Source organism: Sapajus apella, unplaced genomic scaffold (genome assembly GCF_009761245.1).
Source record: "Sapajus apella isolate SASKATOON/1434 unplaced genomic scaffold, GSC_monkey_1.0 scaffold61, whole genome shotgun sequence".
Classification (NCBI taxonomy): Eukaryota; Metazoa; Chordata; class Mammalia; order Primates; family Cebidae; genus Sapajus; species Sapajus apella.
Window position 1 is genome coordinate 12,447,568 of NW_022437001.1, and position 72,089 is coordinate 12,519,656.

General features: G+C 43.6%; 1 long non-coding RNA gene across 3 annotated transcripts; it reads right to left on the reverse strand.

Moving 5' to 3' along the window:
* Nucleotides 1-31,180: 31,180 nt before the first annotated feature.
* Nucleotides 31,181-49,451, reverse strand: LOC116529023. Of its 3 annotated transcripts, XR_004259341.1 has the most exons (6): nucleotides 49,279-49,451; nucleotides 45,028-45,268; nucleotides 43,972-44,122; nucleotides 35,066-35,175; nucleotides 34,669-34,677; nucleotides 33,637-33,889 (listed from the first exon to the last, which is right to left on the reverse strand). It is a non-coding gene; the product is annotated as an uncharacterized LOC116529023 (long non-coding RNA). The 3 variants fall into 3 exon arrangements; XR_004259340.1 differs by lacking the exons at nucleotides 33,637-33,889; nucleotides 34,669-34,677; nucleotides 35,066-35,175 and adding an exon at nucleotides 31,181-31,453; XR_004259339.1 differs by lacking the exons at nucleotides 33,637-33,889; nucleotides 34,669-34,677; nucleotides 35,066-35,175; ... (1 more) ...; nucleotides 45,028-45,268; nucleotides 49,279-49,451 and adding exons at nucleotides 31,181-31,453; nucleotides 32,075-33,166.
* Between the last annotated feature and the right edge of the window lie 22,638 nt (nucleotides 49,452-72,089).

Sequence of the window (72,089 nt, forward strand, 5' to 3'; positions counted from 1 at the left end):
TTTCTTCAGTTCTAATGACTCACATGTTGTCATCAGCACAGGCCAGGCACTGGGGAGTACCTGGGGGAGAAGCCCAGCTGTGACTGCCATAGCCTCAGCTTTCTAAAGAATCCTGTAAGGCTGCCCGTGAGTGTGCAGATGCAGAGTCTAGCCTTGCTGATCCATCCTCCTGAGGAGGGCAGACTGAGATCAGGAAGGGGAGCAAGGAAGTAAGGAAGGCCAGAGGGAAGCTCCATGTCTCCCTGACACTCCAGCAATCAGTATGATATGAAACAATTCTGGTTCTTTGCTAGCAAAGCTTTAATCACTGGGAGCCTTATGCAATTAGAGAATTTTGCTCACAAATATAGCAGAGATGATGCCATGTGCTCATCAAACCTGCTGCCTTTGTCTCCGGGACCCACAGCTAATGAGATTTCCCAGGTCCCTTCAAGTCAGCCATATGACTGAATTCTGGTCACTGAAAATGAAAAGGAATAATGTGTATTACCTCAAAACTGGGCCTGTAAGACAGTGATGTAAGACAGACACACGCTGTTGCCCCATTAGTGGACTCAGTGTTCATACTCAGGGTGAACCTGGCAGCCATCCATTAAAGGCAGAGGGTGGGCCACAGGTGACTATGGGGAGCAAAGGACTGTGAAGTGGGTGGGAAATAAGCATCGTTGTGCTAAGGCACTGAGGCGCTGGGCTGTGATGGTAGCAGCCAGCCCTGCCCACCCTTGCTACGACAACCATTGCCTTCCACATCAGTCCCCAAATTGTGTGACTACTGCTCTAAATTTTTAATATTAGAAATAAAGGCTCATACATGACAAAAAGGCAAATGACATTACAATTCTAAGTGGGGAGGGGTGTACAAATTCTTCAGTTGTCTCAGAATTCATTTGTATCCAGTACTGCTCAAAGTAAGTAAATTCCATGGGAAAGCTTTGATATTTCTAGTTTAATCACAGATTTGAGCTATAGTAACATTTGTTGATGTAGACTCTGACCAGTGATCTATTTAGCTTCTAACTTTAAGAAATTCTCGCTGGCAGCTGAAAAGTCCCAATTCTTTAAAAGAAAAAATCTGAAAATAAAAATATAAGAAAAAATCTGAAGAAAAGAATGGTAAAGTGTGAGGGTAATTCTGAACTGATTTTTTTTCTTTATGAATTCATATGACTTCTGAGTTGGCACTTAGCACCACATTTGTGTGAATGTTTCTCACAGTCAGGGCCTATGCTTTACCACGCTTTACGTCCCTCACCATAGCTAGCACAGCAATCTTAAGTTTGCTGGATTTTTAAAATAAAATCAATTGCTTGATTATTATGCATTGCATGCCTGCATCAAAATTTCTCATGTAACCCATAAATGTACACACCTACTATGTACCCACAAAAATTAAAAATTTTTTAAAAAGCTGGACATGGTGGCTCATGCCTATAATCCCAGAGCTTTGGGAGGCTGAGATGAGAGGACTGCTCAAGGCTAGGAGTTTGAGACCAGCCTGGGCAACATAGTGAGACCCCGTCTCTACAAAATAAATAGAAAAAATGAGCCAGGCGTTTCAATGTGAGCCTGTGGTCTCAGCTACTCAGGAGGCTGAAGTGGGAGGATCTTAGGCCTAGGAGGATGAGGCAGCAGTGAGCCATGATTGTGCCACTGCACTCCAGCCTGGGTGGCAGAGTAAAGCCCTGTCTCAGAGAATAATAATAATAATAATAATGAATTAACTTATTCATTAAAATTTTTAAAAATCAGTTCCTGCCCACCTTTTATCTTCCATCCCTTGGGTCATCCCTCTATTCAGTCACTTCACATTTTTGGCTTCAAGGAAAGGATAACACAGCAAAAATTAGAGAAAAGAGGAGTTGGAAGAAAGCCACCAAGAGCTCAGAGGCTGGTGGGTCCCTAAGAAACATTCCAGAGCCTCCTTTCAGGGGCTTGGCCTGGCACAGGCATGAGGAGAAACGACAGATGCCATCCTTACCCACCTTGGTTGGTTCTGCCTGCAGAAGTAAGGAACTTGCATACAGGTTCCCAGCTGGAGCCCAGGAAAGCAACATGATCCCACAAAATAATGATGTGCTGTGTGGCAACTTAGTGTGGAACACTGGTATGATCCACATGAGTGGCAAAGAAATGAGGAAGGCCTTGGACAATCTCTTGGAGATTTCTGAGGCCCAGAATTGTGTGGCAGAAACAGATAATACCTTTGTGCCCAGGAGAGTCCTGGAAGTAGCTGAGAGAGAGAGCTAGATGCAAAGAGCCCGTGGTCAGGAACCAGGGATGACTCAGCAGCCACCTGGTGAACCAATAACTGAAGACCAGATGGCAAGGTGGACACCTCTGGGGAGGCCAGCATGAATGGCAAACGATCCCAAGAACCAGATATCCCCTCCCAATACCTGGCACTGCCTAAGCCTCCAAATGTAAATGCAACCCCAAGGAAAGGGGCTGGGGAGGGTGGGGAGAGAAGCCAAATTAATTTAAATTGAATTTCTACAACCCCAGAGGAATAGAGGCTTAAAAAGAAAAAAAAAAAAAAGGAAAACAAAGAATTATATTTCAGACACATCTGAATATGCGGAATGAAATTGATACCTGTGACATGTGACCCAAGAAATAGGGGTTTCTATTAACCTTAAAGAAAAGGCAAGAAGGATGTTAATGAGTCGTAATTTCAGGAACAATGGAGAGCCTCCCTCCCCCCAACTGTCTCCTGCACCTCTGGGCTGGTGTTTGAATTTCCACCATCACAATGTTTGTTTTCCTTTGATTTAAAATTTTCCTCTCATCATACACATACTATTGAGGGATGTTCACCTTATTAGTCACTTATTCCTTGATGTATTAATAAATCAGTTTATCCTATGTTTTTGACAGCAGGATGCAGGCAAGAAATGTTTTTCCTGTACAAGGGAAGGAGGGAGAAAGAGGATGGAGAGGAAGGAGGGGCGTGGGAGGGCAGGAGAGAATGAAAGAATCAAAGGACCAACTACTATGCAAAAAATGAAGAGAGTGGTAGCTCTGAACACAAACTTTGTCACCTTACAATTGTGAGTAGGAATAGCCTGAGAGAAGGATAGAACTAATTCTGTGTTGTGAAAAACTACCTGCTTCTCCTCGAGGCGGCCGCCCTTCCTGGGGAGGTGCAGTGCTTTGTGTGATTCATCTCTAAGTGCTGTGAGGGCTCCGGGAGCAGATACTGACAACAGTTCCCCTCCCCAGCCTCCCTCCAAATGCCACAGTCACCAGACTGCTCTCCTCTCCGGCACATTGCCTTCGCACATCTCCAGGAACCTTGCAAACACCAACAAATTCATGAAGTCCAGCAGTACACCTGCGAGGCAGGTGCCCATTCAATCAATTAAGCAGCGATAAACATTATTTCAGGAAAGAGATGCCGCTCCTAACTTCTTAGGGAAGAAAATATGATTCAGAGAAGTCTGAATCAGGGCTTGTGAAATTAGGGCTTTCTGTTGAGGAGTTAAATCAGCCTTTTGTGCCATGAGGCTGCAGCAGGGACAGAGCATGTAAAGCAGGTGTTCGCTGTGACATGAATCTGAAAAGTTAAGCCGAGGAGAAATAGGTAAATAAAAGCGAATGTAAGAGCTAAATCCCATAGCAAGGGCAGTGACAGGAGAGAGTCACTCAGCAGCCACAGAAAGATACTATTAAGAAAGAAGAAAACAATGCCTAGTCCTTTGTGTTCAGTGATAGTGAATTTTTAGGGGTTTTTTTCTTGTCGTGACCTTGTGATATTGAGTAGCCTCTCTTCAGACAATCAGTGTTGACATCAGCTACATGCTCAGATCAATAGACATTTCAGGGGATGTCGAGAAACTGTGCTCTCAGAGGCAAGGCAGGCAGCTTGCGTACCTCATCTACCCGCCATGTCACCCGGTTTGCCAGGAGATTAGGGCGTGGAAATGGGTCAGCGTCCTTCAATGGCATCAGCGAGAGAAGGTTTTCCACTGCACTTTTCAGGAATGAGTCAGTCTGTGAGTTATTTTCCACTAACCCAGGCACGTGGCCATTCATTAAATCTGGAAATAAATCATGCACAGTGCCCCTGGGGAACTGTATTTGTTTTGCATGGTTCTTATTCAGCACATCCAACTAGAAAAGACAGCCGCTCCACCCTTACCAGTTCTGAAAACGTAAATTGTGGCTTATTTTCAGGCTTTCTGCCTTCAGAGATTTTGCCCATTGCTGGTTTAGAGTTTCCAAACAGCATTTCTCACAAAGAACATGCTCATTAAATCCATTTTGGATTTGATGCTTGTGAATATTAATGCCAGTGGGGGTTGTGAAGACCTCTCTGTGGTGCGCCTGTCACAACCAGATAATGATTCACACCTAGGCATGTGGATCGACCCTGTGACAATGTGCCCGGAGCAATGAGTCTGAAATCTTCATTCTCATAAGAATCACCCAGGGAACTTTTGAAAATACAGATTCCTGGGCCTGGTTCCCACAGATTCCAAGTAAATAGGTCTGTGGCAGGGACCTAGGCATCTGCAGTTTTATAAGCTCCAGATGATTTTCATGCAGGCGGTCTTGTGACCGTACTTAAGAAACTGTCCAAGCTGGATGCGGTGGCTCATGCTTGTAGTCCCAGCACTCTGGGAGGCCAAGACAGGTGGATCATGAGATCAGGAGTTCAAGACCAGCCTGGTGAATATGGTGAAACACCGTCTCTACTAAAAATACAAAAATTAGCCAGTGGTGGTGTGCACCTGTAATCCCAGCTACTTGGGAGGCTGAGGCAGAAGAATTGCTTGAACCCAGGAGGTGGAGGTTGCAGTGAGCCGAGATTGTGTCACTGCACTCCAGCCTAGGCAACAGAGCAAGACTCTGTTTAAAAAAAAAAAAAAAAAAAAAAAAAACTGACCTGTGTGGCTCCAACCACCACCTGGACAAGTACGACAGTGGTCACGTTCACATAGAGTGGTGGGGTGTGCTGAGGGCTTTCTGAGATTTTTCTTCCCCATGGTCCAGGCAACCATGGTTCCTTTTCTGGTATTTTACTTTTACCTATAGATTAAAGATATCAGATGTAAGCTCCTACAAACTCCCACCAAGTATAAACCTGAAGGAAAGGGATCCCCATCATTATATCATAAGCATTTTCTTCAAGAAGGAAGGAAATATACTACTAAAATCTCCCAATTATCTGCACTAATGAAGAAAGCCATGGCACAGATAATCCAATTATTTTTTACTTTGAAATTAATTGCATGGTTACTTGACAGAAGATATGCTTCCTAACTGTGCTTTATTTAACTGGTGTGTGGCTATTTTCTAAGCTGTATACCAGCTGATTGCTGATATGGGGTTTGATTTCAAATTTATTATGATAACTACACTTACACACAATGTGGAAAACTCCAAATCACAGGGTCCAGAAATTTGGACACAGAAAACTTTGGACAAGAAATAGTTATGAGAGCCAGGGCATGGGCCAGTAGCTAATTTTAGCTGTTTCTGAGTCAGCAGAAAGGGAAGCAAATGTGATGTTGTCACCAGGTCTGTACCTCTCCATGACAATGTCATCAACATTTCAGGTCATTTGGGTGGTACAGTTTGTGTGGTCCTTTCTAATCTTGAAATCCCATGAACCTAGAACTTGAAACAGAGTGGCCAAATGTGGGCCTAGAGAGGATAGGATAATGATCCTTTTTTTTCTTTTCTTTTTTTTTTTTTTTTGAGATGAAGTCTCACTCTGTCACCAGGCTGGAATACAGTGGAGCAATCTTGCTCACTGCAACCTCCGCCTCCCAGGTTCAAGCGATTCTCCTGCCTCAGCTTCCCAAGTAGCTGGGACTACAGGCATGTGCCACCACACCTGGCTAACTTTTTGTATTTTTAGTAGAGACGGGGCTTCACATGTTAGCCAGGATGGTCTCGATCTTCTGACCTCGTGATCTGCCCACCTCAGCCTCACAAAGTGCTGGGATTACAGGCATGAGCCACCACTCCCGGCCAGGAGAATGATCCTATGGTCTCCAGTAGCCCAAAAAACAGAGCACAATCCACTAAAACTTTCTGCTGTCAATATCTGGACTCATTTCCTCCAAGTCTTTGAATAGAATTTTGTAGGCTGGTCAACTGGGTACAATGGTTTGTACCCAGACAAACTCTCTAGGGCCCATTTGTTTCTGACAATGAGTTGGGTATTTTGATAGAGAATTGCATTCATGTATGCAGGGGACTTTCATGCCTAGGCACACACCGAAGCAATAATGTCTTAAATCAGGAATCACTTAATTTCCTGATTTAAGTGATCAGTGGCATCAAATACTTCCATGGGAAGTAAGCTGAGAATTATTATTCGGGTTACTGCCCCCACCTCAATATCTTTCCTTGATATTGACACTTCCTTATTCTGCTTCCACACATTCCTGTCCATCATTGGAGAGACTCACTGGAAGTTGGTGGGAAATGGCATTCCAAGTGAGTGACCTGGGCTGACACATCTGGGATGTCCCTGAGGCTGCCATTCTCAGCATGCCTTAGTGCTTTGGATGTCATGATGGTTACTACACCTGCCAGTGTTGGTTTTAGGCCTGGTTACAAGTGTCTCTGTTGTTTTTTAATGTCTTTGGACACAACGGGCCTTCTTTAACTTCTTTCCAACTTAGCAAAGGAATAAAAAGTTATGACTGAATGGGGAAAACCAAGTCAAAAGTTGGTTTCTGGGAACCCTCACTGTAAGCTTTTGCTGCCTGGACAACTTCCCCTTCCTTTCTGAAGAGCCCCCAGATGCTGGCTCTGCTTTATTCTCCTCTTGATGGCTGTCTCCATGAATCCTATACACAGGGATTGTTCATTCACCATAGTGGCTATGGAAGTGGATCACTCAGATGTCCTTTTAAGGGGATCTGCTGTGAGGAACGTGGCTGATCAATAGCCCTCAGCTGCTGTATCTTTGGATCCACTGTGGGGTTCTTTGGAGTTGCTTCCAGCCAATAACAGAGAATGGTGGGGTTACTCGACCCATCCATTCCTGCCTGACATGGAATTCTCTACTCAGCAACTATGGCTTGGGGTCTTCCCCTTGGCCTGGCCTAGACTTACCTAAAACTACACTGTGGCCCATTGCAACCCTTTCTTTCTTCCTATCCAATCCTTCTTTCCCTCTCTTCTTTCATAGGTGTCAGACCGACATTTTTGTCTCAAGACTCTCTGATGACTGCTGCTCCTCTCTTATTCTTTTAGTTTTCTCAACAAATAGCTTATACCTCCAATCCTGTCTTGGTGTGTCCTGCTCAGAAGACACAAGAGACACCAGGAGTGATGTGAGGAAACAGGCAGTAAAGATAAGTCTTTGCAACTGGGTTACTCAGGCCCTCCCTGACAAAGAGGAGCCCATCTTGAGTGGTATGTGGGGTAGGCACCTAGTGGCAGCCCAATTGTTTAAGATTTCATGTGAGAAAACACTCTGTTCGGGGAGAATGGCTTTGCTTGTGCAATGATTCAGACATCCGAAAGATATAAGGGGTAACAAACATGAGCTACATGTACAGTGGAGTTTGCTGGCTGCCACTAAGTTGTACAAGTGTCCTGCAGGGGAATAGTGAGAAACCAAAAGCAGCTGACAAATAGATAAAAGCTAAGGGTGGGAGCCAGAGGGCCTTGCTGGTAGTTTATAGGAAGCCTCTTTTCTCCTGCAGTGGAAGAGCAGACACAGCTGAGTTGCCAACTCAGCATCTGATAGTTAAAGTTGCAAAGCCCCAGTGATGCTTAACCCAACTCAAATCTCCTATGAAATCAGGGTCCTAGTTGGAAAAACATGAGCCCCTACAAACTGCGATGGGGACATCTGGGTGGATAGTCCCAAGGGCTTTGTTGCTTTGGAGTCCTCTGAAGCCTCAGAGCTTTCAGAGGTGCCTCCCCCAGAACCAAGATTTTTCCAATTCAGAAAGATACAGCAACGTCTCCTCCTAAGCAAAGTAACAGGTGCTCCCCTCAGGAGTTGTCCTAGCTCTTATTCTGGCTGCCAGGCCAATAACTAAGACGAAATTTCAACATAGTCCAGTCAGGAATATGTTGGGTTTGATGAGGAAAAGGAAGATTATATTCCAATAGAATTGTGAGAATTAGCTAGCATAAGCCATCAAAAACCAGAAGAGTACAAGCCAGGTACAGTGGCTCATGCCTGTAATCCTAGCACTCTGGCAGGCTGAGGCGGGTGGATCACTTGATGTCAGGAGTTCAAGACCAGCCTGACTAACATAGCAAAACCCTGTCTCTACTAAAAATATAAAAATTAGCTGGGTGTAGTCACACGCACCTGTGGTCTCAGCTACTTGGGAGGCTGAGGCATGAGAATCACTTGAATCTAGGAGGCAAAGTTTGCAATGAGCCAAGATCACACCACTGCACTCCAGCCTGGGTGACAGAGCTGGACCCTGTCTCAAAAATAAAAAATAGAGAACCAGAAGAGTGCCTCTGGAAGTATATTTTGAGCACGCGTGATCAAGGTGGTTAAACATAAGATGGGAGGCAACAGAGATGGTCAGTCAGTGAGGATGCTGCCACAATCAGAAAAAGGCAAGAACAGAGGAGCAGGAGGCAGAGGGTGGTCCTTCCGACAAGCAGTTATCATCAGTCACCTGTTTCCCAGGTCTGAGAAGATTTTCAGACCTGGGCCCCATTTACCTAAGAGGGGGCAGGATCCATAGGTAGAATGACACTGTAATACTGTGGCAAGCATAAACGATAATGATTTCTCTAGTCCTTTCCTAAATGAACTACATACATGGGGGGGAAGGAAACTCATCAGATGTTTTGAGGATGATCAGACACAAAGTCTAAGTTGGCATTGATAGCTGGAGACCTGCAGGCATTGATACCTGGAGACCTCACAGCATCCCCCCGATAGAGTTGAGAAATCAGATGGATCCTGAAGAATAACCCTTGCCTACTGCAGAGTTAACCAAGCAGTAATCCTGATCAAAACTGCAGTGCCTGATGTGATTTTATTCCCAGAACATATTAATAAGCCTCAAGTACATGGTACATGGTCATTGATTTGGTAACAATAAAACAATATTGATTATAATTCATTTTTGTTCCGGTGCTTTACAAACTCACTCACCCTCTGCCGTAATATACTCCCAGGAGACCTAGACCTTGTGGACATCCTGCAGAAGGAAATATGGATCCATGATGACATCATGCTGACTGAGCAAGATGCGCACGAGGTTGCTGTACATCAAAGGCCTTGGAAAGACACATGCCCTGCAGAAGGTAAGTTATATGAAGAATCAGGTGGCTGCCACCATGAGAAGTCTTTAGACTCCAGGATATAATCTCTAAGCAAAAGACAAATGTCTGGCATCCCCTATCACAAAAAAAGGAAGCACAGCCTCTGATAGGCCTCCTCAGCTTCTTTTGGAGACAGCACATTGTATACCTACCAATACTGCACCTAAGAATATTGGGTGACACAGAAGACTGCCAGCTTTCAGAAAGCCCAGGAGCAGGTAGAGGCTCTGCAGCAGATCCAGGCTGTGCGGCAAGCTGCCCTGACACTCAGGCCATAAGGTCCGGCAGGCAGTATTGTGTTGGGAGAGCCAATACTAGAAAAACGATAAAGTGTGGAGTTTATGGCAAGTCAGTGAGAAAACAATAATGCAGGCCTCTGGGATTCTGGAACAAGGTTATGCCATCTCTAGCAAAAGATACTGTATGCTTTTTGAGAACGGCTTCACATGTTTCTGGGCACATTTCTGATGGAATGCTGGACTATGGGGAATCAAGTGACCACTCATACAGACTGTCCCTTGTGATTTAGGGTTTGGGGTTTGGGGTTTGTTTGTTTGTTTGTTTTTGAAACAGAGTCTCACTCACTCTCTGCTGGAGTGCAGCAGCACAATCTCAACTCACTGTAACCTTCACCTCCCGGATTCAAGTGATTCTCCTGCCTCAGCCCCTGAGTAGCTAAGACTACAGGCACACGCTACCATGCCTGGCTAATGTTTGTATTTTTAGTAGAGATGGGGTTTCACTGTGTTGGCCAGGCTGGTCTCGAACTCCTGGCCTCAGGTGATCTGTCCGCCTTGGCTTCCCAAAGTGCTGGGAATACAGGCGTGAGCCACCACACCCTACTCAATCCAGGTTCTTCTGAAACTGCCAAGTCATGAGGTCACATAGGCTCAGCAATAGTCTATTGTAAGATGGAAATGAGTGGAACCAAAGGCATGGGAGAAGTTGCATGTACAGGAAGCCCAGAACTCCTGTCACCCTCCACAATTGCATCCACTATCCCCAGCTCTTACCTCTTGTCAAAGGAGGGTCCCAAGTGACCAGCTGAAGAAAGAGGAGAAAGGCCAAGGTTGGTTTATGATCCGTGACGGGTCTGAGATTTTACCCTGCCTATAAGCTAACAAGTTATCCTGACACTGTCATATGGCTGCTGGCAGAAGATTTAAGGTCAGAGACAAAGAACTTTATTACTCAGCACAATGGCAGCAGCCAGAGTATCAGCATTTTCTTACAACAGTTCCCTGAGCTCTCATTCCTATACAGCAATGCAAAAAATGCTAGGTGACAACTGCACATGCAATGGGTTACATTACAGAAGAGACTCTGGGCTTGGGGAACCCAAATCTTCTATAATGGGCAGTAAGCATGCCTGCTTTTTGCTCTGGAGGGAGACACTAACTCTAACTTTCAAGGCCGTTTACGATACAAGCCTCCTGAACAAGAGGGGCTGGAACAAAGGTAATGAGTGTCTCTGCTTGAAAACACACAGAAATTGTAGTAGAGACTCATGGGTCGATATGGGGTGCAAGCCAAAAATGAATGGCAGTCATATTACAGCCATACTCAGGGGGTGACCTTGAAAGACAGTAGAGAAGGGAAACTGGTCAATGGGTAGAGCAGTGAGCAATGCACCTGACCATCCACTTTGTGACCTGAGCTGAGAATACAGTAGTCCCCTTTATCCATTGGGAATGCACTCCAAGACCTCCAGAGATGCCTGAAACCATGGTATGGTACCAAACCTCATATATATATCATATATATATATATATATATATATATATATATATATGATAAAGTTGAATTTATAAATTATGCATAGTAAGATATTAACAACCATAACCAATAATAAAATAAAACAATTGTCATAATATACTGTAATAAAAGTTATATGAACATGGCCTCTCTCTCTCTCAAAATATCTTGTTGCCCAGTACAGTAGGTCACTGAAACCATGGAAAGGAAAACTACAGATAAGGGGATGACTGTATATAGCCTCCTGGGCTGGCCAGAAACCTGGGAGTAAAAATACTGAAAGATTGGTGAGGAGTCCTGGGGTAGAGGCATGTCAGTGGACATATAGCATTGAGCATTAAGTGTCAAGATTGCTGCATCACACTTTAATGCCCATTAAAAGTAATGGTGTTCCTTTTAATCCTCGCAGAAGAGGTACTGAACAGCCAAGTAGACAAAATGACACAACCAGCTGCTGTTAGCCAGTCTTTGCTATCAGCTGTCTCCAAGCTGGCATGATAAGCACATGAATGGAATGGCCACAGGGACAGAGATGGAGGCTGTGTATGGTCCCAAAACTGCTGGCTTCCACTTGACAAGGCTGATCTGGATATTGCTGCCTTTGAATGCACAACCTATTGACACTAGTTGGAATTAGTGCTCCTGATGTGGCACTAGTTCTTCAGGAGCCCAGTGGGCCATTTGGTGACAAGTCACTTAAACTGGGCCCCTGTCATCCTGGAACAGTCCGCAGTTCACAGGTATGGGTACCAATCTCAAACGAATTTTCCCTGTCTGCCCACAGAGACTCAGCCAGCACCACTCTCTGAGTTTACAGTATCCCTGATCCACAGTCTCAACATCTCAAGTAATGCAGCATCCAACAGGAGACCCACGCTGCAGTGAAGGAAATGAGGGGCGGAGCCATGGGACACACTCACTCTATCACCTGCCACACCATCCAAAAGCAGCCAGTCTTGGAATCCTGAAAACTCATTCTAAAAGGGCAGCTGATATGCTGGCTCAGAGGGGATGGGATGTCATTCTCCAGGATGCAGTGTGTGCATTAAGTCAGAGGCCCCTTTGTGTTGTTGTGGAATGGGAAAAGTACATGTATCCAGGAATCAAGGAATGGACGCAGGAGTGACCCACCTTAACATCACTCCCTATGACTACTGGTTCAATTGGTACTTCCTGCCCCACAACTCCGTGCTCTGCAATGTTAGAGTCCTGGTCCCCAAGGGACTACAGTTTTGCAAGGGGACACAACAAGACACATTTGTGCCCGCTAGCTTCTGTGTGTTTATGGACTGTGTATGAGGTCACGCATGTTGTGTAGTAGTGAGTGTGTCGTGTGTGTGAATGTGGAAGAGATTTCTGCATGTGTGTACATTGTGTGTGTTGTGTGACTGGGTGTGTGGTGTGTGGCACGTGTATGTATGTGTGATATACATATATGGTGGAGCTATGTCTGTATGTGGTATGGGGGTGTGTGTTGTTTGAGGGATATATAGACATGTGTGTGATATATGTGCGTAGTATTTGCGTATTTATATGTACTGTGTGAATACGTGAAGTATGTGGAGAGAGTATGTCCATGAGGGTGATGTGTGTGGTGTGTGTTCATGTATGTAACTTGCATATGTGTGTGTAGGGTGTGGGGGCGTCTGTATGGTATGTATATGTGGTATATACACGTGCGCTGTGTGGTGTTTTGTGTGTATATACTTGATATGTATGAACATTCATGTGGTGTGTGTATGTGATGTGTGATATGTGAGTGGTATGGGTGGTACATGTGTATAGATGTTTGTGGTATGAATACATGTGTGTGTGCACAGGAGGATTTGTTTATGTGTGTAGTGTGTGTGATGTGTACTTACGTGTGTAGTGTATAGGAGTGTGTTTTTATGTGTGTGATGTGTCTACGTGTGTGTTTTGTGTGGGGTATTTGTGTGGTATTTGCATGTGTGTACAAGTATGTACTATAAGTGTGGCATATATATTTGTGTGACATGTAATATTTATTTATGTATATATGTGTGATCTGTAGGTTGTGTGTAATTATGTGATGTGTTTGTCTACATGTGCATAGCATGAATAGAATTGTGGGTGTGACACATGCATGTACATGGAATATGCAGGTGTGATGTGGGTGTAGGTCATTTGTATGCATGTGTAGTACATCTATGTGGTATCTGTATGTAAAAGTGTGTGCTGTGTGTGGTGCATGAGTACAGCATGGGGTTAATATGTAAATATGTGTGCAATATAGATATGTATATGTGTGTTGCATGTGGCATATGTGTGTGGAATGTGTGTAAAGTGTGGGGCGCATGTACCTGCATCGTGCATGCTGTATGTGTTCATGTGGTATATGTGCACTCTGTGTGGCATGCATGTGCATAAACATAAATGTGCGTGTAGTGTGTGCACACATGTCATGTGGTATGTGGTGTGTTTTATGTGTGCATGCATATGTCCATGGTCTGTGTGTGGTAGGTATGTATGGGGTGTGTCTATGTGAGTGGCATATGTATACAGTATGTATGTTTACGTATATGGCACACATAGTGCATGCATATGAGTGTGGTGTGTGGTGTACATATGGTGTGGTCTGTGTGTGATGCACTTGTGTGTCCATGTGTTTGCTATATTTGTATGTGTACATATGTGTGATGTGCAGTATATGTATGTGCATGGTATGTGTGGCATGTGCACATGATGTGTGTGTAGCATGTGTGTAAATATGTGGTGTAGGGTATATGTATGTGCATGGTCTGTGTGTCACATGCACATGATGTGTGTGTAGCATGTGTGTACACATGTGTGGTATATGTATGTGTATGGTATATGTGTGGCATGTGCACATGATGTGTGTGTAGCATGTGTGTAAACATTTGTGGTATATGGTATCTATATGTGAATGGTCTGTGTGGCATATGCCCATGATATATGTGTAGCATGTGTGTACACATGTGTGGTATGTGGTATATGTATGTGCATGGTCTGTGTGGTATGTGCACATGAGGTGTGCATGTAGTGTGTGTTACTGGTGTGTGTGTGTGTGTGTGGTCATCCACTTGAGTAGTCAGGGAGCCCTCTGGGGGAACAGCTAGTATCTCTTCTTTCTCTCACTTCTCTCCCAAAGTACCTCTGTACTCAGCAAGATCTTGAGAGTACTGGCTGATGAGAGTCCATTTCCCAAGTAGCTTAGAGGCTGCGTGACTCCCACAGTCGTCCTTGACAGCAGCTCCAGCGCCCACCTCCTACACACACCACACCGCCCAGTACTGGGCCAGAAGCTAACCAACCGTGATATTGGCAGTCATGCTCGTGCACTCAAGCCAGTCATGTGCACGTGAGGAACGGCGCGGGCACACGGCTGCACACACCGCCCAGTCTGGGCTCCAAACAGCACTGCATTCTAAATGAGCAGGCTGGCTCATTAGAGGGAAATGCAGTCTATAATTCCATGTTACATCGCCTTTTGGCTCTGCTTTGTCTTCGCAGACACCCGATCTCAACTGTTGGAAGCTGCATATGGCTCGTTAAAAGGACAGAGTTTGGGAGGGGCCACAGTGGGGCTCGCAGGCCAGATGCCACCACCTATCACTCCCTCTGGCTTTTTTTTTTTCCAAGCCTTTAACATTTTCCCCTTTCTTGGCTTAGCCTACTTTCACCCACCCAGTAAAAACAGTGGGCTGGTAATAACTACGATTTATCAAGTACCTACTCTATGCCTGCCACAATTGTATGTGATCTCTGATCCTCACAAGCCAGCAAGGTAAGCATTCTTTTTTTCTTTTTTTCTTTTTTTAGATGGAGTTTCACTCTGTTGCCCAGACTGGAGTACAGTGGTATGATCTCGGCTCACTGCAACCTCTACCTCCCAGATTCAAGTGATTCTCCTGTCTCAGTCTCCTGAGCACCTGGAATACACATGCCTGCCACCACACCCAGCTAATTTTTGTATTTTTTAGTAGAGATGGGATTTCACCATGTTGGCCAGGCTGGTCTCAAACTCCTGACCTCAGGTGATCTGCCTGCCTCGGCCTCCCAAAGTGCTAGGATTACAGGTGTGAGCCATTGTGCCCAGCCCAGCAATGTAAGCATTCTGACACCACAGTACAGACAAGGAAACTGAGTCTGGGAGATTAAAGGATCTCCCTGCATAGAGATGCATGGATGGAAGCTAGGTCTGTCGGGCTCTTCCCTCTGTGTCACTTAAACGTGGACCACTGTACTAACTGCTTAGTATTGTCTTGGTTCATTGAAAAGGGGAAGAGGTTTCTAACTTACCTAGCCTTTATTATGAGAGAAATGCTGCAGTCTCACTTAAGTAAGGTGAAAAGCCCTATTTCTTATTACTTCTCTTGGCATCTCCATAATCAAAAGACAAAAATTACAATCTAAAGATATTTACAAAATGTCCTAGCTTTTTACCACCCCACTCTAGAATACAGTGAGCAAGAACTCTTGTCCTTCCAGCTCTGCATTGGTCTTTGTCTTCGAAATACTGGCCCCTTGGCCATTGCTGGTTTTCTATAGCAGTAAACCATACCCCATGTCAAATAAGTACACTCTCTCCCATTTATTTCAGTTCGGTCATCTGGAATTTTCAAAGACCTATTTGTGACAAAGGTGTGCTCTGCCACAATTTTCCTCCTGTCATCTAAATTAGCTCTCCTCTCTTTTGGCTCCTTAAGAAAAACCTGCTCCTGATTACAAGGATGTCTGTTGCAGGGAGGCAGAGGAAGAAATACAACGTGATGGCTATTCAACACAACTTTGGAGTAAGACCTTGGGACCCAACTCCTGTTTGTTCCCTATACAAACTTTGGGACATGATGAGTTTGCCTCAATTTTCTAGGCCTCAGTTTCCTCATCTGTTGTTGTGAGGGAAATAATGCATGGAAAACTCTTAACACAATGGCTGGCACACAGTGAAAGTGCAAGACGTTAACTATTATCATTAGAGTTTTCAATTGGAATGAATAGGAGACTTAAATTTGCATGATTGTACTTTTACAGTAAGCCATTAATGATGCATTCATTTACTTTCTACTCTCAAAGAACATAGATTTGATTAATTATAACAAGAATTTAAAAATATTTCCATTATTCAGAAATAACCTACAAGAGTCTAAGCCTGTCCTTTCCTTCCTCCCTTTTTCCCAATTTTGTTTCTGAGAAAGAAATAGCAATTACGTAGTCAGATTCACTGGCTCTTTCTTCTTCTCCCTGGTAACAGGCTAAGTCTTAACCTTGATTAGGCAGCATCGCGTCTGATCTAAGTTCTCCCCACTTTGCAGCCTAGACTCTGCTTACACAGCCTTCAGAGCACAGCTCTGCCCCACCCTCTCCACCCCTGCTTAGCATCAGAACTTTGCCAAAGCTAAGCATCTATAAAATGTTTCTTTTGAATAGTTGCCTATCTGCTTGGATATTTTTTCCTTCTCCCAGAGGCAAAAGCTGGACCACTTAATCTATGCTGCAGAACAGTCTTGCCCCTCAGAAAATGCATGAGCATGTTAAGTTGTTTTGGAAATGGATCTGAGAAGGAGGGTTCTGAACCATGCCCATGAATTTCCCAGCCTCGTCACACTTTCGTAGCCCCAAAATACTTTCCGCTTGCCCTTCCTATGAATGCAAGTTAAGCAAAACCTCTTGACAAAGCAAATTAAGAGTAATAAATGGTTTGGGTTTTTGTTTGTTTTCTGTTTTTGTATTTCCTGTGATTCAAATCAAACCTATTTCTGAACTGTTAAGTATGAAAAGAAAGGGATCAAGCTGACATTTAGGAAAATTGAACATTGATAAGTAAATTGCCTTCACTCAGTCTTTTAGGTTCTCTCTCTTCTCACCCGCCCCGTACCCCACGGTGCCACTCTCTCTCACACACACAGCTGAAGGTATCTTTAAAGGGTACCTATTTCCTGCAGATCGTGCTTATGTTAATCTCATTTCAAGTACAGATGCACTGAGGACATTACAGGGTCAGCCGTTATCCACAAAGCTTTAGATACCGCTACATTATTCAAACTGGACAATGGACTTCCAGATTTTGTGCCCAGACCTGCTCACTAATAGAGTGACCTCCTTGTTATGAGTGAGGATATATATGATGCTAAAGCTGCTGCAAATTTTTATCAGCATTTAATCTTGAGACTGTGAATTACTACATCCTACATGTTTGGTACCTTACTTTGATTAAAAATGGGATAAATCAGCGAGAGTCTTTTTATCCAAGGCCATGTTCCTTTCACATGAAGGTCATATATGGGCTAATTGAACAAAATATAAATCATGTTTCTTTCCACATTCAGTTTTAGATCCTGACCTGTTTTGTGTCAAGAAATCACAGGGAGTCCAACCTGTATCATCAAGATTGTCTCGATTCACAGATGATTTCCTTAAATCATAGAGTGATGACATTCAATGCAATTCCAAAATTAAGGACTGGAGAGTTCAGAGGATCATGTTTTTAAAACGCTTGTAGTGTTATAGGAAAAAGTAATCAGAACTTTGACTGCATTTGCTTTCCTGTGTCATAGAAATGTTGAGGACAGGAGAAAAATATAACTCCCACTGGTAACACCAGTCATGCCCTTGCTGGGAGAGGGGATGTAGAAGAACTTCTGTCATTTTGATCAATTGAGCAGCTGATCCTTTCTTGCCTCAGGGTTCATTGGTCTGCTCTCCAATTTTTATAAGGTATAGAAAATTTGGCCTTTAGTAAAATGGGCAGATCTCATTGGTTTTTTTCCTGTTAAATATTTCTTTTGAAGATTTTGATGAAAATTGTGCTAGGATAGTTTTCACTTCAAGACATCCATTCTCTAAGCTTAAAAATAAAATGGACATGCTTGTGGAGAAAGAAAATATACAAACCCGTTTCCTCAACACTGGATCCAGTGTTGATGGGAATGAAAAGAAACAACTTCTACCTCAGCCTTCCATCTCCGAAATGCGGGTGACCCCAAATAGGGTTGCCAGATAAGATATAAGATGCCCAGTGAAATGTGAATTCAAAGAGCCAGTGATTTTTTTGTACAAGCACGTCACAAATATTGCATATACCATTTCCTTTGCTGAAGTTGACCATCCAACTCCAAAGCCTTTAAGCAAATGTTCCACAGCTGTCCTCGGGAGTCAGAACTTAAAAGATTGATAATCCCACAGAATCAAGAGCAGAGAGGTAACTAAATGTCATTAAATCAACCTTTCATTTTACAGATGATCAAACAGAGGTTAAAGAGATAAAAGCCATTTTCTAAGAACACACAGCTGACGATGAAGAGTCAGGACCAAACCTCTCCCTTGTCTGCAGAGTGAAGCTGCATCCTCTAAGGGGCATCACCTCCTTATACTGTTACTTGAAGAGTTAGACTTTGACTTTAGGATTAGCACATGGGCAAGCATATTCTGTTTCTCTGTGCATCTGTCTAATAAGGCAATAGGAATATAGCACAAGGAAATTCTATCATCTCCGTGGGAAGGGAAATAGAACTGGCTACCTTCATGGGGGTGGGGGGTGGGACAGGGGAGGCAAATTACAGAGAACAAAGCACAGATTAGTATCTCAATAAATTATCCTGCCACATAGGCTTTCACATGTCAGGTTTTCTTAAAGTGGGGCACATTCATGTTAGCAATTCATGATTACTGTGGTTCATTATGGAATCTTCCCCTGGAGACCTTTCAGAATCAGATAGAAAGCCATCTGTCTTTGTTAGCCAAGTTTCAGCCCTACCAAGAGACCTGCAGGAGGATGAATTTAAATGACTTTCCCAAAACTCTTCTGAACCGTGGACTCTATGAAAATTTAAATAACTAATATTATAATGTTCAAACCTAAGACTAGAATAAATGCAAAAGTAGCTTGGTATTATTACAGAGCTTCAATATTACTCAAGGATTTACAGAATCATGGAAAATCCCTCCCAAAGCCATGGGAATGCCCTGGTTGCTTTCCTGAAACATCATAAGGAGGGCAGTGTAGCCTATTTGGTCAATGATGATTAAGGGTGTTATTTATATGCACATAGGACACCCAATTTCCTCATCATTTGCATGAGATGCATTCTAGAGAGCCCTCCAAACAGGAAAATGCGTTTTCAGCCACAAACAGGGATAACTAAGGTCAGAGACTGAGATGTTAAGGTCCCCCTCGCCCCCTGAGTTCCAGGTCAGAGACTGAGATGCTCAGGTCTCCCCTCGCCCCCTGAGTTCCAGGTCAGAGACTGAGATGCTCAGGTCTCCCCTCACCCCCTGAGTTCCAGGTCAGAGACTGAGATGCTCAGGTCTCCCCTCCCCCCCTGAGTCCTAGGTCAGAGACTGAGATGCTCAGGTCCCCCCTCGCCCCCTGAGTCCCCAGAGGCTCTCTGGTTGGTGATTGGCTGCATTTCCAACTCTCCCATTTGCCATTTTTCTTGCTTTTCCTAAGTAAGCTGGTGAGGTGACAGGGAGAAGGCTCAAGTGAAACTCACATCCCCCCTACCCCAGGTGGTCCTGAGTTAGAGATATGGGGGAGGCCACTGCTGCCCAGCACCTGCTTCCAGCTGGATGAGGAACTTGCAAGCCAGGACAGTTCTCTGGGACCCAGGATGACAAAGACTGAGGCTGAAAAGCAGAAAATACAACATTGCCTAAGCATGCTCCCCACATAACCCAAACAACCAAAAATGTAAGCCATGGACATTAGAACTGGAAATATTTCCCATATGTTGAGGTTGGGGAAGACTTTGGAGCTTATTTCATCTAAACTATTCATTTTCCCATGGACAAATGAGGGACTCATTACAAGAAATCATTTTTTCAGTCTTCACTGTTAAGGGAGAACCCTTCTTCTCCACACCTGATGTGTCCTTCCAGGTGGAAGGAGTCTCATTAGCATGAAACTCCTGGCCTCTCCCCGCATACCTCTCCCTCATTTAAGGGAAGAAAGAGTGACATAATATGATGGGGACTTCTGGGGGAAAAACCTGGGTGAGTGCCACCTCGCCTCTTCCCCCTCTCCTTTTCTTCTGTGGGTACAGGTAGGAACACACTCTGCTTGCCTGCTCCAGGACAGACTCTCTCCTCTAAGGAGAGCTGGGATGCCCAGACCCCATGCTGTGGAGTGAGTAAATGTGCATACATCTAGTATTTAGTATCAGGAAGACCACTTGTCAAAAACCTATAAGCCACATTTCTTGAGTAGCAACTTTGGTAGTAATATAGGTGAAATTTGACCTCCATCTGTCTTTCACCTTATTTGTCCATTCTGAATTTCCGCAAGTGTATTGGGAGACCTCAAATCTCCACATCTGTATCTAGGGGTTCTTAAACATTCTCAGATCACAGATTACTTTGAAAAATCTCATGACATGTCTCCTCAGAAAAACACATTTCCTAAAGCCCATATGTGGATCTCAGTTAAAATCTGCCCGATGTGTTTTCATGATGAATTTTATAAGGTGATATATAGAGAGCAAGTCAAAAAGACTTAATTAGCTCTCTCTAGGAGTTCATGAAAATGCGGGCATTTGACAAACATCTGCCTTACCAACATTCAGTTATTCTAGACACACTAAGTTTGATGTATTTCATTAAATAAGCAGTGACTAAGAGACTGCTCTTCTCAGGTAGGCACTAAAGGGAAAAAGAGCATAAAGAGGGACAAGACAGTATTGTTGACCTCAAGAAACCCAGTCTAATGAAAAACACAGTGGTGAGTAAAAAATCACAGCATGGGCAGGCGGAGTTGCTCCCACCTGTAACTCCAGCACTTTGGGAGGCCAAGGTGGGTGGATTCCTCCAGCCCAGGGGTTCAAGACCAGCTGGGACAACATGGAAAAACCCTATCTCTACAAAAAAAAAAAAAGAAAGAAAGAAGAAAAGAAAAAGAATTAGCAGGGCATGCGGGTGCATGCCTTTAGTCCAGCGACTTTGAAGGCTGAGGCAGGAGGATCACTTGAACCCAGGAGTTTGAGGCTGCAGTGAGCTGAGATCTTGCCACTGTGCTCCAGCCTGAGAAACAAAGCTAGACCCTGTCTCAAAACCAACTAACAACAAAAAAAATCACACCACAATGTGCTTTGCAACTGACTGTAGCCATATGATTCAGCTCTTGCCAAGGGAGTGAAATTGGAAGTAGTATGTGCAACTTCTGGTTCATGCCCTTAAAGGGAAATAAAAAACCTTCCCCTTCCATTTTCTCCCTTCCTGATAACTAAAATATATTTGCTATGTTGAAAGCTAGAGCATCCATCTTGGGCTCACGAGAGAAGCCACATATTGAGAGTAGCAGAGCAAAAAGATACAAGAAGCCTGGTTTGCTGACACCACTGAGCCAATACAACCACTCTAGAATATGTGCCTGGATTTTTTTTTTTCTGAGAGAGAGAGAAAAATAAATTTTGTCTTGTGTAAGTGCTTCATTTTTAGGTCTCTTTGTTACAGCACCTAAGTTTTAAACTACTACACTGTGAAATGCACTGAATTATGGGAGAACAGCACATTTGATGGGATGAAGCTAATGGCAGCAGGTCCTTTAATTCTTAGGTTATAGACATAGAAACCAATGCAAATAAGTTACATCTTCCAGAAAGTCACAAGAATAGCAAAGTTCACATTTTCCTCTTATGTTCCAAATCTAGTGCTTATTACTTAGCATGTCCAGTATACAAGGATAGTCCTTGAAACAAATTCTTTAAAAAAATTTCCAAGCAGTTGACTAGTGGCTGCCATGTGCCAACCACTTCGATGAGCACTGAGGATGAAATACAAAGCAAAAACAAAGTCCCCAGTTTCACGGACTTAGGAGAATATGTCATAAAGGAATCTGACGTGGATGTGTCTCTGTGAAGGCTCTCCTGAGCTCATGTGCTTGAACTGCACCCTAAAGGAACAGAAGAACTAAACAAAGTGAAGAATGAGAGAGAATATTCTCCAGGTGGCAACAACAGCATGTGCAAAGGCCCTGTGGTGAGAAGCAGCATGGCAAGTGTGAGGAACTGGATGAGGCTGGGTGAAATGCAGAGGAACAGGCAGAGATTGCTACAGGATGAGGTGAAAAGGTAAGTAGGGCCAAATTACACAGGGTCTTGAGAAGCATATTAAGGATCTTGGTCTTTAACCTGAGAATACTTCATACCCGGGGAAGGATTTAAGCAGAGAATGAGAGGAAAGGGGAGGATGACATGATTGTTTCTGTTTGTATTATGAAGAACAGATGGGGTTGGGGTGCAAAGTGAATACAGGGGAATGACTGCAGCTCCCTACGCAAAACATGATGATCATTAGGACAGGAGGTATAGCAGGTGGTGGAGATAGGTGTCAGCTGGAGGCCAATGTTCTGGCATAAAGGGAATCTCACCTCCTATGATTTGAATATATATGTCCCTCCAAAATGTATACATTGAAACCTAATCAATACAGTGATAGTATTAGAAGGTAGGGACTCTGGGAGGTGACTAAGTCATGAAGATTTCAGCTTTGTGAAGGATGAATGCCCTTATAAAAAAGGCTTCAGAGAGCTGCCTCCCTCTTCCACTTTCCTACTATGTGAGGATGCAGCAAAAAGGCATCATCTTGGAAGAAGAGTGTGAGCCTACACCAGAAGCCAAATCTTCAGTCCATGTCCTTGACCTTGGACTTTCCAACCTCTAGAACTGAAAGAAATAAATTTCTATTGTTGGTAAACTACCCAGTCTGTGGTATTTTGCTATAGCAACAGAAGCAGACTAAGACAACACTGTGAGCCCACTATACTTAGTTTACCTAGATAACCCAGAAGAATCGAATATACATAGAATTATGTGAACTGTGTGAATTGCAAATGTGTCAAGGTTCCAGAGTCCACTATGGCAAAGATTTGCTTTTGCTAGAAGTTTTGCCACCTTTGTTTTCTTATTTTTGCATTTGTTTTACCCGCTTCCTCTCCTTGGTAGTGAAAGAGCCAACAAATCTCTAATCATATGAGTTACATCCAGGATAATTCCCATTTGGGCCTTTCCCTAGAAACAAACATGCATCTTCTGTGTGTGTATTTGCTAAGTGACTAATACAGAAATCAATGGCCATCACATTCTCTGAGTATGCCCCTACTGTTTTGTTTTGTTTCAGACTTTGTGTTTATGCTGTTTTTTAAAATGAAAAATTGGAAAATAATAATCTCTGTCTTTCTAAAAATATCTCTTTGTAAATATTCTTCAAAAGCTCATAAGCTACTTAACAGAAACCTTTCCCTTCCTTTTCCACCAAAAGTACAAAGATAAGTTACTCCTTGATGAAATTATTGACATACATCCCACAAGACTTCCTTCCATAGCAAGTAAATATTCCCTCAATAACAATGGACGTGGTATGGAATAAAAATGGAATAGCATGGAGAATAGGAAAATTCTTAGAGTTTTAATAAAAGGTTTCTGAAAGGACCCAAGGAGGCTGGTTTTACACAAAAGAGACTTCGTGATTCACAACAGCTCCCCCGAACCCCGACTCATACAGCGGAGGAAGGGGTCTGCAGCCTAGTTGCTGGTGGCCTCTACCTGAAAGTGATAGGCTTACACTATTCCTTCTGGACCAGTAAGTCATAGGCTTAGGTCTTTGTTGAGCTCTGTCTCTTTAAGCTCACAAAAGAGAAATCCCACTCTGAGAAGTGAAATCTAGTTGCATTTCAAACTCTTACTAATTTTTACTAGGGGGAAATAACAATATAATCTTTAAAAATTAAATTCTTAAGAGCCTAAAATTCAGACTAATTCACAAGAACTTTTTTTAGTCCCTATCATATATGCAGAAATTCAGCTTAAGTTTGCAAAACTGATTCTTAAAAGACCTCCATGAGGAGAGAGAGTAATATTAGCATTTACATTGTTGGCATGTGCATAAGACTTCTTGATCTGCGGTCCAATGCTCTGCCTCTGAGCTACACCCCTCTAGTATGTGTGTGAGACTTCTAAGTTGACCAACTGTCCCAGTTTGCCTAGGACTGAGGGGACTCCCAGATATGGAACTTTTTGCTTTAAAACTGGGAGAGTGAGGGTTGGGTGCAGTGGCTCACACCTATAATCCCAGCACTTTGGAAGGCTGAGGCAGGCAGATCACCTGAAGTCAGGAGTTCAAGACTAGCCTGGCCAATATGGTGAAACTCCTGTCTCTACTAAAAAAACAAAAATTAGTCAGTCCTGGTGGCGTGCGCCTGTAGTCCCAGCTACTCTGGAGGCTGAGGCAGAAGAATCGCTTGAACCTAGGAGGTCAGAGGTTGCAGTGAGCCAAGATTTTGCCAGGGCACTCCAGCATGGATGACTCCATCTCAAAAAAAACAAAACTGGGAGAGTGGCCAGGCACATTGGCTCATGCCTGTAATCCCAGCACTTTCGGAGGCCAAGGTGGGTGGATCACCTGAAGTGAGGAGTTCGAGACCAGCCTGGCCAACATGTTGAAAAACAGTTTCTACTAAAAATACAAAAAAATTAGCTGGGCATGGTGGCACACGCCTGTAATCCCAGCTACTTGGGAGGCTGAGGCAGGGAGGATCACTTGAACCTTGGAGGTGGAGGTTACAGTAAGCCGAGACAGAACCACTGCACTCCGGCCTGGGTGACAAAGTGAGACTCTGTCCAAAAAAAAAAAAAAAAAAAAAAAAAAAACAAACCTGGGAGACTTCTGACAGGTGTGGTGGCTCACGCCTGTAATCCCAGCACTTGGCAAGGCCAAGGCAAGTGCGTCCCTTGAGGTTAGGAGTTCGAGACCAGCCTGACCAACATGGTGAAACCCTGTCTCTACTAAAAATACAAAAAATTGCCGGGCATGGTGGCACGTGCCCCAGCTACTGGGGAGGCTGAGACAGGAGAATTCCTTGAACCCAGGAGGCAGAGGCTACAGTGAGCTCAGATCGCACCAATGCACTCCAGCCTGGGCGATAGAGTGAGACTCCGTCTCAAAAAAAAAAAGGGATGGGATAGGGTGAGGGAAGAATCACTTGAACCTGGAAGGCAGAGGTTGCAGTGAGTCAAGATCGTGCCACTGCACTCCAGCCTGGGAGACAGAGCAAGAATCTGCCTCAAACAACAACAACAACCAAAAGCAAAACACAACAAAAAAATGAGACAGTTCAGGGGAAGCTAAGTTGGTTACCCTCCCTAATATATGCAGTTCGTTAATTTTCTGAAAGAATTTAAGCATCAGTCCCTCAATACGTATTTATGAAGGACTTTCTTACGTCTGCTCAGTACTCTGCTAGGCACTGTAAGAGATAAAAAGGGTATATAAGTCATGGGGTCCATCCCTTGCCTGAAATTCTGTGACTCCCTGATTGCTTCTCAGGAATTTATAATCTAATTTTTCAAAATATGCAACGACTGCTTACTAAACATGACTTGTCAGGCACTGTGGTTGGCACTTATGATAAACATAAATGAAAGATCAAGTCTGGTCACAAGAAACTTACTGATTTAGGAGGAAGATGGATGATACAGATAATATATAAAACAGTACAATTTGATAAAGGCTATTACACAACTATGGGAAAGTCCCAGGCACACACAACATAGCAGGATGTGACTAACTGTTGAGACTATGTGCAGAGACAGTGATGGCACCAGGCAGCATGTGATGTTTCATGCAAGTGCTGGTCTACATTCTGCATAATAAACGTTGTAATAGTTCAGAGACAGAAAGAGTCTTCTTCTTACCAGGATCATTATCTCTGGGTATATAGGGAAAGACCCTGTTGAAATGAGAGAATTTAAGGTAGACTTGGGTAAAAACTTCATATGTATGGATAAATATAAAAGAAGGCTTGCATAGCCCGATCATAATAGTTTGTTATGAACCGATCATTATGGTTTATCCAGTTCTGTGCATCTGAGATGCAAAAATCAACCAACCACCACAACAAAAGATTAATTGTCAGAGACAGGGAAAAGAAAATTCCATGTGAATATACCAGCATCACCAAAGATCTAGACTAGAGGCAAAAAAGATTAACACCCTTTAGCATTAGATGGATTTAACAAAAGAGGAAAGTTTTATGTAGAAGAAAAAGATAAGAAAAAATAGGTTAAGATCAAATTATGAAAGATCATGAATTTTCGAAAAGCTTGGAATTCCTTTCTTAGACACTGAGGAACAGTTGAAGGCTTTTGAGAAGGTAAGTGCTAGGGTGAAGGTTGTATTTTAGGAAGCTGAATCTGGCAAAAGTGATAACCCAGGTCTCGCATGAATTAGAGAAGATTCTGAGTTAATTAATTAAAACCAAAGAAGTCTTACCATACATGGAAAGGAATATTAAATACAGTTCTCCCTTTTTGCGGCAGAACACAGCTGCTGGCTGAAGGGAGGGAGAGGTTCTTGGCATCTCTGTAAGAGGTTGGGAAGCTGCTGCACCTGCTGAGAAAGAAACTGGCACCTCTTCTACATAGAGAAGCATGGCAGCCTTGAGGGAACATTTTCCCTTCATCAGAAGCCCCGTCATAATTGGAGAAGGTCATCTCCAAGGAGAAATCAAAGAAACAAGACCTTCCAGCTCCAATTTCCATAAAGAAAACTACCCAGAAAATGATTGCACCTATGTATGCCTAGATTGAACTAAAACAAACAAAAGTAAAGAGAAAGTCTTCCATATCATTCCAAGTTGTAGACACCTTCAAATTCCTTTCTCATAATCTATGTCTATTTCTAATTCTACCTGTACAAAATATAATCATGCCTGCTTGTAATTACCTATGCGTACATGAATACTAGTAAGTTAAACTTGTTCGTCTATTTACAAAGACAGCGTGATACATAGCAGCTTAGGAATTGCTTCTTTTCCCTATGATTTTAAATGTACAACGAGTTTCTTTCTAAAACACATATTTGCAGATGTCACTTTAAACACTATTTTCTGAGATTATATTTTCCATAGAAAACAGATGTCTGCAATTATCCCTTTTTTGACCTCTGAGACTTATCAAAGTCAAATAGGTAATCATCCAATCAGACGGGCTATCATTATCAGAAGAAAAGTAATTATAATCTGAATATGTTTGAACATGATTATTATAAGCTTTAAACTGTTACACTTTTGATTGGGGCAGAATTGGAAGACATTATCACTTCATAATTCAAATGATGTAACTTCACTTGTTTTTGTCATTTAGAATCTGGAGAGCTAAATTTATTTAACAATATAATTCTTTAAACATGAACAAATTATGCCATAATCTCTTTAAAACCATGAGAATGCTTCTCAAAATCTTGACAGTGAAATTAGGGGAATTTTTTTTTTAACCAGAGCAAATCAGAGCTCAGCACTGAGCTCCATCAGAATGGGAAGCTTTGGGCAGACATGTTCATTTCACAGACATTTTGTGATCTGCTTGGTTCTTTTAAAGAGACCAGCTGCTTTCCTGCCTACCTGTTGAGGCCCACACACTGCTGGTCCGAAACAAAAGGAGACAATTAGGCCAAATATAGAAATGATCAGAAAGAAAAAAAAGATGTGTAAAAGGAAAAAATATCTTTCCAAAGATGATGTATAAATAGAGAAGTGAATTAAAACTAAGGATATGAATTTAGGGGGAAAAATGTTGAAAGCCAAATGTCTCATAAATATTAAGTAAAACATCACTTCCTTTTGAAAATAATTTTTTAAAACCTGATTATGCAGCCCTTCAGTCCAGATGTTTATTTAACTTGGTTAGGGGGTCCTGATTTTTCTCTTTCATCATTTCCAGATCTGTTCCCTTTGTATTCTATTGCTTTCCAGCCGACCTGCTCATCCCCTCAGGAAGGAGCTGTGGGAGTGCAGGGGCATTCCTGTGCTGTTGTTGGGGCCTGAATTAACAGTGAACATCTATAAAAATGAGCACACGGGCCCATCGGAGAATTCTTGTACCTCGGAAGTGCTGGGTGTTTGTTTTCTCTGAACGTGGCGGAAGGTTAGAAACAGTAAGAAAAGAGGGGACTTAAGGGAATTTGAAAGGCACTGAATGGATATTTTTCCATAATCAGAACATTTCTTAGAACAATGGTTTAGGAGACATCATTCAACTTATAATTTTAGTTCAGCAGTGAAGACTTGAGGCTTCCCCTCCTCCCCCTTCTCTCCCACCCAAATATAACAGACCTTTGGGAAAAGCCAAATTTGCACTTCATGTCTTTCCACTTCCCGTATTGAAAATACTCCTTTCTTCATGTCGACACATCTTTTTGACTTAATTTTTCCTCTCCCCTACACCCTCCACACCTATGTTTCAATATGCTTCATTCAGCAAAAAGCTAAGTGCCTAATATGGCCAAACACTGTGGATATAACAGTGAACAAAACGGACAAATACCTCAAGGTATTAAAGATGTTATCAAGGATTCAAGGTGGTATTCTTTTATCACTCAGGGAACCAGCATCTTTGATGAGGGGTAGGACCCAGTAATGTGCATTATCAAATTCTCTTCATGATCTGGACCCTACTAAAGTATAAAAGTGATGATACAGGCCGGGCGCAGTGGCTCACACTTGTAATCCCGACAGTTTGGAAGGCCAAACTGGGAAAATCCCTTGAGTGTAAGAGTTTGGGACTAGCCTAGGCAACATAGTAAGATGTGGTCTGCACAAAAAAATTTTTAAAGGTAGCTGGGCATAGTGGTGAGCACCTGTAGTCCCAGTTACTCGTGGGGACTGAGGTGGGAGAAGCCCAGGAGGTCAAGGCTGCAGTGAGTCATGATCACACCACTGCACTTCAGCCTGGGTGACAGAGCAAGACTCTGTTTCAAAAAAAAAAAAAAAAGATGTTATCAAGTGTGACTCCCACACAGAAGTGGGAGACTTGCAAGCTAAGCCATAGGAGGGTTGACCTTGTGCTGCCAGGATCCTTGTGGAGGCCTTCTGGAATTTCATCGCATGGTCAGGTGTCCATTCATTCCACCTTTCCAAGGCTGGGCTACAGAGACACCTCCTCTGCTTTCTCTAGTGTGCAGAGACTACGAACTCACTACTTTGCTAGCCCCTCACTGCAGAGACCCTGTTTGATTAACATGACTAATGATGTATAACTCCCTACCACCTAGCACAGTGCCTGGCATAGCATGAGCACTCAGAAACATCTAAATGAAACCATGGCTGTCAATTTCACTTGCCAAATCTTTGAAGCTCTCATGGAAAGATATTCCATTGTCTGTGTGCTCCCTGTCAGTCACAGATTCCCAGCCTAACATATTATCTCACAAAATGTTGAACTAGAAATTCCCAGCTAGATTCCTACTCTACATTTTGTCCAGCTCAGGCACTCAGATTATGGCACTACTTTTAGATGGAGATACTTTCTTGATATTGAGACCACAATGCCAAACCTTTTGCACATCCATGCATTGCTTCTGATGAATTTAGAGTATTAAAGTGAGTGGCATCCAGCTGCACCCGCCTTCTTTCCCTGCCTAATGTACTTTCAAGTAACCAAAGCAGCCTATTAACATTTGGTGTTTTCATCAGACTTTGCACACTACTGCCTTTGAGCCTTGTGATAACATCATTTCCCATCTTTTCAGAATGTCCTTTCTCTCCAGTTTTGCCCAGATCTATTCTGTCCAACTTTCAAGACCCACCCAGCAAACACAATGCCCATCATCCGTCGTCTCTGAGTGGGAGCACCAGCAGTCTGAATGACTCTTTTCCACAAGCCTTCTTTGACCACTACAAGCAATCTCTCCTCCTTCTCATTGCTTCATGCAATTAGTTTCTGTAGAAATTACTCAGCATCCTCATTTGCTCTGTAAATTATCTTTTTATACAATTATAGACGCCCACATATATGTTTAATTAGCCAGATGAAGAGCAGGATAGCACATTGGTAAGAGCATGGTTTGGGGGGCCCAGCAGACTCAGGTTTAAATCTAGGCCCTCTCCTTGGTGAAGATATGACTACAGCAGGTTATGTCTCAAGATTTCAGCTTTGCCATCTGAAATATCAGGTAATTGTATCTACCTATATTAGGTCTTTTTATTCTAAATATTTGATATCTGGGACCTTGCTGACCCTGGAGAGATTGCCGCTCCCAAAACTAGCCAATTCCTAGAGACAGTAACCAACTAGTCTGTGGATGTGCCTTTCTAACCAAACCAACCAATCTAAAGCTCATACCTAGCCATTGCCTCCTTTCTCTGGGCTCTCACATTTGGGTCACTAGTCCTGTGTCCCAGTCACTGCCAGGGCCAGGCAGCAGGCAACTAGGGGTAGATCCTATGCCTCAGAGCCCACTAAAATTATTCAAACTATCTAATCCCAAGACCAGCCTGGACAACATAGTGAGAACCTTCCATCTCTAGAAAAAAAAATTAGAAAATTAGCCAGGCATGGTGGCACATGCCTGTAGTCCCAGCTACTAAGGCGGCTAAGGTGGAAAGATCCCTTGAGCCTGGAAGGTTGAGGCTGCAGTGAGCAATGACTATGCCACTGCATTCTAGCCTGGGTGACAGAGTAAGACCCTGCCTCTAAAAAAATAGTAATAAATTAAAAATAAATAACCCCAACAAATTCCAAGTTGACACTGATGTGATTGTTTAGGTACCGTACTTTGAGAATCATTAGCCTAATCATAGTAATCCTTCAATAAATGGTATCCCATAATTATTTTATCATTTCCTTTAGGTCAGAAACTAAACTTTATACCTTGTATCCCCATAGCAAAGGTGCTTGCAGCAGGCACTCAATAAAAATGCTGATGGCTATTTGACATTGAAGCTTACTAAATAGTGAACTCTACTTATTAAGATACATTTGTGACTAGTCTGCGCATGGTGGCTCATGCCTGTAATCCCAGAACTTTGGGAGACCGAGACAGGAGGATTAGTTGAGGCCAGGAGTTGGAGACCAGCCTGGGCAAGCTAGCAAGACCCTATCTCTAAAAAAAAAAAAAAAAAAAAAAAATTAAAAATTAGCCAGTTGTGGTGGTTATGCACCTGTAGTCCTAGCTACCTGGGGGAGGCTAAGGTGGGATACTTACTTGTGCCCAGGAGGTGAAGTTTACAGTGAGCTATGATGGTGCCACTGCACTCCAGCCTGGGTGACAAAGCGAGACTCTGTCTTAAAAAAAAAAAGAAAAAGAAAAGAAGAAAAGTACTTTTGTGAATAGACTAGGAACTTGTCTACTTAGGAATGTATTCTAGTTAGCCGTTGCTGCATAACCATAATAAATCATTCCAATGCTTAGTGGCTTAAAATAACAACCATTTTATTATATTTATATTTTGTGGGTCAGGAATTTAGGAAAGGCTTGGCTAGTCAATCTTCCATTTCATGAGGCATTGATGGAAGCTGTGCAAAGATACTTGACTGGCAGCTAGGCTGATTCATTTATATGGCTGATACCTTGCAGGGATGGCTTGAAACTGGGCTCTGCTGAGACTGTCAGCTGGAGCTCCTCCATGTGACCTTTCCAATGTATTGGCTTCACGGTAGTCAGATGCCTTACATGTCAGCTTAGGGCTCTATGAAAGAGTATTTCAGTTAGTAAGGTGAAAGCTACATGGCCTTTTGTGATCCAGCCCCAGAAGTCCATTTTGTCACTTTCACTGAACGCTATTGGTTGTCAAAACACTCACAAGCTTCCCCCACCCTCTCCCCAGATTCAAGAGCAGGAGATGGGAGTCCCTCATTTTAATGGGAGGAGTGCCAAAGAATGTGTGGGCCACATTTCTAAACGATCCCATCATGTGTGCTTGCAGCCCTGTGTCTAGTGAAGGGAATAAAACAAATAAGCAAATGACCTAGAACTGTTCTCCGTTCTCAACTTTTGATGCTGAATCCTCTTCCCCAAAATATTTCACTGGAAGCCAGGCAGCTTCCCCACGACTGTCTTTATCTTATGACTGTGAGTTGGAATGAGTATCCATATACCTGTCAGAATTGTCTAGTGCAGTAAAACCCACAGTGAAATGTTCTTCCCTATTGCAGGTTCATTACACAGTATAAAAAATTGCATCCCCCAAAGACATAGTCCCAGTTGGCATTTCTCTCCCCCACTGTCACCTACAATGCCTGGGATACAGGTGAGCTCCTCATCTGTGTCTCCAGTATTGGGATGGGAGCTTGAACAACCAGATTCAAACCTGATGCCCCTGTTGTCTCTGAGGGAAGCACCAGCAGTCTGAATGACACCTCCTCTGGTGTCTCCAGGACTATACTCCCTTTGAGAGCCTGTGCTCTCTGACCAGCTCAACGTGTCAGCAGGAAGTAAATGATGACCTCAGCAGCAGTCGAAGATTATTTTGGTTACATTACTCTCTGATTATCCAAGAGGAAAAAAAGTCATTTAAACATGCAGCTTGTGTTCTTCCAACACAACAAAGGATCTCCTGGAAATCTTTTATTTTTTAAAATGACATTATAATGTGATGCTTTGTTTTCATCACTTTTATCATCATTTCTTAGCAGAGGCCCAAGTGGCTCAGCTAGGGTAAAAGGGGGAAAAATTATAATGATTCATTTGTATACATTTGTCCTAGTGGGAATTTGATGTGGTGGAAATATAAGAATATTAAATTAGAGGCACTCGCTCCATTATTTTCTGTTCTATTTGAACCAGACACAAGGTACAAACATTATATGGGGCTCGAGAATGCCACAGTAATTCAGTGATGCATGAGCTCCCACCAGAACACTTGGTTATTTCTAAACTAAGTGGACTTGAGCTTTCTCTGCTCTCTGGTGTCATTGATGCTTCTGTTTTAGTGAATTCTTCACCCCACCCCAAATCAATTCCTCCATTAAAGTCCCTCCATTAAGATAACAGCTTATGTAGTTCTGGAGAGGATGGAGTCCAGTAAGCCACACACTCAGCTGTCCTGAAGTCGGCTTGTTTCCCCACAGACCTCTCTAAGCAAGGTGTCCCCAGACCGGTCCTTAGCAGCTCTCTTCCAGGAATCGGAGCTGACCAGCTGCCGAGGCCAGTGTATCAGTCAGGATCTAACCAGGAAACAGAAACCACCAGAGAATTCCAAACAGGACTTTGATGCAGGGATCAATTACACAAGGGATGGAGATGCTGAGAGGCCAGCCAGAGGGTGGTGAGGAATCCAGACTGCAAAGACAGGAAGCTGACACAGCCGCAGGGCAGAGGAAAGGGAGGAGGAGGTTCCCAGAGCTCATGATGCCTCGCAGAGTCTCAGTGTCACCAGGTGAAGGCTGGAACCATAGTGTACCTGTGTGGCAACACACAGAGTGGGAGAGGTGTGCAGCTGAGAAGGAGGGGAAGAAGGCCTCGTTTCTCCCTCTCTGCCTCCACCTCCAGCCGGTCAGCGCCTATCATCCTCCAATCTTAGAAAAGCAGTCTACAAGGGTCAGACCCCTTTGATTTAGAACAGGGTAGAGAAAGGGCAAGAAACAGATCCGAGGGAAACAGGGCCAGAACGTACACTGCCAGTAACCCCGCAAAGCTGGTCTCACTCCTATCTCTGCGGTTTCTTCAGGTCCCTTCACCCATCCATCCCTAGCCCAGGTTCAAAGGTCTCAAGCCACTGACGACTATGCTGGCCACACTGACACAACCTTGTGGGATACCAGCCTTTCTCCTGAAGGCTTCGCTCTGGTCAAATCTCCAGCCTCGGTCAACCCGCCCCTTTGGCTCCCATCCAGTGCTACCTTTAGCTTACTGTGGCTTCCACCGACTCGCCAGTGTCTTTACTGATTTGACTTGGTCTTAGATCCATTTCTGTAAGGTGAACTCCAGCTCTAGTGGGTGTGGTCTGGGTTTGGTATCAAATAACCTTCTTTCTCGCCATAGAAATATTCAATATTCTATCCTTTTCTCTTTTCAAGCAGAAGGTGGTGTTTTGCTCTCATGATAGGCCCAATTCAAGAGGGAAGGGAAGGAGCTTCCACCTCTTTGCAGAAGAGCTTGTAGGATGAGCAATTGCTATGGACAACTTTGAAAATAAAACCAGCCCCAGGCAGAGACTTTATAGATTTCCTCAATCCTAATTAATAGTTTTTCTCAAAGATTTCCTCCCTCCCTTACTTTTTCCCTTTCTCCCTTCCTCCCTCTTTATTTTCTATAGTACCTAGACACAGGAAAACGATCTTTGGGAACCAGCACATTTCTGAATACAGCTTAATTGCAGATTAAATCTTTTTTTTTTTTTGAGATGGAGTTTTGTTTTGTTGCTTAGGCTGAGTGCAAGGGTGCAATATCGGCTCACCACAGCCTCCACCTCCCAGGTTCAAGCAATTCTCCTGCCTCAACCTGCCGAGTAGCTGGGATTATAGGCATGCACCACCACGTCCAGCTAACTTTGTGTTTTTAGTAGAGACAGGGTTTCTCCATGTCGGCCAGCTGGTCTCGAACTCCCAACCTCAGGTGACCCACCCACCTCGGCCTCCCAAAGTGCTAGAATTATAGGCATAAGCCATCGCCCGTAGCCCAGATTGAATGCTGAAAGATTTAATGGCTCTTGATTTTTCTCTTGATTTTGTCAGTCTAGACTGTAACACCTTTACCACTAATATATTCTAATGCATTAATAGAAAGAAACTGAACTCAGGCTCTATCCCCATGTTAGAGACTAATCGTGCCCTCTCAGATTTAATGTTGAGGTCCTTCCTAATCCCCAGTGTGATGGCATTAGGAAATGGAGCCTTTGGGAGATAATTAGGTAATGAAGGTGTAAGCACCCCACTCTCTAGGGTGCCCTTATATAAAGGGGACCCCAGAGAGCTCTTAGCCCTCTTTTTAGCTACCAACACAGAAAAGGGCCTTCACCAGAACCTGACCATGCTAGCACTCTGATCTGCTACTGCCAGCCTCCAGACCTGTGAGAAATAAATTTCTGTTGTTTATAAGCCACCCAGTCTATGGTATTTTTGTTACAGCAGCCCAAGCTGACTCACACCCCCAACAAAGCTGACTCTACTTGCCATCTTCCCCATGGCTATCAGGCAACACAATCATCTTCTAGGTATGACATTCTTACCCACAAAGTTTTTCTGCAACTGCTCCATTTTCCTCTTTCCCCATGTCAAGGAGTAAATAGATGCTCTCCCTCCCCAAACAACAGAACTTAAGAGCCATCAAATCAAAGATTGGGCCTCAGAATTAATTGTACCAGGCTTACCCAGCATGGTTCAGCTGGGGAGACAGTCCTTGACAGAGCAGAGGGCACCTTTGCCAAAGTAGGTCCTCCAGCCCTGGCTGCCTCAGTCTTTCCACAAAGCCCTGGAAAAGAGGCTCTTCTGGTGTGATCTATCTCCCACAGTGGGAGAAAGTAGAGTTCACATGCACAAAAGATGGTCTTTCCTCTTGAAGTTAAGTGTGCTCCAGAGACTGAACAGATGGCCACATCTTAATCCACGAACTAGACTTCAAGATCATTGAGCATAGTGGTCAATCAAGCTTAGCCGAAACCTAAAGATTTCTCTGTACATTGTGAACTATAGCCTAAATGGAAGTGTAAAAAACCTGTAGTCTACTCTTGTGCCAGTTGCCAAGTTTTGATCAATCAGATGTGGTCAAACGTTTACCCTGTGTTCAAATAAGGCAAACGCTGAGCTATAACCAATTCATCTTTCTGGACCTCACTTCCATTTTCTGTAAGTCACTTTCCCTTTTCTGTCCATAAATCTTCTACCACGTGGCTGCACTAGAGTCTCTGAGCCTACAGTGGCTCAGGAGGCTGCCTGATTCACAAACTGTTCATTGTTCAATTAAACTTTTCTAATTTTAGTGCAGCTGAAGTTTTTCTTTTAATGGAAGGTACAAGCAATATACCAAAATGCTCTGACCACCAGATAAGCATTTCGATACCCAGTTAAAAGAAAATGGAGGTGGCCAGGCACCATGGCTCACACCTGTAATCCCAGCACTTTGGGAGGCTGAGGCAGGCAGATCACCTGAGGTCAAGAGTTCAAGACCAGCCTGGCCAAGGTGAAACCCCATCTCTACTAAAATGTAAAAATTAGCCGAGCACAGTGGCAGGCACCTCTAATCCCAGCTACTCGGGATGCTGAGGCAGGAAAAATGTTTGAACCCAGCAGGCAGAAGTTGCAGTAAGCCAACATCATGCCACTGTACTCTAGCTTGGGTGACAGAGCAAGACTGTCTCAAAAAGGAAAACAAACAAACAAACAAAAACAGAGGCAAATTGAGAGCAAGTGAAACACCCTTTCTTTGGGTTCTGATTTCCTTGACTCAGGGACCAACTGTTGGGAACTATACCCATTATGATTATGCTGAGCTTAGCTCCAAAAATCTATCAGAGCTAAACAGCTCCTTTTTAAAACAACTGTTTTATACTGGCCTTTTAATACCCTCAATAAAATTAATATGCATAACTCATCCTCACACATTTCAAAAAGAAATCAACAAATGTTCTAACTGATAAAAAGAGACACAGCATTATTTATAATAAAATAATGTGTGTATATATATATATATATATGCCCAGGCATGGCTACCATCAAGTCACGAGGCCTCACAGATGCATACAGGCCCTGGGAACATAATAGTTACAAACGCAGCTCCAACAGGTCATTGTTTTTGTCATTGGTGAGGTGATTTTCTAAAATGGGGAACGACTCCTGACAGCATTCTAAACAAAGTAGAGTATAATCTTCTTGATGGGTATGATCGTGCAAAATTCAGTGAATGTTAAAACAATGCGAAAAGAACTCATGAAATTTTTAAAAACCGAATTAGATTTTAAGTTCCAATAACATTAAGTTTTTCACCTATCAGGATGTGTAATAAAACACTTGAAAGTCATGTGGGATACAGGATAAGTCATTTTGTTGGCCTCCACCTACTAAATGATAGTAGAACCGCTATCCTTGTAACAACCATAAGAAGTCCTTGCAAATGTCCAAAATGACCTCAAGGAGATTGAAATCATGCTCTCAAGTGTTTCTCCGCTAGCCTTTTTGAATGTGTTCTAACTGCTAGGAACTAAGAGCTTTATATATATGAAGGTCCAGGTAAAATTATTTCCCTGTCACCCATGAGGAAACCAAGGCACAGAGAGGCAAAGTAACTTCCTAAGGTCACAGAACAAGGTTGCAGGTTGGGGTGGGAGGCAAAAGTAAGCAGTCCAGAACCCACATTCACCACCACTTCCTTCCAGGCATGGTGGCAGGCACCTGTCATCCCAGCAACTCAGGAGGCTGAGGAGGAATGATCACTGGAAGCCAGAAGTTCAAGACCAGCCTGGACAACATGGTGAGACCCCATCTCTAAAAAGGATTTTGAAAATTAGCTGGGCTTGGTGGTGCATGCCTCTAGCCCCAGCTGCTCAGGAGGCTGAGGCAGAAGAATTGCCAGAGTTTGAGGCTGCAGTGAGCAGTGATTGTACCACTGCACTCCAGCCTGGGCAACCACACAAGACTCTATCTCGTAAAAAAACAAAACAATTATCACTCCCTTGCTTTGTTTGCCTCTTCATTTGTGAAACTTTTCAACCTGTTTCCTACTGACAGGTCTAGGTTCTAATAATACAAAAAAGACCTCCAGATAATCACGGAAGACGCTGTTGACTTATTCTTTCCTGTTTCTCTTTCTAAGCATGAAAATCCAGCAACACCATTTCCATGAGCTCCTGACAGTGTCCTCGGAGCTCAGTTCTTAGCTCACCTCCGTGACCCTTCCTGAGTTTGCTTTTCATCCATGGGTTGCTGACCTATTTCACCCATTCAGGTGATATGATAACTAAGCCAAGTAAAAGAGGCATAATTTACTGCCTGCCCCTGCTTTTTCCAATTATCCCATTTGAGCCTCGCTAATCTTTTCTTCACCTCTCTCACCTCTCCTCACCTCACCGAGCTCTTCCGTTTGTTCTGTCAGACCACTGGCTATAGCGATGATAACCTGCTTTCACTCCCAGTGTGATCTCAAACAAAGGCCCGCTTCGCCAAATGGGGTGTCTCAGCAGCCAGCAGCTCTGAACGTGGCTCAGGGAGAGTCTCTGAGCACAGATCTGGAATGCAGAGCCCCCGGCCTCATGCTCACCCTTCTTCTAGCTATGCATCAGCAAACTCTAGTTGGCTTACCTGTGCAAGCTGATTGGAGCCTCCGTAACACTGGTGATCCTAAACTGCTCTGTGGAAGAAAAGGTCTCATGCTCCTTGCAGGAACATCATTGCCAAGTAAGTAAGCATAAGTCACAAGGTCTTTGAAAATCTGCTAGGTACTCTGGCCATGAGCTCCACTAGGCCCCCCTCCAAGGACAACATCCAGCTGTATGAGGTAATTTAAAGAGACACAAATGCACCCAAACAGGATTACGCACAGGATTTTAATTTGCCTGTGCCTAAACAGTTACTCTAAGACAATTTTCAAATCAACACTTCGGTGTTATTCTCTGATATGGTTTGGCTCTGTGTCCTCACCCAAATCTCATCTTGAGCTGTGATTCTCAGTGTTGGAGGCGGGGCCTGGTGAGAGGTGACTGGATCATGGGGTGGTTTCTAATGGTTTAGCACCATCTCCCTGGTGCTGCCTCCTCATAGAGGTCTCAAAAGATATGGTTGTTTGAAAGTGGGAAGCACCTCCCTCTTCACTCTCTCTTTCTCCTGCTGCCATGTAGGAGGTTCTTGCTTCCCCTTCATCCCTACTCCATGATTGTAAGTTTCCTGAGGCTTCCTCAGCCATGCCTCCTGTATAGCATGCAGAGCTGTGAGTCAATTAAACCTCTTTTCTTTATAAATTAGCCAGTCTCAGGTAGTTCTGCAGCAGTGTGAGAATGGACTTATACATTCTCTTACAGCTATTTCTTCCTCCACCTCACTTTCCTCTGCTCCTATTCAAGCAGCCACTATCATTGAGCCCAATACTCTATAGCAGAAACAAGGAGAGAAGATATAGAAACACAAGTAGAGAGAGAAAGCACAACACAGACTGTAGGGCACTGTTTTGGAGACTACAGTTTTAATCTAATATGCCAAAGATAGAAGGTCTTCAACATGGAGTCCTTTGAAGCCCTGAGAGCAAGGCCAGCCTTATAAAGAATGCATTTCACCTAAATCAGGTCACAGTCAGAATCCACAATGTTTCTCCTTAATCATCAGCAAACAGAGGTGTCCATAAACAGGGACCTTGCTCTCTTTCCTTTCTTCCATCTGTAGTTCCTTCCATTTTCTCCTGAATTAAAAAAAATAATAATAATACACAGAGGCACTAGTCTAGTACAAAAAGCCTCTCTTTCATAGGTCTAGTAGAGACACTAGTCAAACTACATGGAAATATTCAAAGCCGATCCCCCAAGAAAGGGCAAGGAAAAAATGAAAATGTATTTTCTAAGTTACATCAGGAAATAGAATGTTTTAATTCATCTTTCAAACACTACAAATTCAACCTTTCAGTGATTAAATTGAGGTATAATTAGAAAAGACGGTGTTTCTGAGTCACCTCTCTTGTGTTTTAATTCCCCTTCTCCTGCCTGCTGCACTCTTTAGACAATAGAATCCAGTCCTGCTTCATATGACACCAGTGTCCCTTGCCTTTCCTTCCTTCCAAGCTCTGGTCACATGTTCTCTAACTACTTGCTGGCCATCTTCACCAGATGTCCTTCAATACCTCCATCCCAAATTCACCTCCCATTTGCACAATGCTCCTATACCTTTAGCCTCCTTGCTCCCATTCCTGGCTGGAAGCAACCTCATGGTATATTTGCTTATGTCTACTTTGTGACTAGTACATGATGCATCTCAGCACTAGACTGTAAGTTCCTTAAGAGTAGAATCCGTGTTTCATTCATTTTTATATTCATCACATCATTTGGCAAGTGCCTTGCACACTGGAGTACTCACCAAGTATTTTATGAATGTAGAGGGCACTCAGCCTTTGGTGTTCATGGCAGGGAAATCACAGGGACCCAAATGAATGGGGAAGGACTGGAGAGCTATTGTGGCAAAGTCTGGGACATGGGAAGGGAGCAATATCCTCTGCAAATGCCTTACAGAGTGCTGATCATTCCAAATATTCAGTAAGGCAGAGTAGACTGAGTGACTAATGCTCATTGCTCTTGGAAAGCTGTTGGAGTGGTGGGGTGATGGCATTCATTAGCCCTAGAGGAAAGAGTCAGGAGCCAGAGCAAGGGGCAAGTTACATACTCTTTCTGCCTAGTGCCACCAACAACAAACCCCAGTTCTCTGCTCCTGCTCAACTGCCACAAACACATATAATGTCTACAAACTTTGGATGAAAGGTAATAGGTCATCACCATCATTATCACAGTTTTTTACTTTCCCACTAAACTATGAGCTTCCTAAGAATGAGGATCAATCTACCTCAGTACTTAACTCGTTCATGTTGATAACTAATGATGCTTGGCACATTGGTGCTCAATAAATGTGCTGAACATCAAGTTCAACTTAATATAGAGAGACCTTAATATACATGAGGCTAAAAATGTGTACGTAAGGACATGCAATCATTAAGAAAAACTATTAATCCGTTTTGTTTTTTTTTTTTAATGTTCATGGGAAATGGTCCTGGAATGAATATGCTTAAACCAAAATTTTAAAAAATTAAATCAGAATAACTTATTTTTTCTCTCACAGTGTGTTTTACAGACCACCTGCATCAGCATCACCTGAGATATATTACATATAAATTGAATCTACATATTTCAGATTCATGTGCCCCCAACTCCAGAATGAGGGAATGCTACTCTTTGGAGTGGGCGTGGAAGCCTACATTTTAAACATACACTGTAGGAGTTTAGCAAATTTGAGTACGCTGAAATTTTAGGACTTTGGCCTGGAGTGACAGCTGTGTGCGTATGGAGAGAGCTGTTTCAGGGAGAGTTGATACAACCCTGAGATTTAATTATCCAATATACTGAGGAATTTTCTCTCTAGGTTCTTTGAGCATATGATAGATCTCTTTTTGTCTCCGATGACTTCGAGCCAAGAAACTGGTCAAGATGACCTCACAAGATTCTTTCCAGATATATAATGCTATGAAAAACACATTCGCCCTCATTTCAACAGGCACAACTTCAACATGCACAGGAATGAAATTCCGGACCCATCAACTTTGCTGATGATGAAAATGGCTTAACTAGTTTGTCTTGAAAGTTGCGTTTTCTTCTGTTAATTAAGTCCAACATTATTGAATGCCTTGTTAGTGCAAGCTCATGCAAGATGCTTTGGAAGGAAGTTAGAATACGAATCAACCAGGGTATTCTGAGGAGCTCACCACACAGGACATACGATGAGAGGCACGCATATGAAAGTTAGGCAGCAACTCAAAACACTAGGGAAAAAGTCATGGGACAGTGTTTGCTGAGTGCTCAAAATTAATTATATTAAAAATAATGTCTCAGGGTATTCTGAGGAGACTGGTCACTTCAAGCTGGGCATGAGATTTGACCGAACCTCAAGGAATGGGGGAAGATTTGGAAAGGCAGAAAGGAAAAGGAAGGGTGTATCCGGAAACTGGAATGGCATAAGAAAATTTTAGATGAGGAGAGGTTTGGCACTTCTCCATTTGGCAGAAGTGGAGGTTTAATCAAGAATGATGGGAAAGATGAGTAAATTGGAGAGCTGCTTCATGAAGGGTTCTAATGCTATACAACAAGAATTGTGGTTATCTTCTTAGAGGGAAATTGGAGAATTACAGGAAACTAAGTTTTGAGAAAGCATTATTTATTTAGCTAGCTAGTTAGTTTTTGGAGACATGGTCTCACTCTGTCACCCAGGCTTGAATGCAGTGGTGTGACCATAGTTCATTGCAGCCTGGAACTCCCAGCCTCAAGCCATCCTCCCACCTCAACCTCCTGAGTAACTAGGACTACACTACCATGCCTGGATAGCTTTTATTTCTTTTTAGAGGGGTGGGTCACTATGTTTGCCAGGCTGGTCTCAAACTCCTGGCCTCAAGCAAACCTCCTATCTTGATTATGTTCCCAAAACACTGAGATTACAGGTGCAAGCCACCATGCGCAGCCAGAAATAGTACTTGACAAGATTAATCCAATGGCAGTTTTATGGTGATTTTTGAAGAGAAAATATGTACAGTAGTTAGATAGTTGGAAAGCTATTACAATGGACCACACATGAGATAAAAAGACTCTAACCAGGGCTGGAGTGCAGTAGAAAGGAAAAGCAAGAAAGAAATGCAAGAGATATCATGAAGTGAAGAAAGGACAACAAAACCCAGTGACCAACTGGACATGGGGTTGCAAAAGAGAGAGGAATCGAAGATGAGCATCCTTTTTAATCTTGCAAGTATTGATCACCACTTAGCCATATCCAACCTTTTTTAGACAAAGGTGTTTCTTCTGTTTCTGAGCTTTGCCCATGCATTTTTCTATTGACTTATATTAGCTTCAGTAATAACCCTGTCTGTGCATTTCTAGACACTTCTGTACTGCATGCTGCTACCAAAGAGATGTCCAATTCCACTCATTGAGAGCAAACAGAATCTTGCAAAAACCAGGCCATTGTTGAGTGGTAAGTCATATCTTGGCACATCTGCTTTTTAGTGAAAGTACTGTGGCTCAGATGTAAGCGTGTAGCCAGCAAGAAGCCATCAACAGATGATAGAGTAATTGATAGATAGATAAATGGTGGGAGAACCATGATAAGGAAGAAATGTCAACACATATGATATGCCATCATTTTCAAAAACAGAACTATACTTTCTACACTGGATCTGGTTCTTAAGGGAGGAAAATGCAAGCTGTTCTTAGGGCTTACTCAACAACTCAGAAAGAGAAGAGAAAGCAGACCCTGAAGCCCTAGAGGGAGATTCACCGTGCTCCAACTCAGACACCACCTAAAGCAGTTCTTCAGCTTCTACAATGAATGAATGTCTGATACATTTGCAAATAAGGAACGTGAAGCAGTGAGGTCAGATGAGAGAGAGATTAGCATGGCATTCACCTTTTCCCCCAGAGAGAAGGGCAAGTGCTTTGGTTAAGGACGGCCTGATTATATGGCGTGTGTCTTTTCTGGAGCGGGGAAGAAAATGTCTTAACATAACCCTCAATCAAAAAAATCCAATGTTTGATGGAGATGGAAATAGAGATGTCTCCTACACATTTGGGAACAGGAGCTAGCCTCAAGGAGAATGAAGGAACACTGCAGAAAGTGGTAGATGAGGTTGTACTTCTGAAAAAGGGGACAAGATGAATCCTCCAATTAGATATGGGTAAAATCTGGGGAGAAATAACTACCTAATAAACATCTCATTACAGTTAGGAAAAGGGGGTTATTTCCACCCTGGGTCTGGACCTTCTAGAGCTGTATGGGCAGAAAGAAAGACTCAATGGAGCTCAAGTGCTTGGCGGAGGGTGGAAAGAGCCCTCTGCAGACTGCTCTGGCAACCATCCATGATGCTGTGCAGGTGTGGCAGGCTGAGAGTGAGAGCAGCTGGATGACCTACGTGAGAAACTGCAGTCAGCAGTGGAAAGAATACGCAAGAACTGTCTGAGCACTCCATCTATGCCTAGGGTTGGAATTTCTGCCAGTTTGTCAGCAATTCTTCCCATGCTTATTCCTTGCCCAAGAGGCAGAGACTGAGATGAAGATTCATGGCACCGTGGCCAGAGGTGCAGCAACATTTATGGTGCATGGATTCCTCCAGCAGCTCTAGGGACCTGGTAGGGCAAAAGCTGCCACATGGAAACTGGAGGATAGAAATAGTCATGATCATGATGCTGCTGCCACTTAAAAGTGCTTCTTATGCGCCAGGCACTGTGCTGAATTCTTCACACGTTCTAGTGCTTTCGATCCTCATGATGAACTTATAGAGCTATTATTGTCCCCAAAGAAGACTGAGGCACCAACAGGTTAAATAACTGACCTATATTTACACAACCCAGGTTCCTCACTGCTGTGAGAGAGCTCAGATGACTTGCCCTCAGCCTGGAGTCTGAAAAAGAAACTCTAAGGAAGAACGGAGACACAGATTGACCGGCTCTCTCCTAGGCCCAAACCTCCCCCTTAAACACTGGCTCTCACAAGCAGATGCCTTGAACAAAGCCTGTGCCCAGCTAAGTGAAAATCCTTCACTTACCTTTCAGAGGTCACCCTGATGCAGACGAAGAGAAAAATAAATTTGCTCAGCTTCAGATGTAGCTATCCTTCCTATCACAGGCAAGAGCATCTCCGTAGTGATGAAAAGCTCCATAATTTTGAACGTGTTATTGGTCTAAGCACAATTTACACTAGGGATGAAAAAAGGGAAGAGATTTATGAGATGTAAGATAGAAAGATAAACTCTTGTCCCTTAGTGGCTATTAGAAGCATTGCCAACATACCATAAATGTGTGAAAGATGACATGATGATTTTACATTTCCACTGGGCATTTCATACGTTGCAAGAATTTACAGGGGCCAAAGTCCCCAGTAAAGATGGTGGAGTCCAAGGGGATAGTGGAGGACGCCCCAATGGCCAAGCCCCCATTTGGGATGGGTATAGGGCAGATGGCTTTAGACAGCGAGAGCACACTCCGTTGCCTAAGGTGCAACACCCAGCAGCATCCTTCTATTTCCTGCCTCTAGCCACCTGCTCTGAGGGCAGGTTCTGTGGCCAGGCACTGTCCCATGTTTCATCTGGCTTTGGTGTCAAATTCTGGGTCTAAGTCTTCCAGTTCATCACAAAATCTGAAACAAGAGAAGACAGCCAGGGCAGGAGAACCAGCAAGGTTCATCTACCTACCCCCCAAAGCCTCATAAACATAAGCATCCAGGCCAGGCGCATTGGCTCACGCCTGTAATCCCAGCACTTTGGGAGGCTAAGGCGGGTGGATAACCTGAGGTCGGGAGCTCGAGACCAGCCTGACCAACATAGAGAAACCCCATCTCTACTAAAAATACAAAATTAGTCGGTCCTGTTGCATGTCTGTAATCCCAGCTACTCAGGAGGCTGAGGCAGGAGAATCACTTGAATCCAGGAGGCAGAGGGTGCAGTGAGCCGAGATCATGCCATTGCACTCCAGCCTGGGCAACAAGAGCGAAATTTCATCTCAAAACAAAAAGCATTCAGTGAGTTAGTGCCACTAACCTGGCCCCAAGAGACACAGGAGATTTGATCAAAGAGAAAGGGATTGGTGATCAGAAAGTGATTTACCTGAAACCCACTTTAAATGATTCTCGCAGCTGGCCAATCTGGACCGGTTATCCTGGCAGGGACATCATCAACATCAACATCAGAAAGCCCAGTCACAGGAAGTTAGTCACAGTGCAGGCTGCTGAGTCAAGGCTGGGATGCAGGTCACATAGAGTCCTGGGGTGAAACCTGATGATGCGTCCGAAGCTCCCGTGACGCAGCAGGAGCTTTCTGAGCAGGAGGTAAACTCCAGCTCTGACCCCTGGAGAAACGTAATAGCAGGCTTGGGTTTTTAATTTATTTACTTATTTGTAGAAATGGGGTCTCACTATTTTGCCCAGACTGGTCTCAAACTCTTGGCCTCAAGTGATACTCTTGCCTTGGCCCCCTCTAAAATTACAGCCACCATGCCAGACTTTTGGTTTTGGTGGGACAGGATAACAACGATTTGGAAGTTAGGGTTATAAGATTTGCTCATTTTTTGGTGACATCAGTCATTTCTTGCGGAGCCAAGTACAGGGTCCCATGGCCTGTAATAGAGAGGCCAAATGACTGGGTGAGGTTTCACTTTCTGCAAGTTGGATATCTTTCCAATGGACCCACCACTCTCAAAGATGAATGTTAAGAGAATTAGCAGTAGAACATCTGCAAGTCAATTGAGGTGTCCTAAGGGGAAGTGCTATGGAAATAGTCTTAGGAAGCACTTGTGAAGTTAGGGATATGGAGTCCTTAAATATATGGAACTGAGGGCCAGATGTCAGAAGTCCTGGATTTCACTATGTGACTCCTGTATCTGACAAGAGAGTACTTTAGTGGCTGTATCCTATATTTAAATGTAGGCTGCAAATGGAAAAACAGTTTTTACAACTCTAAATACACTTTCTACTACAGAGAATGGTGACTGAAGCAAAAGTAAAAATAGCTGCTCACACCACGGTTTGAGAAAATCTAAATCTGAAAATGATCATTTTTATTTGCATGCTACCAAATAAGGACATTGGGGAAGCAATGAGTCACCAGTATGTTAGCATTTACCAGATTCCAACATGATGTGAGAATATTCTTTAAGATGAGATTTGAATATGCTCAAATCTACGTTAAGCGTTACCCTTGAGGGGTAACTCTAAGTTCCTATCTGAAAAATGGGTCATATATGGGAGACTGAAGTGGGAGAATCGCTTGAGCCTGGGAGGTGAAGGTTGCAGTGAGCTGAGATTGTGCCATTGCACTTCAGCCTGGGCAATACAGTGAGACCCTGTCTTAAAAAAAAAAAAAAAAAAAAAAAAAAGGCCAAATCACAGCTCTACAGCATAGTTACAGCAGTGCTCCAATTAATGATTTCAATGCCTTCAAACACTCAGATACAAGGGAATAAGATCTCACATCTGAAGAGTACCTTAGGCTTTTTAAAGTACTTTCACCTACATTATCTCATTTGATTCTCACAAAATCCTTGAGGCAAGGTGTTTGTAAGTGTGTGGTTGTCATATTAGAATATCACTGAACTGTGAATCTTTCTGTAGAGATGGGATAAATCACTGCCCTGTAGGAAAAAAAAGGAACAAACAAAGGAAAATGAGGAGGTTTCGAGATCTAAGCTTCCTGTTAACAGACTCCTGTCACATGGCCCCTGTATAAACCAGTTCTCTTAAAGTGCCAAAACCCAGCAGAAAGCTTTAGAAATTGTTTACAACCCAAGTGTGTTTTCTTCTTTCCAATGCTTTTAGAAGACAGTTTAAAGAGAGTTAGGGAATGCTCTGGCCTTTTGTTTTGAAATCTTCTCTGCTTGTTGTCTAGTTGTCTGCAGACTGTGAGATTGGTCTATTTGCTTTAAACAGACTGAACAACTTTTAAAACAAGCAGGCTGTTATGATGGGTTGACTCATTTTGGATGTGCAAAGATGTTTACTGAGCTTCTCATCTGAAACTTGAAAATTCTTCTGTCTCAGTGTGACACAGTAATAGTTTAAAGGGGAGCGCCGTCTGTTGTAGTGTTTTGGAAGGTGGCAAAAGAAAAATGTCTTTGTTCTCCAGGATGATCAGCTATCTGCCTCTCCCCAAGGATTTTTCATGTGCCTTAGAAGGAAATCCATATCATTCAAGTTCCCAAGGGCAAACCACCTTTGCCAAGAGACCACTCAGTACAATTTCCAAAGATGGAACACATTTTTTGTTATGCTTCTGGTTTAGCCCTGTATCTGAGGTGGAGCTCAGGCCCTTGCATCCCAGGGGGAATGTTTTCTGGAGAGTCGGGAACAATTGCAAAAGGTTTTACATACTAACTTATCATAGCAAAATAATGAAATAAATGAAGATGCTATCCACACCGCTCCTCTTCTTCACTCTGCAGAGGTGGTGGGGTGGAAAGGGGGTGAAAGGGATTGCCACCAAGCCAGGAAGCTTACACTTCTGTCCCCTCGTCCTGAGTTGGCACCCATCTTTGTGGAATACAACTCGCTGTGTAGGGGGTTTCTCCTGCTAGAAAGGAGGCCACGGAGTGAGCAACAACGGGAGTGCTGGGCATTAGGACATCAAACAGCAGGTCGGAGGGACCAGGGATTAGGAAACAAGAGTTCTGGTCCTGCCTCCCTCTCTAATTACCTGGGTGACTTTGGACTAGACATTCTACCTCTTTCATCTGTAAAATCAGAGGGTTGGACTGTGTTCTCCAAGGTCCCTCCTAACAGCTTCTGAAAAAGAAACATGTAGGGAGGTTGTGAAGCTAAACATGATGATCCCCGTTAGCTGTAAGAAGAATAGACCTTGGAGGTGGTGCAAAAATAATCCGCAAGGAAGCCTTGCGGTGAGTCGGAAAACTCTAAGGAAACGTAGAATTGTGCGTCGGGTATAACGCGAGTGGAGATATACCAGACAATCTAAAATGGGACACATGTAGCTCACATCTTAAAGCAGGGAAGTCGGGCTTCTGAACCGAGGCTGTGTCCTTTTCTTTTTCCAGTCTCTCCCCATGATAATGTAGCACCTTGTGCACACAATTAAATGTCAGCCACAGAAAACATTTCCCTTGGCTTTGTTGTTCCAGAACGGGATTCTTTTGTCCTCAATATAATGGATATGCAGAAACAATGATAGAACAGAGATTTTTTTTCTAAAGCGATGACAAACACACTGCTGCTTCCTCCCTCCCTCCCTCCTTCCTCCTTATCCCCACCCCCAAAATAAATCATTGTTCCAAAAAAAAAAAAAAAATCCCATTGTCTATTGTCCACGGAGATCAAGATCTGCCTAGGAACAGCTCTGGCGGGCGCCGCAGCAGCCCGGAGCAGCCGGTAGGTGGCGCACGAAGGCAGCGCAGGCGGAGCGCAGAGCCGAGCCCCGAGCGGGGGTCTCGCCGCCCCCATCCCAGCCGCCGCCGCCGCCTTCCACCCCTCCTCGCGTGCTAATTGCTGGATACTCTACCGGGACTTCGGTCAGGGAAAAAGAAAGCGGGAATGGGAGGCGGGGGAGGGAGGCCTACACAAAGCCTCCGGGGCCTCGGCGGCCCAGGAGCAGGGCGCCCTCGGCCTCCTCGCCTCCTCCTCCCTCCCCGGGCGCGCGCCTGCTGCGGCCCAGCCGACCTGGGCTCCCGCCGAAGCCGCGCACAGACCCGCGGGGGGAAAGTGGAGACCGCGTGTGCAGCCCCGCGCGCCGCGGCGCCTCCCTCCCCAGCTCACCCATCTCGGCCGCGGAGCCCAGGTCCAGCCCGCGCGCAGGCCCGCCCGGCGGGAGTCGCCCTCCCCTCGGGGAAAGCCGAGGCCCGCGGGAGGATCCCAGGACCTGACCGAAGGCCCCTAAGCATCGGGTTCTGGCGGAGCCCGAGAGCAGGAGGCTCCCCTAGGGGGTCCCTGGGCCTGCGGGCGAGTCCCCGTCCTGGAGGAGCCGCGGGGTCCCTGCCCTCTGTGTCGGAGCTAACGCTGTCCGTTCCTGCCAAGATGAACGGCCCATGTGGTCGCCTGACCCCACAATCTCTGCCTTGTGGAACACGGGGTTAAGAGTTCTGCTGGCCCTAAAGTCAGAAGCCTGGATTGAAACGTGAGCATGGACACCTTGGGGCTCTGTCACCTTAGGGTTGTTCCTGAACTCCCCAACTCCGCACCTCCCTAACCATCAAATGCAGGGAATAATATTTACTTCCTAGGAATGTTGTGAGGATTTTTAAAAAGTGGTTCTTAACTTAGCAGGAAGCCTGGCATAGAGTAACTATCATTATGAACAACCCGACTCTCCTTGTAGGTGGAGGGAGAGGCACAGTTTGCCGCCCTTGAGATAGACCGGGCATCGCTGTTGCAGAGACTCAGGAGGAAGGGTTCGGAGCCGAGGAAACGTGGCTCCTAACAGGAGCTCCCATCTGTCCTCTGCTGCCCCAGCCCCCATCCTCATGCCTGGCTCCTGCGGCTGTGTAGGGCACTCCCCCTCTCCCTCCGCTCCCACAGAAGAAGGGTAGACCTTCTTCTGTGATTTATGCCCTTTCTCTTTTGGAGAGTTCTGACAGAGCTGTATCACACGGGCTTGGGAGGCAAACACACGCGGTAGAAGCGGCTACCCCATTTGCTAGCTGGGAATTTGGGCAGTTATTTAACCTCTGGGGCTTCAGTTCACTCCTCTATAAAACGGTGGGCCTGATACCTACTACACAGGTTTTTTTAATGACGATTAAGGGAAATACTGTGTATAACTGTCTGGCATGTACTATCTCTTCAGTACATTTGAAAATTTAAATTTTACAGTTGAAATTAGGTTAGATTATCTTGCAGAAAATGATGATGGCTCACTGGAATTTCCAGATTTCCACCAAAGGTGGACCCAATAACTGCTAACAGCTTCTCCACTCCCATCTGAGTCATCAAGGTTATTTCCCCTCCAGGAAAAGAGCAGAAATCCAGTGAGGCCGCATTCTCCCCAGAGCCTCACAGGTGTAACTCAGACACTTAAATAGGTTTGAATGCCATTTTAGAGCCGAAAGAGTCTCTGGGGGTGGACCTGGCTTTAAAGTCGAATTCTAAGCCATGATTGTGTATCTGGCTCATCAGAGCCTTCTTCCTCGCCATCCCCACTTGCACACTGCGCCCCAAACAGGTGTGGTGGCTGGGGCAGGGGACTGAGCCAGCACACACACATGACTCAAGTAGGTCGGGAGCTGTGGACCCTTCTCTAAAAGGATACTCTAGAATCTCCGTGAGCATCGGATTTGTATAGCTGTTAGAAGATCAGGCATTGGGCAGACTGATTCCCAGAAGCAATGGCAGGGCCAGTAGGCAACTGCGGTTGCCAGCCTCCCAGGTGATCTCCAGTGACCCTTGCCTCCTGGTATTTATGTTCTTGTGTATTCCCCTCCCTTATGAAGCAGGACTAACCTGTGTGACCAAATGAATATTGCAAAATGATAGTGTGACTTTGAAGCCCATAAAAGACATTGTAGCTTCTACCTTGCTGTTCCTTGTATCACTCATTCTGGGGAAAGCCAGGCACGACGTCATGAGTTGTTTGGAGTGGTCCATGTTTCAAGGAACTGAAGCCTCCACCATCAGCCAGCAGCAACTCACCAGCCATGTGAGTGAGCCCTCTAGGAAGAGGATCCTCCAATGCTAGTGACGCCTTCAGATGACAGCAGCCCTGGCCAACGGCTTGGCCTGGTGAGAGACTCTGGGCCAAAATCATGCAGTTAAGCTATCCCTGAATTCCTGACTCACAAAAAGAAAAAAAAAACCAACTGTGAGATAAAAAATATTTTAGCCTATTTGAGGTACATAGATGCTGTATGGATGACTAACATAGCAACATGGAAAGAGTCCCAGGCTCCCATTGGCCAATGCAGGGCTGATAATAAGGGTTCTGCCCCCTCACTTGATCAGCTCTGCTAGTTCCATATATGCCTGGGGTCTAAAAACCGTTTTTTGACCTCACCTGAGGCCCCACCTAAAAACAATCTAGGGGGAAAAACAAGCAAAAAAACCCAGAGTCTCCTAGTAGCACCAAGTTAAAGTAACCCTAACCTGTGTTTTCAAAAAAGTGTTAAGAGTAGGGCATCCCCTCCCTCCCTGCACCTCCCCACAGTCAGTTCTGGCATCTGGCCCAAGTGTAAAATTGTCAGCACTGGATGCTTTTTGGTCTTGTTATGAGTGTGTCTGCTCTGATGTGTTGGTTCTGGCGTGACATGCGGAAAGTGTGAGCACAGAAGAAGATTCTGTATCAGATCTCTTCGTGCTAATAGCCTGCCTCTGAAAAGGCTGCTGGTGAGTGGGAGGAAACAGGCTATGATAAGCTGAAGGGTACAGAACCAGGCCGTTCCACGGATCAGGTGTGAATGCTAAAGTGGTCAGGTCACTTTGCTTCTTTCTGAAGATTCCCTGGTCAGTTCCAGCACCAGTTACCTGTAGATAGACACATGAGGCTGAGTCCATGACCCTAACAGTGGCAAACTCTTGTGCACCACTATCTAGTAGAAGTCTTACAAATTTTCACTGTTGCTCACACTTAAGAATCATGTTTTTTGCCAGGTGCAGTGGCTTACACCTGTAATTCCAGCACTTTGGGAAGTGGATCACCTGAGGTCAGGAGTTCGAGACCAGCCTGACCAACATGGTGAAACTCTGTCTCTACTAAAAATACAAAAATTAGCTGGGCACCTGTAATCCCAGCTACTTGGGAGGCAAAGGTAGGAAAATCACTTGAACCTGGGAGGTAGAGGTTGCAGTGAGCTGAGATAACACCACTGCACACCAGCCTGGGTGACAGAGTGAAGACTCTGTCTCAAAAGAAAAAAAAAAAAAAATCACGTTTTTAATTCAAGCAAAGCTAATTAAAATAAATTACTAGATAATAGTCTTGGGCTGACCAAATGCTACTTGAAATCCTGTACTTTTATGAAACATCTGCCAATGAGCATAGTTAACTCATATTTTTAAGTATAAATGACTCTAAGATATCTGAGTGGGTGTTTATACTATTCTGCTAGAGTTCTGGGCTGACTGTTTGGTGTAGACTTTAGATCCCCCAGATAGAGGCCTGAAATGGGGTTGGCTAGTCAGGAAACATCAACCTCTTGAAAACCATCCTGATCCCCTAAAATCCATTTCTTATTTTTGATGTGACACTGTTTCAGCTTTTTATTTTTTTCAGAAAGTTTTATTTCTGCTATATTTTTAGATTCAAAAGTATTTATTTAAGGTGAACAAATGATACAGCATTCACAACTGCTGGAACTGCTTTTTAATTGAGAACAAAAAGGGAATACCTAGGACAAGAATATGCAATTACCACATTCATTGTTTTCAGTGAATTTTTTGTCGTTTGTTTATCTTATTGTTAATGTGATGATACAGCAATCCTTGGAAAAGAATAACACTTGCGTTAAAGAACAAATCTAGATAAAAATGGAAAACTGAGTTAGCCACAACCCACAAGGCCTTCTTTGGGAAGAACTCGAAGAGAAACCGACTCACACTTCACAGAAGAATATGGCACTGTCATTTTTCCCTGTATAGTGCCGGAGTGTTCCTGAACAAAAGCCTCAAGGCATTAACAACTCGTCATCTATTTTGTGATGTGCTTCTATTTTCAGGAACCCGCCCTCCTCCCTCTTTGTTCTTGATGCGTTTGGTCACTGGTGCCTACTACTTTGGTCCCATACACACTTGGTGTGGCCGGCCCCCACCTGGAGAGTTCACCATGGTGCCCAAGAGCCAGACAAGCAGGGTCACTGTGCACCCACAGGACCAGAGGAGGACCTCAGGACCCACCCACTTCCCACAAACGAGCTGGAGCTATATGAAGTCTGAAGGAAGTTAAATTATTCCAAATTATCTGGAAAAAAATGATAGATTATATGTACATTTCCAAGCCTTGGATATTGTTTAAAAAGCAAACAAAACAAAAAACTTCTTTTTTCTCTTGCTGAGCTTTCTGGTGATACAGTAAGCAAGTCCCAACAGGTGACCTAATCAAAAATAGCTTTATAGCACTTACAAATGTATATAGCTCAATCATCAACCTTGCAGAGTAAGGAAAGAAGAAACTGAAGTATTTATACCTCTCTGGTAAACAATGGAATAGATTGTCGCTAAGCATGTCTTCCAGCTAAAAAGTTCTGCAGCGTAGTTTCTATAAGTGACTTTAGTCTGATTTTAATATCCATCCATTCAGCCAGATATTTGAAAATTATTTAAGTGCCTGTTATATCCTAAGCACAGATATACATTAATGAATAAAGTAGACACGGGTCCCTCCTACAGGCTACAGCCAACCAACTGACAAACAATTATAGATATATTTACAAACTGCATACATTTGGGGTGGGGGTGGAATTAGGTACAGAGATAGAGAATAACATAGTGTTATCTATATAGGCAGATGGATTAGAAATGGCCTCTCTAAGCAGAAAACATTTACATTAACATTTGAACAATTTAAAAAAAAGTCTGCATTAGCCATGTACAGGGATGGGACATGTTGATGTTCCAGGAAAATTTAAAAACACCACACACATGCACACAGCATAGGCAAAGATCCTGAGAAGGGAAAGGATGGTCTATTTAAAGAATAGAACATTATGGATACAGACACTTGCAGACTGAAGAACAAGCTAGAATCAAAGCCTGTCAGGGTTTGATTGGGTTATCTAGCCTGGCCATGTGACCGGTTCTTAAATCCCCATCATAGTATGCCCTGTAAAATAGCCAGTACCAGGAGAGGGAGATGGAAAAATAATAAATAAAAATAAACAAATAGCCAACCAGCTTGTGCTCAGGTCTCTCCAACGAGAGGGAATGTACTACCTCTTGAAGTATTCATGCCAATTTGGTTTTAAAAGATGAACGTGTTCCACTTTAGGGAAGCTAGAACTGGAATCATGAGTTGTAAGTCCCAGGCCTGCACACGAGAAAATTTTTGAGTTGAAATGGAAGAAGCTACTTAGATAGCCGTATCTCCTGTTCTTTATTATGTGGGTTACCAAGGACAGGCAGAAAGATTTCAAGTTCATCATCTGTTTTTGAAGGAGAAAATAATTTGAGAATGATAAGATAACTCTCACATGCTTTCCACACTTTTCTATTGTAGCAAAATTCAGGTCAGCATCCTGGCAAGCCAGTGATTGCACAATAAGGTCAGTTGTGCTCTTGCAAGACAGCCATGTATTTGGGCTGCAGTGGGGAGGTAGGAGTGACTTTCTGTGGTCCTGGTGGCACATATGAGGAGGAAGTGCATCATACCCTCCAAGTCTTTGATAACATGACTTGGCTTCCAAATAGCGTGTTATTGCCCTCACTAAAGAAGCTCTATAGGATCCCAGGAATATCCTGCCAGTTATTTGCTGGTATTGCCCACAGCCAGCACATACCACCAATAGTTTGAGGCTGGTCTGAGTATGTATTTGTTCCATAATACATAAAGAAACCTACGTTTCCAGGTCTTAAGAGAGGCGCTTCCAACTTTACAATCCACAGGCCATCTTCTCTTAAAGTCATTTATGAATTTTCATATGGTGACCATTGACCCAGCCTCATTGAAACAGTCTTCAAAGGATTTTGGCTTGTCTTTCAGACAGCCTAAGGGTTTGAAAAGTCAAAAAGTTGACCAAGACAAAATGCTAACCCATGCAAGGAAAATCCTTTTGGGAGCCAAAGAATTTCACCACCGAAACACAATTAAAAATTACCACAGATTTTCAATTCTCAGATAGGAGTAATGCTCTAAAAATATCAAAGCGATGGAAAAATAGAACAAAAAAAATGAATATCCTGATAAGGCTGGCAGGTGAAATATGGTGTCCATATGCCTCCTGGTTTTAGACCAAACTAAACACAAATCTACAGACCAGTGCCACGAATATCACTGCCAACTTTTTGAGCCAGTTCAGAAGCCTATTAGACTGCTGCACATTAAAGGAGATGCTAGATTTACCAACATGCCCTGGAATGCAGCCAGCCCACCAGGACTGAAGGGGTGTCCTCTGGGCTAGTCAGTGCTAAAAAGGAATGTCAACAGGGTGCTCTTAAAGTTGCCCTGTGGTGAGCTGCAGTGGGACAACTTGAAGGAGCAGGCCAAAGACCCCACATTAAGACTTACTCAAACGCACTTTTTGTGATGACTTCTAGCTGTAACAGCTTTGCAGAGAGAGAAAAACACACCTTGCTGGACAGAAGCAGGGAGAAGCAGAGCAGATCCTTCTGACCAGAGGCATTTGAGGACTGGCCTGGTGAAGAAGCCCATCTGGAAATACAACCCGGCCCTGTGAATAACGATGGGAACAGTAAGCCTCAGGTCAGTCCCTGACTTTCACACAACCCAGACACAACCATCAATTGTTCATTAGTGGAGTGTAGCAGTTTGGAACTCAGGTTATAGAGTCAGGTGGCCTGGGTTCAAATTTTGACTCTATTGTTTAGTAGCCAAGTGGTCAGAAGAGAGTTTCTCAACTTCTGTAAGCTCATTTCTTCACCTATAAAATTAAGATAATAATCATACCTACATTATAGAGGAGTCTATGAATATTTATGCTACCTGTTAGAATAGCACCTGGCGCATAGTAGGTGCTCAATAAATGTTTGCTAGATTGTTACCAGTCCTTATGGCTCCTCATAGAGAAATGGAGGTGATATTGTAGTTTGCCATCAACAGATCTGTGTTCATATTTCTGCCATTTACTATCAAACACTGAGGGCAAATTATTAAGAACTTTACATGCCAGTTTCTTCCGCTAGCAAATACGAATAATAATACGTAGATAATAGGCACAAAACCAATGACAGGGTGTGGTATGCTGTTGGTTCTCAGTATATGGTAATTATTATTATTTGGTCCTGATGGCTGAAGGTCTAGAAGCTTCTGTTATGACGGCAATGTTCCATATCAATGCTGTACAGTGTGATAGCCATTAGCAACTTCTGGCCCCTGAACACTTGAAAGGTGGTTAGTACAACTAAGGAACTAAACGTTTAATTTCACTTAATTTTAACTTAAATATGCACATATGGGTTGTGTTTCATTCCTTAAACAGCACAAGCTGGGTTGTTCAGGCCTTATCCTGTCCTCTCCATATTCTTTCTATGCACATGTCACGTCCATCTCATTGCCCTCTGGTATCTATACCAGGGATTTGGAAAAGAGAGGGCATAAATGTAGATTTTGGCAGGTTCATAGGTATTGTGGCATAATTGAAAGAAGAATTGAGCCTGGGGGACCATTCCATTCCCAGTGCTGTGCACTACCCTTGGGCAAGTCATTTAGCCTCATCTTCAGAAGAGAGATTTGATACTGACATGATTTCAAAGTTCCCACTTATCATACGATCGCTATAAGGAGAGGATAAGAAATACTACAGAAACTTTGATTACTTTTCAGGTTCTATGAGTTGCATTTAGCTATGTTCAGTGTCTGCCAGATTTAGAGATGAGTTATGTAAGTGTTGCTATACAAACTAATATAAATGAATAGGCACAGATAAAAAAGAAATTGAAGCCAAAGAGAAATTAACCTCAGAACAAAGAAAAGGGATTTTGATGAAAAAGCACATGTGTTCTGTCAGAGCAGAGTGCTCCTGCCATACCTTTCTGGAAAGATGTGGCCTTGTGTCAGTGTGGGCCAGCATGGAGAGTGCTGGGGAACACTTGACTAGTGAAGGCTTTGGATACATAAACCCATAACATGATTTATTGTCTCCAGCTGAGTACAGAACCTAAAGGAAATTCTGCAAAACAGATCTCAAATCCAAACTGAGTAGAGAGGGCACAGGACAGGGAACCTGGAGGCCAAGATTCCATTCCTGGATCTCTGACCAACCTGCTGGGTGACCCACCCTTAATCTTGCTAACTTCTTGGAGGCACAGTTTAATCATCTACACAGTGAGTTGGTTGGACCCTTCTCCTGGCAACTTGAAAAATCTGTGATTATGCTTAGAACCCTAGAAATTTCAAAGATGCTTTTCTATGCCAGGAACCTACAGTGTGAGAAATTCCAGGAGCTAAATCTGGTAACAATTCACACACATACACACACACACACACACACACACACACACACACACACACACACACACATATACATGCACACATTTTCTGTTAATCCTGCTGAAGAGGAGGCCATGCCCTATCTAATATGACTGAAGCAACATATGGACCATAGATGATGGCACCCGCTTGGTTATAAACATAATTGTGATGATTAGCCTTGACGGTACCCAATGAGTTTTTTTAGATTTTTAAAAGAAACAGAGCAAAGCAATTCTTTGCATTATCAGGTTGTTAGTGACGGTGGTGGTGGTAGTGGTGTATGTGTCTGTATGTTAAGGCAAAATGGGAAAGCTCACCACCTGCTTCTATGAATGTTGAAATATAATAAACACTATTCTCATTGGGGAAGTGCAGATTCATAGCAGGAGAAAACAACCATGACTTTCAGAAAAGGAAAACTGGTGGCTAATGAAAACCATTCAGATAATTGAGTTTATCAGTCTGTTGGCTCTAAATCCTCTTTCTCTGCCATTTTCATAGTCTCTAAGTTCACAAGTTGTTTTGAAGCTCAGCTCCCTCTCTCGTTCTCCCAAGACAGCTGTGTGATAAATAATACCCCTTGCCCTCTCCCCAAACAACAGAAAATGTTGGTTTTGGAGAACACCTGGGGAGTATTCCCCAGACATGCACACACCATTTTCAGACCAGTCCCTTTGAGGCGGTACTCACTGGACCCTGAACCCCAATCATCTCAGGAAGGAAATTAAGAAACTGCAATGTTAGCTGAGCCCACTGCCCACATTCATTCCGGGCTGCTTCTCCGCCTTGCTGCCCCTCCAGCACCCAGGCTGGCTACACTCTGCACAAGAGCAGTCTCCCCTACAGCTTTTACTTCCTGGTGACAGCCTGGCTGCCCTAGTAGGAGAGGATTTTGTTCTTTTGTTGGGGCCCTTACAACTAAATTTATGGCTTTTTAATTAGGTTGGCAGGTGCTTTAAGTGAGGGAGGAAAGAAGAAGTGGCATAGCTTGCAATGTAGTTTCAGTTTGGAAAACAAGCAAGTAGAAGTATTTATCCACAGTCATTTTCTGCTGAAAGCTTGCAAAAGTTTTCAGGCACTATTGAGAAGGGACCTTCTCCCTGCTTCAAGCCAGGTTTCTGGAACATTAAGGCTAGAGGGAGTCTCTAGGATCATGAAAACTTCTGCTGGTGGGAAAGGGCCCTAGAGAGAAGCTAAATAACATGCCCAAGATCCCACATTGCACAGTGAGTCAGGGCTCCAACACGAATGCCAGGATAAACTAATTTCTCACCACTGCCGCTCCCCACTTTCTCTTTATCTCAGTTTCTCTCTCTTTTCTTCCCTCCTCTTTATCATCTTCAAAAGGAAACTTTTTGGTGGGCCTAGGAAGAAACAGTAAATCTCTGGAAGAGACAAAGAAGATTGCCAGCCTGTTTTCTTGCCTTCCTCCCTCCCTCCACTCCTTCCTCTTGCCCTTCCCCCTTCCCCATTCTTTCTTTCTTGATATTTACTGTCTGTCTTTGCCCAGGAAATAAAACTGCTTTTTAAAGAAAAGTATCTGTGCATGTATGTGTGTGTATGTATGTGTGAAGTGTTTGTGTGTGTGGGGGGGGAAGAGTACATGTGTGTGAAGTGTGAAAGTGTGTGTGTGTGTGTGTGTGTGTGTAACCATGACTATATATCTTTCTGGAATAAGCCAAACAAAAATGTAAATGGCTTTCCAAGCAAGTGGAACATATAAAATGATAGTTTTATTTGCCTATTCCTTGAAAACCTTAAAAATCAGTGTATGGACAAATTATTCATGCACCACAAACCCTGGTTTGCTGCCCTTCTTTGTGTTTTTTGAGATCATCCCATTTCCTTTGGGTTTCTCCCGGCTCTCCTCCAATCCACTCCTACCCTTGCCAAGTTGTCTCTTCCATTATTAGTCATCCTAATAAACACTCCTAATAAACACAAACCCTATAAACCAATCCAGGATTCTACTTTTGGCTCCTCTGCTGCCTTTAGGAAAGACTGATACCTGCATTAGCTTTGTCATCTGTCCTGGAGAAACCCAGCTGAGATCTCTAACATATTCTGCTGCAAGCTGCAATATAATGGACATATTTAGTGTACATTCTGTTGTTAAATGGAATCTGCATTTCTAAGTGAACTAAAAATGCTTAATTATTAATAAGTTCCCCAGGGATTAGTGACATTTAGGATGATTTTATCATGCTGTAGATATTTAACAACACAATATGTATGGTGGTATCTAATTCAACCTCTTTTGTTTAAAAGAGCATTCCTCCCAAAGTCATTTGGACTCATACACTATGTAGATTAGTCTCTGAGCATCCAGACCCAGGTAGAGGTAGAGGGAAGTTACTGAAAAATGGGATGGAATTGAAGCTGAGGCAATAGTGCAGGGAGGGGTGGAAAGAGGCACCAAGGAGCCTCATCCTGGGAGCTGGAATTGGTTGGGGGTGGGCTACAACAGGAGCTTTCACTGAGTCGGAGGCAATGGTGGCAATAAAAAGTTAATGGAAAGATCACAGGGCTAGGAATTAGGGCGCCAGTCTTCTAGTTCTGCACCAATTTGCAGCATGGCTCTGAGCAAATTACTTTACCTCTCAGAGAGAGTTTTCTTCCACATATGAAAGGCACAATTGCACCTTCCTTAGCTACCTTACAGAACTGTGAGCAAGGTAAATAAAAATACCTTTCATATACCTTGCTCCAACAACTTAAGCATTTCATAACAAACATATTCAAAGGTGGGGGGAAAGGAAATAGCATTCACCAAGCACTGTCTATGTGCTAGGGGTTGTTTCCAATGCTTTTACAAACATGAAGTCAATTAGCCTTTGCAAAAAATCTGAGACAAACCTGACTACTCCCATTGCAGAATAGGAGATTAAGGTCACAAAGCTAGTGGCTGAGTCAGGCTGAAAACCTAAAGGGAACAGGTACATATTTGAGCAGAAAATATGTGAAGGAAAATGGGTCACAACTTGAATTTTTAAATAGGAATGTTCCATCAACCTAAACATTTGGTTGACTTACACGTGGTGATATGCATTATCACCACATATGAACATTAACATGAAATTTTAATTATTTTGCCATCCTTCTAATTCTTGGCACAGTTCTGATATTAAGGAAGGAAAATCTCTTAGTGTCAAAAATAGATTTTTAAATAAAGTAAATGTTTAGGAAGTCCTGCCATTAGGTTTGTAGGATCTTGATCTGTTGGTAGTGGATTGATAATATTGAATTTAACAGTCATTACTTCCTTATTTCTGGAATTTCACTGTGAGACTGGCTTTGGATGGTGTTTCTGACTCCAGTAGTAACAATTATTCATCTTTCCTCCATTCCTGTTCAGCACCCTGCGTTCTCCCCAGGATGGTGGAGAGCTCATTTGCATACAAATGCTCAGCACATTGTAGGTCCTGGTTGGCAGCATTCAGCCTGGAGATAAAGTTATTGACGGCTGTTTATAAGAGAGACAAATTGGAGCAAGGTTTGGAGCAAGAGACCAGAAGCCAGTCCATCACCTGCTCCCTCGGTGACCTCATGTCACCTCTTCATGCTTCAGTTTCTCCATCTGTTGGTGGAAAGAGTGATACATGATACCTTGCTCTCAGACTGTCAGGAACATCTTTGGAAAGCACTAGGAGATGCTGGAAGAGGGCTGAAAGCCTTCATAGTCCCCTAATGTGGTAAAAATAAAACCTCATCTGATGGTTTACAAATTACAGAAAATATTTTTTTTCTCTCAAAATTAGAAGATGAAAAAGTACTTATATTTCTTCATTCATTGGTTGAGAGTGTTTCATTAAATCCTTATCTGTGGCTGGACCTAATGATCCATTTAAATATAAACAGATAACCTGCAGAAGGTGCACAAGTAGATGCGTTTATTAATAATAGTTAACTTGGCTACTGTGAAATGCATTTCTACACTATGTTTAACATTTTTAGCATGCTTCCTCTCTCGCCCTTACTGTACACTCACACACACTTCCCCATGGTAGAATGGCAGATAAATGGTATCATGTTCTTTATTTTACAAATGAGAAAACCTAAACTGGAAGAAGTCAGTAAACTGCCAAGTCCATGCAGATAATTAGGGACAGAGTTAGAAAAATGTAAGTCTCAAAATCCACTGCTTATCCCTCTTAACTTCATTTTTTAGAACGCTGAAGCCTGGCTTTCTCTCTCTCTCTTTCTGTTTTTTTACATCTTTTTTTTCCCCCCTCCACTTACTGATCTCACAGGGCTACAGGTGCCTTCTCCATGTTCCTTCTCTAGGAAGGCTTCCAAAGCAACACTCTCATCTCTGAGGTTCTCAAGTAAAGTTTGCAGGAAAGTGAGAGCTCAGACATGACTGTTTTCTTGTTAAGCTTGTTCCTCATTGCAAGCCTGGAGAAAAACCTGCTGAAAATCATATTACTGCGTCACTGGGACCTCCAGACTGCTCTAAGTGGAGGATCCAGTCATGCTGCACAAGTAATCTGCAGGCTGAAATAGCTGTGTCGTGATGCTATTACAGACATGAGCCTGTTTTGTATGAGCTTCTAAAGTGTAGCCAGGCTTAAGAATCAGAAGGGAAAGCATGGATTGAACACCAAAAGAGCACCTTAAACTAATATTTTTTTTTCCTGTAGGGAATTAAATTGTAAAGCTTATTAGAAACTGATGAAGAAGCACAGAAAAGCTGTAGCAGATGAGGTTCCAACTCCATTGTTCACACACATCCAACAATGACTTAATTCTCTGCATCCCATTTGCCAACCCAGTCTGCTATTATTCCTTCCCAGTAAGTGTCCCCCAGTACCTGCCCAGTACCACTCAGCCAGAAAAGTTTACTGAGATTTTTTAGTACTGAAACAAAGAGGGCTGCAAATGGGAAACTCAATACAATAGACAGCTGGCTGCTGCTGGCCATAGCATGGCTCCCCAGGCTCAGACGGAAAGAACAAACCCACTTGAAGATGCTCCTGTCTGCCCCACTTGAGCCACTACTGCCAGGGCCGGCATCCCTGGGAAATTGCCCTGTAAAATGAGCAGCTCCCTTTCAACAGCAGACTCCCAGCTGCTTCCCACCTCGGAGGCTGCTATTGGGCATGACAGGGCAGTCCTTCTGGCCTGGTTCGCTCTCAGTAGGACTATTAGGAGCCTAGGCTGGGCGGCACAGGTGAGTGGGGGCGATGCAGCAGCCCCAGGTGGCACACCTGCCCCTTGCATGGCCCTCTCCAGCTTTAGGTTGACAGGGCTGGTGTTGGGTGCCCTTCCCAAGTGTATTGATCTCCCCTCCTCTTCCCAAATTGCGCCATGCACCTTCACCCACGCTAAAGCCCTGCCTGGAAACAGAACACTGTGGCCAGCCCTTCCCCCAAGAGCCAGAAGGGCCAGCTCTGGCCCACAGCCAGGCTCTAAAGAAACAGCATAGGGCAGAGAGAGGCGGTGGGTGGGGCTGAGAGCCTTGTGTTACACATTCAAAGCCTAATTTTGGATCAGAGTCATCCTTGTAGCCAAGCCTGAAAGATCACTGAGGCCCCAAAGTGAACCCACAGCTCTGAGGCGGGGCCTGGACGAACCCTCAGCTCTCTTGCCCACATGTAACTCTCCTTAGGGAAGTTAAGTTAGGCTTGTTTGGGTTTTTGCTGGTGTTTTTTTAAACAACATCAGTTGTCTTTTAGCCTCATGCTCGCCGAGGGCAGCGCAGTTTGCTACCCCTATCTCTGTATACATTCACAAAATGCCTCGGCTGAGACACTGACCAGAAGCCAGGGCTCCTAATGCTACTGCCTAGGACATGCCATTCTGCTGGTGGTCACAGCAGTCAGACAATAGGCCAGTCGCCTGAGGGCAGCTGCAGGTGAAAGCAGGCACCTTCCCATTAGCAACAGAACCAATTGTCTCTGACATGGAGAGCCCTGCCAGAGGGGAACCAGACCCAAACCAGCGGTGGCCTCTGGAAGCCACAGGAGAGAGAAGGGCTGCTCCCTCTTCTTACAAGGGTGTGGGCTCTTCCTTCTGAGAATTTGTTGCTGCCAAGATCAGGCTGCTGCCTCCCTGGAACTCGGGGTATCGGGATGCTTGTTTGCAGAGCTGGCCAGCCAGCAGCCCAGAGCAGCTGGTTGTAATTATGCGTTGCAGCTTCAGAGGAAGTTGCTGGCTGCGGAGCGTGTGCTGGGCCTGGCTGCACATTGGCTGCTGGGCTTAAGGGAACAATGGAGATAGAAACCAGTGGCAGCCGGGGAAGGGGAGGAGCAGGACGAGGGTGAAGACAGGCAGAAAGAAAGGGCAGGAGCTGCTCCCAGCGCTGAATATGGAAAAACCCACATCTGCACTCCAAGGATCCTTCTCTCGTTCCCAGACTTAAAACAAAGTGCATGCCCCTCTGTGAACAGCCCCCTGACTTTTCTTTTTAAGCTGTACCTGATGCACACTGTATTTAGAGAAGTGTGCCTGGCTGACATATTGAATAGCACTCCTCAGCCTGTTTAATCTAAATTGACTGCATCTTTGTAGCAGCTGGCCACAGGGAAAAACAAAAGAATTCATGATGAAAAAGGCAAATCTCTCTTGAACAGAAAGGACCGGGGTAGTGGTAGCAGCAGTTAAACATTTCAGTACCTTGCTGAATACTGTGCCCAGATGTGTACATCAGGAGGAAAAGAAAAAGAAGACAACTTTATAGAAGTTAAATGTGGGTTAATTAACAAGTTATTTTTTCCTGGTTGGAGAAAAACTTATTAATGTCTGGTTCTTTATACTTTCCAAGATTTCTTCAGTGCTTCCTAATTAGAACGTAGCAGAAAACGAACACAGGAAAATAGGCGACTTGTTGGGGGTGGGGGGCCTTCTTCCTGCTGCCTGTGTTTGGAGCCTCCCCACACCCCCCTCAAACCAGCAAAGATCTTCACATATTTATGGACAGTCACATCTACTTAGTCCTTCTGTGCTCCCTTCCTCCTTTCAGTTGGGAGCTTGCTTATAGCATCCACACAGCTCGGAATCCCCAAGAAAGTATGCGGAATCCCATGTTTCTGCCAGCTCAGGGAATAAGTTGAAGGCTCCAAACCAGACAGTGCAAAGGCCTGAGAGTCTTGTGGCCTCTTGGTGACCCCTCTCTACTCGTACAACTCCTGATTTATGTTGCTTTAAAAGGGCGGGTGTCCTACCTGTTATTGGGCACCCTTGATGTATAAAACTGACATCCACGCAGAATGACACACGATTGGCTTGGGCTGGTAAATGAGGAGGCAATTTCATTATCTTTTCCCCTCATCCATTGCCTAGCACAAGATTACTTGAAATGCTATCAATCAGTAGGTATGAATGCAGGGAAGTGCCCAGCTTGTGTGTGGGCATGGCAGCCTTATGCCCTAATGGTTACAGAAAATAAATGATGACGCTATTGTCTTTAGGGCTGATTGCAGGATCTCCTTATTGCCTGAGTAAAGAGATTATGGTGACAGGTCAAAAGGAGTTTTCCAGTAACTTCCAAGTAGGTACTATTTTTTCTTCTTTTTCCTTCCTTCTGTCTCCTCCCACTTTTGGTCCTTTTTTTTTTTTTTAAGCAGGGTCTCACTCTGTTGCACATGCTGGCAGTGCAGTGGCATGATCATAGCTACTGTAGCCTTGAACTCCTAGGCCCAAGGGATCCTCCCATTTCATCCTTCCAAGCACATAGGACTACAGGTGCATGCCACCATGCCCAGTTAATTTTTTAATAAACATGTGGTATCACTTGTTGCCCAGGCTGGCCCTAGATTTTCTAAACACACATATACACGTGCACATACGCAGTTAATTTTCTAGAGCTCTGGTGTTCAATACAGTAGCCACTTATGGGAATTTAAATGAATTAAAATTAAATAAAATTTAAAACTCAGTCCTACAATCACACTAGCCATATTTCAACTCCTCAGTAGCCACTTGTGGCAGTGGCTTCCATATTGGACAGCGCAGAATTAGAGACTATTTCCATCATGGCAAAGTTCTGTTAGGCAGCCCAACCTAGAGCACCTATTTGCTCTTCTACCTCAGGACTCCTGTTCCTTTTAGAATCCTTTACCTATAATTTTTATAAAGGTGAAACTTTTTTTAAAAATCACAACTTAAATCAAAACGAATTAGCTTCCTCCCAGCTCCTAAGGGAAAGCTGTCCAGCTAGTCTGCTGATAGATCTTCTAGAATAGTTAGTTTAGCAGGGTGTGGCAGCGAAGACACTGAAAGAACATAAAGTCAGCTAAACTAGTTTTAGGCTGTCTGATCCTAACCTATTTCTTTAGATAATTTTCCTAGATAATTCTTAATAATAGCTAGAAGGAGCCACTCTGAGGCTAAGTGGTATGTCGAGAAAGATACCAAGGTATCTCCATAAAAATTTGCACAATAAATAGAGAGTAATAGCTCCTTTAGAACTACATGGCACACTGCACTACAAATTCCTGCTGCGAGGCTTTGAAGCTGGGCGGAGATGCCGAGATGCGCAGAGCAATGAAGCACTTTGATGCAGCTGGAAGCATCTTCAAAGCGTCCAGAGGGAAAGATTAAAACAACTACCTGTAACCAATTGTTCTGGTCTTTTGTGTGTATGTTGGTGGGGGCAGGGGCTGGACCACACAAACATTAAACAAATAAACCAGAAACTGCATGGAAGCACTGTACCCAAACTAACTACAACAAAATGAAACAAAATATAGGCTATTTAACACTTCTGCTGGGAAATAAACTGCACCAAAACTTTTATTTATTTATTTTTTATTTTTGAGCTTAAAATATAACTTTGTTGGCATATGGTACATACTTTTAATATTTTAAAATGTGTCATTTCAAATTCCTTTCGCAAATCTTCCAACTCTGCTTTGTTCTCATCTTTCCTAGTGATAAGATAAACTATGTATCTTATTAACAAGTTAGACGACATGAATACAAAGTTTATCCCGAGCCTCCCACAATTTAATTTAAGATGAAAGTGTTCAAAGTGCAGGTCCTATGAGTATGTTATTATTCACAAATTCTTATGAACTTTTATTCCACTCTATTGTGGTGAGGGTATTGGTGGGTAACGGTGCGTTCCTGGAAGCACATAAACAGGATATTGCCAAAGTTGCTTTTTTAGTCAAAGCTACTTTATCACAAAGCAGCCATTATATGTTACTGCCACAACCCTGGGCGATCAACTGGTCTGATTTTCCCAGTTTTCAAGGCATAAATGTGAACTTGGCCTTGTTGGATTGTGAGGCTGAAACAGGGAGGAAGAGCAGAAAAGAGACAGATCAGAAAGTCCAGCTTGGGAAGTTTCTAGGGAAGGAATTAGAAACCTTTAGAGTTCAAGATCTCAGCCTCTTCTTTTCTGACCCCTACTGGGGAGACTGGGATGGAGATGTGGGGACGGAGGGCGGGCTGGTGAATGTTGCCTGTGGACCATTTCAGAAAAGCAACTGGAGATGTCCTACTCTGTCTGTCAGGGAGACAATCTGACAGAAGCTACTAGCCTGGGTGCCAATCAAACCTCACTCCTTTCAAACCATTTTCCCCACGCCTTGGGCTGCAGACTCAATGTTGAAGTAAGCAGTTCCGGGCCCAAGCAACACCTCTGATAGTCAGTTTGGCAAGTTTCAGTGTCACTAAGTATCCTGTGGCAGGTGAAAGCCACACATCTCTGTTTATGGCTATCTGTTCTCTTCTTAAACTAGAGGTTCCCTTCTTTATGCCAGGAATAGGGCAGATGAGGAGGAGGGAGGCAGGAGAGTGTCCTCTGGCCGAGTGCTGGCCGAGGCAGGCTCACTATTTCACTCGGAGAGTAAGCAAGAAAGGACCAAATGGTACCGCGATCCTTGATGAACAAATCCTCTGAAAACAAAGCTCCTTCGTAATGAAGCTGGCTGTTTTCTTTTTCTTTAAGTCTTCATAAATCATATGCAGCACTGTTGGCATGAGTCATATGGCTCGACAGCAAAGCTCCTGCTAAGCCACACAGCTGCACAGGACAAAAATACCTCGGTGAATAGAGCATGTTTGTCCTGCATGGTTTATGGTATAAATAAGAAATCAGTGAAATTTAGGGTTTCCCCAGCCTCTCATTTCTGAGTCTCATAATTTCTGGCTGCCTCCTCTGTCCCTTCAGCTGCCCAGTGTCAACCATGTCCCAGCATCCTTGCTTCTGTCCAGAAAGCAAAAGATCTAATCGGGGTCATCTTCATGTATGACGGTCTCATTCATTAAAGACTGACACTTCGGTCCAAGTGAGCTTTAGTCAACATGGAACCCCAGCCAGGTAAAGGTGCTTGGTCCTTTAATCCTGCGGACTAATGACCCCCTTATTAAAGGACTCTTAAATGGCTGGGGCAATATGGAGTACAACAAGATTCCATGTGTCACTCCTACCCTGATTTTGTCCTTGTTGGGTTTAGGGGCCTCTTATGAGAGGTGGCGGCAAGCGGGGGAGGTCAGAGGTGCCATCTCTCCTCTCCAGATGGTCTGTGTCCTTGCAGAGATGTATCTGAGCCAGACTCAGCTCTTTCCTGGAAGTCCGTTCTGGGCTGTGGGGGTGACCAAATAGGGTTGAGTTCATCCTGCTATAAGCCAGACCAGTATAGAGCACAGGCTTCCTTTTCAAGCCTTTTCTCTGCTTCCCTGGAGGGTCACAGGTTAGCCCTTTGATTCCAGCTTCTTTTTTTTGAGATGAAGTCTCGTTCTGTTGCCCAGGCTGGAGTGCAGTGGTACAATCCCAGGTTCAAGCAATTCTCCTGCCTCAGCCTCGCAAGCAGCTGAGATTACAGGTGTGTGTCACCACACCTGGCTAATTTTTTATATTTTTGGTAGAGACAGGGTTTCATCATGTTGGCCAGGCTGGTCTCAAACTCCTGACCTCATGATCCGCCCACCTCAGCCTCCCAAAGTGCTGGGATTACAAGCATGAGCCACCATGCCTGGCCTGATTCTAGCTTCTTTTTAATTCTTTATCCCTATCTTAGAATTTTCAAATACTTGTTTTCTGGCCCTGTTTGATGTAATTTTGTTTAACATTGAATAATGTCATACTATACCATCTTCTTTTCTGTCTCCCTTGGAGGGGTCCTTATGACTTCTGTGTTATTGCTTCATCTAGCAATGAAGTTTCTGACACTAAAGTATACCACTAGAATGAATTTGCCTCATTAATGGAGGTATTACTGTATATGTGGGTCACTGAGTATCTCTTAGGTGGCATATCTCATTTACCTTCAGATTAGGGTATTGTTTAATATGTATTTAGGGCTTCGGTTTTAAGAAATGTATTTCTTTAATTAAATACATATTTTGAGTCCTGACACTTGACATGTTTTGCTTATATATAAAGTGTTTATATAATTTGCCTATCTAAGTTCAGTGAAGTATAAAATACACTAATGAATGATAGTACATAATTCTGCAAACATAAGCCTAAATTTTCTTGGCTGGACTAGAAATAGCCTAAGACTTTTTGAACACTCTGGGCACTGTTGCTTTTGGATTTATTTTCCTCAATACACAGGATATATTCTCGCCTGCAATGATGCTTCAGCATAAAAAGGAGGAGAAAGGCAGGGGAATTGCTTGAACCTGGGATTGCACCACTGCACTCCAGCCTGGGCAACAGAGCAAGACTTCATCTCAAAAAAAAAAAAAAGAAGCTGGAATCAAAGGACAGTTTTCCAGCCGCTTTGGGGACTTTGGGTGTGAAAAACAAGGAGAAAGGGAGAAGACAAGATGTTTTCAGTAATTGTCTTTTGTCTTTGAACTTTCTGTGTACTTCCCTAATCTTTCTCAATGTGGAGAGACAAAACGAACTTCAGTGTTGGAAGTAAGTAGATGTGAATCTATTAGCTTATAACCTTGAACAAGTTGCTCAACCTTTCTCAGCCTTGTTATTCTCATCTTTAAAAGTGGATGATGACATATATTTCCTAGATTGGTTGTAAATTAAGGGTGCTTAGCCCAATCCCTATCTATAATGGAATTCAATAAATGCCAACTCTTTTCCTATCTCTATCTTCATTTAGAGGAATCAGATAACCATATTTAGAACACAATATGAGAAGGTGTTTTAGTTCTGTCCTCATCACCTCATAAGGTAATTAAACTACATCGTCAAATAGAATGTGCATCTAGGAAGTTCCATTGGTCTCACAGAATATGGATGTCAAAGCACCAAACCCCAAGGCTCTTTTGTCTGTTCATCTGCAAGTGGTCACATGGAATCAATCTTGTGGGAGACTGGGCAACCAAGAGTCCCAGCCAGGCTCCAGGCTGGAGGAGGACCGAGTGAGGTGCACACCCACCTGCTGCCATCAGTTCCTTTACAGATGTGGTTTGAAGACCACAGAGTATTGCCTGCTGCCACCCCACCTCCATCAAATCTCTGCTAAAGTACCACTGTTAAAGTTTCTTTCATTTAAGAGCTTGTCAGTGACAAGCACACCACTCAAATCTAGCTTAAAGAAAATTTGGACCGTGAAGCAGGGAACTTACTGGTTCACATAACTTGAAAACGTAAGAAAGTAACACTGACTTCAAGTACATCTGGAAAACATGTTCACCCACTAGACTAATTCCCATGGTTGGGACAGGCAATTACTTCATTGGTTAGACTTGGGTCACAAGCCTACCCCTGGAACAAGGGGTAGAATCAGTTCTACCTAAACTATGTGGACAAAGAGTGAGTATAGGGAGACTTGCCAAAATAAAAAGATTGGTTTAGGCACAGACAAATGCGATAGATACAGAATATAAACTACTCATAAAGAAGAAAATATTGTGGGAGTGTTAACATATGAATCCAGATTGTCAGCTGGTATCAGTCAGGGTTCAATCCAAAGGCAGAAACTAATCCAGTTATTTTAACAGAAAGAAATATGGCATAAGGAATTCAAAACTAGGCAAAACATTGTTAACTAAGTAACTGTGGTGGTTAATTTTATGTGTCAACTTGACGAGGCTAAGGGATGCCCAGAGAGCTGGTAAAACATTATTTCTGAGTGTGTCTGTGAAGGTGTTTCCAAAAGAGAAACATTTGAATCGGTAGACTTAGTAAAGAAGATTGTGCTTACCAATGTGAGTGACCATCATCCAATCTATTGAGGGGACTGACTAGAACAAAAAGGAGGAGAAAGGGTAAATTCACTCTCTCTGCTGGAGCTGGGACATCCATCTCCTCCTGACCTTACACGTTGGTGCTGCTGGTTCTTGGGGTTTGGGACTCATACTGAACTAGACCACAGACTCTCCTGGGCCTCCAGCTTAGAGATGGCTGCTCATGGAACTTCTCAGCCTCTGTGATTGCGTGAACTCATCACTCATAATAAATCTCTTTTTACATATCTATATAAATCCTATTGGTTCTATTTCTCTGGAGAACCCTAATATATTATAATAAGTAAAAGCATAAAAAGAAGATATTAAGATACTCTAGAGGTCACAGCTACAGGAAACAGCTTTAACTATTAGGGTTGGGGAGGAAGGGAACAGTATGGACTTGTTAAAGCCTAGAAGTGTGGAGGTGATGCCCTGCAGACTGAAACTCAGCTCTCTGAGAAGAGGCACTGCTGAATGATGCCAGTGGCCAAGGGAACACAACACAGCTGGTCCTGCAAATGTTGAACAAACTTGACACTGGGTTCACTCACTGCTGTGAAAAAGAACTGCTGCTTCTCAGTGAAAGAGCATATGTGTGGGCTGCCCACAGCCATGGTAAGCACAGATCAAGCCAAGAGGGAGCAAACAGGAAGGAGTTGGTCCCTTTGCCTCTTCTAAACTTGCAGGCTTCCTCTAATGCCCTCTATTTTCAGAGCCTACCATGGACCTGCTAGTGGAGGAGAAACGTGGTTTGTAGAGTCTCTACCCCAGAATCATAAATCCAAGTATACAAGGGTGGGGATGGAACCCAGAGACAATACCTTCATGCTGGCAGATGGTCACACTTTAGTGTGCATTTGGTGCTTCCTTAGAGACCAGCAGACAGTGAGTGTGCGAAAGAAATGGAAGTTTGCATATAAACTGTGGAATACTATGCAGCCATAAAAATAGAATGAGATCAGGTCCTTTGCAGGGACATGGATAAAGCTGAAAACCATCATCCTCAGCAAACTAACACAGGAACAGAAAACCAAACACCACATGTTCTCACTCATAAGTGGGAGTTGAACAATGAGAACACATGGACACAGGGAGAGGAACAACACACACCAGGACCTGTTGGTGCCGGGGTGAGGCAAGGGGAGAGGACCTAGATGACAGGTTAACAGGTGCAGCAAACCACACATATACCTATGTGACAAACCTGCACGTTATGTACCTGTATCCTGGAACTTAAAGTCAAAACAAACAAACAAAAAAGGAAGTTGGTACAGCATTGAATAATGCATGGAGAGCTCAATAATGTTTCTCTTCTACTGTCCAAACCAAGGGCGTTCCTGGGGCAGAGCAGACCTGAAATCAGAGGGGCTATGCTATGTGTGTCCATGAAATAGACAGCATTCCAAGGAAAGCATCTCATTACCTTGAGTGATCCTTTTGGGTATCCATGCTACAAGTAGGTCAAGCTTTCCCTTTTCTATCCAGGCTGTAGGTAGTCAATGTTTCGGTAATTGCTGAGCCATGTTGACCAAAGTTCATCTGAAACTTTCCAATGACTAAGCATAAACAACCTTGCCAGAGGAAGGAGACAGTTTATTTGCACAAAATGTTTTTGCTTTTCTAAGGTAAGGTTCTTCTCTTGGTTAAAATGTTTCAATAGCTCTGTCACTTGAGATTAGCTCTTGAAGCCCTGAAGTTTCAGACAAATCTAATTTCTCTGGTTGTTCTAACCATACTAGTATGGCCACTTTGATATCCAAGCAAGGGGTGTGTGTGTGTTTAATAAGGCCAGGTGGAAAACACATATTCTGTAAGCAATAAATGTCAGAACATCAAGTACAATTTGGTGAACTTTAGTAGAACCATTATTAAGCAATACAGCCTTTCTCCTTGCTGCAATAAATTGTGAGGGCTCAACTTTTCAAAAAAAGGAGAAAAGCTGAATAGTGCTATTAAACTATTGTTCCATTTTTAGTTTATCAAGGGTTGTCATCAAAACTAATGTCATG